This window comes from Cavia porcellus, unplaced genomic scaffold, assembly GCF_034190915.1.
Source record: "Cavia porcellus strain 051 isolate PalLab524CR breed Dunkin Hartley unplaced genomic scaffold, mCavPor4.1 scaffold_23, whole genome shotgun sequence".
Classification (NCBI taxonomy): domain Eukaryota; kingdom Metazoa; phylum Chordata; class Mammalia; order Rodentia; family Caviidae; genus Cavia; species Cavia porcellus.
The window spans coordinates 13,648,784-13,720,872 of NW_026947506.1; the positions used below are offsets into that span (position 1 = coordinate 13,648,784).

The window sequence follows — 72,089 nt, forward strand, 5'->3', positions numbered from 1 at the left end:
CCATGAAACACACTGCAAAGAGGGAAACATTATGTGTGTAAGGAATGTGGGAAAGCTTTCACGACACGTGGGTATTGTCAAATACATGAAAGAATGCACACTGGACAGAAACCCTATGTATGCAAGCAGTGCGGGAAAGCTTTTAAAACACGTGGGTATTGTCAAATACATCAAAGAACTCACACTGGGCAGAAACCCTCTGCATGTAAGCAATGTGGGAAAGCTTTCACCACATGCAAATATTGTCAGAAACATGAAAGAATTCACACTGGGGAGAAGCCCTATATATGTAAGCAATGTGGGAAAGTTTTCAGCAGAAACACATATTGTCGAAATCATGAAAAAAACACCAGGAAAAAACCTTATGTATGTAAATAATGCAGGAGAAGTTTTACCATATAACAATATTGTAAAATACACAAAAGATTTCACTCTGGGGAGAAAACCTAGGTTTGTAAACAATGTGGGATATCTTTTACAACAAACAGTCACTGGCAAAATTATAAAAGAATTCACCCTAAAGAAACATTGTATAGGTAAGCAAGGTGGAAAGCAGGTCCAGTGAATGCAAAATATATGAAAGAGCTCATACTGAGAATTGATCATATATGAAAGAAAACTTAGTAGGTAGAAATCTAAGGTAGATAAGCAATGTGGGAAAGATGCCAGTCCACATATATTTTTAGACAGTAAAGAAGCCTCATTGGTCAGAAACTGGATGTAAGCCTACTTTGAAAGTCTTATGGTAAGTTCTTTTGTATTGGAGAACTGAAGAAACAATCACTACACAAATTCAGTATCAGTATTTTTTCACGTGTTTTACAAATCCCAAGTGGAGCTATCATACATTAAATGTTCTGTGGTTTTCAGTAAATCACTGACAAATATCTAGATTATGTATCTATAGGGCTTAATATGAAAAGGATTGAACTGACATAAATTTGCATTTTTGAGTCTTTGTGCTTAACTATAGTGTCTTTCAATTAAACATAATGAATTGAAATGTACCTTTTACTTTCAAGTATGCATAGTGTGTGTTGTTAATGTTTTGTTTTTGAAATTCAGAGGTATAGGCCACCAAAAATGTAATTTTTATTTGTTTTTTGTTAACTTTTGGAATTTTGTGACCATTTTTTCTAAATTTTTGGTTCATATACTCCATTTGTGTGTATCAACATTTCTGAATTTATGCCATGATTCATATTAATACCTATATTTTCACAGGTTTGTGAGTATGTGTTTTTGATAATGATGAGTTTTTTGATAACTGTAGTTTAGGAAATACTGCATTATTCATATTGTGCTAGAATACTTGCTTATACCCTATCATCGTTGTATATTATGTGATATGCATAGTGTTGCCTGTCTTTCTGACTGGACCCAATATTATCATTTACATTAATGTTCATGTATTGCTACTCTCCAAATTGTACTTATCATATTTATATGACATTGACCTTTACTTTGTTGTTAATTTTTCCACCACATGCACCAAAAATAAACCATGCTGCTGTGAATTTCTGACTGCCCTGGACCAACAGAACCATGATTTGTCTGTAAAAGAATATAACAAAGTAGAATAATATTTCCAGAATGTATAAACTATGGCATGATTTATCAATAACAACACTTTGAAAGGAAGTTTTCTCAGTTTTGGGGGAAATTGGTTGCTGTTGAATGTATGAAGACAAATGTGTTTATTTTATTCTCTAATGCTGTGCATTGTGAGGTTTCGGTCAGTAAAATAAAAATGAATTTACTAAGTTATAATTCAGAATTTGTTGTTTTTACCAATTTTTGAGATGTCTATATTATGTCATTTCTCATTGTTCACAGGAACCACTTCCTGGTGGTTACAGTTTGTGCCAGCTGCCTTCTAACACATACACTGGGCCAAGGTGTGTATGAGTTCCACTTTGACCTTTATTTTTTACTCTCTTTATAACATAGATGTAATTGGTACAGTGTTGAATACAGTGTTCTCAAATACAAAAGCTACCCAAGATCTGATGATGTTCTGTTAATGTACACCTATGGTGTCATGAAAATGTAAGTAAGCAGTGCATTATGCCTCCCTAATACAGGCAATATAGCTTTCCCTAGTCTGTATTATGCTTCAACACATAAATTATTCACAAGTTGTATATCTTATAAACTTATATCTATGTTGTATCTGAAATACCTAATATAATTCATGGAACAAACGACAGTGTAAAGTGTCAGTCTCCATACCCACCAGCGTGTTACCAACTTCCACATTTCTGCTTACCCTTGCCAGCAAGACGTGGACTGTGTATTGCTATTCCAGCTAATAATAGAAAATTCAACCTACAAGACATTTATCCTCAGTGCATTTACTTTCTCATTATTTTTCCATGAAAATAAAAATTGCTGATCCTTTTGTTGCATGCTTATAATTCTAGCAATGCAGAAGGCTTAAAATCATGGATGAAAAGGTTGAGTCCAGCCTATTCAACTTAGTGAGAACCTGTCTGAAAATACATTTAAATTCTGCAGATGCAGGCCCATGCTTTCATGGTCCTGTGTGTAATCCCCAGTATAAAAATCCTTCTAATACTAACAATTACACATCAGTGGTTCTTTTCTCACCTGACCAGTTATTATTTGCCCCAGGCATCACTAGGGCAGCACATTTTTTTGAACCATCCTGAGAATTGTTGGAACATGTGTCATTTAATCAATTGAATCTTGAATAAATTTGACAAAATTGTCATTTTTGTTTCCTGTTATACTATCTTATAAAAATTAATGAAAAATATGCAATTTTGAATCATCTCGTATTTAAATAATTGGACTAATAAGTGGTTATGTATAAAGGTCCATGCCAAATGTGATTCCTTTAGTCCCAGCATCAGGAGACTGAGATGTGATGATCAGGGCTTTAAAGCTCACTTCGGGCACCTTTTAGCTATATGCTTTAGCAAATTCTGAAGCAATTGTCTTTGTACCTGTATTTAAAGTTCAAGGAAAAAAGCAAGTTGACATCAAGAATATAAACCTAGGATGGGATTTTTTTTTTTTAATCGGTACCAAGGATTGAACTCATGACCGCCTGCTTGCAAGGCAGGTGCTTATGCCACTGAGCTAAATACCCAGCCCTAGGATAGGATTTTTTAAAATCACTATTGCAAATCACTATGATTTTGTTGCTCAGGAAATGCACTTTTCATGGTAGTATTTGTGCAGCAGTCACATATATTCCTGTATCTGATAAAAACATAACCAGTGAAACTTTGATGAACCAGGCATCTCATGTTCTGAATGTAGGAACATTAAAAAGAATTGTTTTCTCAATGCTTTTGCTAATGCTTTGGGTAGAATAGAAGATACGATGATATGACCAAAAAAAGGATGTGTAAAATTTCAAAACTCCTGCACAAACAAGAAACCAATAAAACAAAACAGTAAATGCACAATGAAAGAATCTAAAAAAGGAAAAATTTTGCCTGATTTACCCCGAGATCTAATATGTAAAACAATGATATAGGGGAAAGAAATTCCCAGCCTACGAGATGTCCCAGTATGAATACATGTTATGAATTATGTGTTCGAATTATGAATGAAGAATAAATTTTAGGAACAATGGAGGTTAAGAGCAGAATACATTTATTCAGAGAAAACTGTCTGACAGAGAAGGAATCCTGAGCAGGTTGCCAAAGACTGTCTCTTTCAGATACTTTTGTAGAGTAAAATCACATGATGAGCTGGGTCCAAGGTTGAGAAAACATGGGAACTTGCAAAGTGGGCATGAGGTGGGACAGAATTATAGTTAACCAGTAAGATCAATTGTTTACGGGCTGGGGATTTAGCTCAGCGGCATAAGCACCTGCCTTGCAAGCAGGCGGTCGTCAGTTCGATCCCCGGTACCGATAAAAAGGAAAAAGACCAAAAAAAAAAAAAAAAAAAAGATCAATTGTTTAGGTGAAATTGATTATAATAGGAACAAATGGGAAACCAAGTCATGTAGCAGGTGCTCATGCTTAAAGAGCAATGACTCTCCCATTAGGGGGTTGAGATTGTGACTTCTGGCTTCCCCAGGGTGATAAGAGATGTATGTAGAATATAAGTCCTTAGGATGTGGGTGCATTTGTCTGATCTTTTGACTTGAGGCCTGGCCCACAACAGGAGGTATCTGTCTCCCCCACAGTTGCAAGGTATCTGGGCTTCTGAATTGGTTCCTTCGAGGACCTAGCCCTGTCTCACTGCCTATAATATTTCTATTTCAATTGCCTGTAACACAAACAGGCAAGTAAAATGTATACACACTTCACAGGATAGGTACTGTTGAGCATTTTTGCCCAGTAAAGAAATGCAAATTGGAATATCATCTAATTCCACACAAATCACATCACCACCAATTTAAAAAAATGTTCATAAGGCTGCAAAAAAAAGGAAGTATTCAATGTCATCCATGGAAATATAACTAACTAAACCACTATTGAAGTCAGTGTACAAAGTATTAAAAAAAAAACCACGTAATTTTATTTCATGTAATGCTTCTTTTTGTGGGTATTTCTACAAAGCATTAAAGAAATTAAATTTCTGTTACTCTTGAATATTCTTGATTATTGCAGAAATAATTTTTCTGTGGGAAGCAGCATCAAATACTGTTCTGTCAGTGAGAAGATACCCACGATAAACAATAAATACTCTTCAGTGTACTCCATTTAGTAAGTATGTGATGTTATGATGAAATGGGCTCTAGGTTAAATTTTCCTACTAGACTGTGAGTCAATATAAGCATGTTAATGTACAACGACATCACTGTTATTTTCATTAAATTTTGTACATTAAGTGTATATTTTCCATATTTTATTTAAACTTTTTTGTTGAAATACTTCCCCTTTGTAGCTCAAAAAACATCTGTGGCCACTTAGACTTTATTGAGGAGGTAGTGCACATCACAACCTCATTATATTCTTTCCTGGGTTCAGTGGTATTACTCAGTGTACTGCAGTGAAACATGTATACAGATGTATTAAACGTTTCCTTCTAATTTCCTTAGAAATTATATCTAAAATTTCCTTCTCTAACCTGAGGGTTAATCCTTATTATGGGTCTCTAAGGGCTTCAACCTGGGGAATCACTGAATGCTTAAATGATGTTAGAAACTTAAGAACAAGAAAAACCAATAAAGCACCCACAGTCCATTGGGGAAGACTTTGAATGTCCATTTAAAAAAGCCTAATAAAGATTTGTTCTAGAATCTGATATTTTTGGATGCTGTCAGCACTAAACATCACACATGCTTAAGACAATGCTAGTAGGCAGAAGCTTCTCTTTTCCACTTTTTTTGTTTATTTTTGTTTTTTGTTTATTTAGCTCTCCAATGCCAAGTCCTCTGACATGACAACACTTTTTCCTCATAACAGGTATTTCCCACTCAGATCAATGAGCCGCATATCAATTATTTTATCTGGAAGGACAAACACAGACATGCAGGTTTTATGACGTCTATATATATAGTCATGTTGATGGCAAGATTAACAATCCAAAATCAAGTAAATCTTAATAACATTATATTAATCTATATCTTTAGTGGATCTTTACATTGGTTGTCGGAATGTTATACATTTGAACTCTTCATTTTAATTTTACATTCCATTTCTCCTCCTGCCTTCATTTCTTCATCCTGTTTCCATATGTAAAATCTCTCATTTTCCAGTTACTGATCTTTTATTTTTTTCTTATAGAAGTAAAATTAAACAATACCTTTTATAGTAAAGTATCATCTATACATAACAGCTTCTGAAATATGCAAGTGTATAAGGATTTCAGTGTCATTTCTGTTTCTCAGAAAATCCACAGAATATGGTTCCGATGAAGAGAATCCCAAATGATAGAACACTTTGCTTTTCCTGATGAAGCCCCTGAAGCTAAAGAAATTTTTTACTATCCAAAAGTCTCATAGCCTGGGACACAGTGAAATGCATGTGTGTCTCCAGTAAGCATATTCAGCTTCTGTAGTGGGCTGTCCACACCACAGAGAAGATTAAATTCTTTAGTGTCCTCCTTGTAAGGTTTTGTGCACTCAACCTTGGCCTAACATCACATTCCCACTACAAAATCATTGCATTCTTAGACATCTTGACTGGAATGAGTGCTTTCTTATTCCAATCAAGAAGACAATGCAGTTCTTTATCCATTGCTATGTCAGAATGTCACATACTTAGTAATTAATAAAGGGTTGAAACATGCTCTCTCCAAATATTGAGGCTTCAAAGTGTAAGACCATGGAATGAAAATCTAGTGAGAACTTTTGGCAACATAATTTTGTTTTGTTTTGGTTTATTTGTGGCAGAATCTCACTATGTATTTCAGGCTGGCCTTGAACTCAAGATATAGCCTAGACTGGTTTTGAATTCATGATGATCCTCCTTCCTCAACCTTCTGAGTGCTGGGATTATACATGTATGTCTCCATGCCTAGATTGTATGATGTGTTCTTGAGTGCCAAGTGACCATGTGTGTGATAGAGAATAAATGAGTGTTATTAGAAGGTCACTCTAGTCATACATCCACTTTCATGTGAAAAACATCATCCTATTCATGAGAGAAAATGTGCCCATCACCTGGTAGAGGTCCCATATCTCAACTCTGTATTTGACAGTAAGTTGCAAAATATGAAGTTTAGAGGGCATACTGAAACATGATGAGTTAGTTCAGTGACTGAAGTGTCTGATTTGAGTAAGGAGGAAAACCTATAGTACATGGATTTCTCTACTTACCCTTGAAACTCGGTGCCCCTAGACACAGAAGTCTCAGTACCAGTCAGCCTCCATTGATTGCTTCATGTTGGTTGCCTGGAAAAGACCCAATCTTTTGTTATATATCAGTGTACTTGTTAAAAGTAAGTTTCTCATCAAACAATACAAAACCAAGATTCATCGCAATGATGAATTGGCTGGGTCAAAGATGCTAGGTAGACTGGGTAGCAGTGTTCCACTGTTCATTGGAACTTTGTCTAGTGAGTGTCTCTGCAGTACTGAAATACGCTGCAGTTCACTGTTAGAAAGTGAATAGAATTAAAACTCAATTTACTGTTATTTTTCTTAAAATTTTGGTAGACATAAATCATTTTATGGAATAATATTTCAGGTAGTGTATTATCTTGTACAGTATATAGGGGAAGACAAGGACTGGACTTAGTTCTAGGACCCTTAACATGACTCTTAGTCCTTGTTTTACTGAAGCATGTATATGGAATTCTACTCTTCTGCCCCTGTTGATTTTTCCTCAGACTGAGGTATCATGACTCTCGAATTGCTCCTCTGTGGTTTGATTTTGCTTTCTGGCTGCATTTATTTTCTAAAGGAAATCATTTGCCATCTGAATTTCTCATATCCAATCCACTCCCACTTTTATTATGGCTGTGCACTGGGAGGTGCCTTGATCTATGTTCATCTGTTTTGAATTGAGTACTAAAAACTAAAGAAAGGATGTGATTCATCTCTTTCACCCATTAAAACTCTCTAAGTTCTTAGAACAGTGAGAATTATAGGATGAATGCTTGAGAGCTGTATCTAAGGTGCGAAGAATGGAAAATATAGTCTCACTTGACAGGAGAGAAAGCCATGCTATACGCGTATATACATTTGCCTTGATATGTTCATGCTCTGAATATTCGGCAGTGAAGCCCTGGATATGATTCAGTGAAAAGTGAAGCATGGCAAAAAAATCACTTGAACAACTGCCCAAAGATATCTACAGATACATACAGATGCCCACAGTTATATACAGTATGGCACACACAGACAGGAAACAGACCGAAGTTCTGCCTAGTGAGAGATTTGTCAAGGCAGATGTAGAGACTGCTATATGAAGATATCTCTTCCCGATCATTTCATCTGAATGAGCTTCACATTTTGTTACAAATGGTTATGGGAAGTTTACCAGATGACTAACTAAGGTACGTGGCACCATACAAGGTCTTTTTTTGATTTTTCAGTGCCTAGAGTACTATACTTCTATTTTTGCAGTGTGTTAGAGTAAGCAGTGGTCAAGTTGAAATACCTAGTTGAACAGCATGATTTTGGGTGTGGAAGATCCACCTGAGAATTATTGCCAACCACATAAAAGGAGAATCTGAGGGGAATATGGTATGCTGTGGATTCTCCTGGAGAAGCTTTTTGCATTGGTTTTCCTGGTGAAAACTCTGCTGTTATCATCAGAGGAGTCGAGGGCCTCACTGTTGCTGTGGATATTTTACTATCAAAGCTACTGCTCTCTTCAGGGGAACCCTGCTTCTACTTTGAGTGTCGCTTCCTGGCTCCAGGGCAGATCCCTCAGCCTGGTGGTACAGATTCTTCACAGCAGTAGTGCAGGTTTTCTAGCTTCCATCACTGACCTTTGGCCATTCCAAGTTCATATCCTTCCTCCAGACATGCAATGAGACATTGTCATGGCCTCTAGGATTCCAAGGAAGACTCATATAGTACCTTGGCATGGGCCCTATATCAGCAGCATGATTTATGCAGGATACGGTTGTATGATTCAGGCCCTCAGCTGTGTATTATGTCTCTAGTGTGTGGACAGCTCTCTGCATTTGACTTTTTGTTTGAATATTATAAGATAATCCTATAAATTATATATTCTGTGCTAAGTCTATTTCCTTGCAAATCTTGACTTTAACAGGTGGGAAATTATAGACTGTGTTACTGGTGGGACATGGAGATATTTTCTCCTCACCTAATGTTCCATGTCTCTTTTCACATTGAGAGAAGCCAAGAGAAAAGAATAGCTTAATCTGAATAGTGTGTATAGATTCTCCACCAGTATCAAGTCATTACTTTCTGTATTGTGTAAACAAGAAGTAGCCATGTTAGGAGCCTCTATACTGTTGCCTATTATCTCAACGTGAGCTTTTGGAACCCTAGCTGTCTTGTCTCTGTGTACCTGAAATATCAGAAAAGGATGTACTCATACAGGCGGACATTTTATAATGACAAATAATTTGCAGCTTTCTCAGGTCTTTTACAGATTTTGTTGATATGAGGAAACATGAAATACATTGTTTCCCCAAAAATCCTTTAGCACAGCATTTAAACCTTTCTGAAACATAAGGAAATTCAAGTAAAGGTCCCCTTTATTCCACCTAGAGTCTTTCTTGAACCTGAGTGGTGCTGGAACATTTTGCTAGACTTCTACAGGTACAAGAGGGAAAAATGTGTCAGAACTTCCCTACTTCTTTGTAGTTTACACTCAGTGTTTAACAGCACCCTCTCTATGCTCAGTACAATTGCATGCCTTTGTGCCATAAATGCTACTTTAATATTGTCTGAGTAACAATCTTGGGTTACTCAAAATATTCTAGGTAAAATGTCACTTCTTAAATTGAGCTAATGAGTTTCACACTGCCCTTACTCATGTTCTCACAGCATCTTTTACTTTTAACTTTTCCTTATTATCATCACGGTGTGTCATTCTCCTTTGGTATGAAACTATCATTCATGCTGAGAAGCAATACTGACCAAGAGCTAAACTCTTCTCTGTCCTCATCTTCTCATGGCTCAGATTGGGAAATTCTCTTCTGTTTGGCAAGGGAGCTCAAAATCAAGTGTGATGAGGTCAGGCAGAGGTCCATCAGTCTTCAATAAAGTTGAAATACTGTGTCAGGGAGTGAGAGGCCCCTTCTGAAAGGATAATGCTTGAATGAGACCTGAATAATGTGCACTTGTGACTCATGCAATTTTATGTAACTCATGCAACAGAAAAAGCAGCATGTGAAGTTTTGGAAAACCCTAGATGAAAGTGTTTTATTACCTTGCATTAACATGTTCAGGTATACTAGGATGATTTCTCAGAAAACAACGTCATACACATCACATCATTGTGAGTATTCTTCACAAGTGAAATTGGTAGCTAGTAAAGGAAGCCTCCATCAACTTGCTAAATACTGTGTAACATGAGTCCAGGTGTTCTAGCAGTGGGTTTGTTTTATGTATGAGTTCATGGCCTGATGCCTGTTTGTACTGAGGTAGGTCTGCCTACATGAAGGAGAACGGATTTAGGGGAACTAAAGGGTTGGAGATGCAAAGCATTTCTGGTGTTAGACTAGACTATATACATATAAAAACCTGAAGAGCAGTCATAAACTGGTTTATACAATTAGTTGGAGAATGAATTGATACATTTGGAAGATTATTTAGAACATGCACCTAACTGAATGGTATTACACATTTATTTCCTTACTTAGTTACGGGTACAAAATAGCTGACATACAGAACTTAAAAATGTATTTATTTTGTCTCATTGTTTCAGAGGCTGTAATCTGGATTTAACTGTTACAGATGAAGAAATATCTTGGTAAATAGAAGAGAAGAAGAAAGATAACTTCTTCATGAGATCAAGGAATCAGAGATGAGGGAAGGAGTCTGAGAGGAAGGATCCAGGGACCAGATTTGGTCCATCAGGTCAACTTCACAACTCCACCAGACACATCTAGAAGTGTACTTTACCAATACCCTACACATCCCTGAAGCCAGAGAAGTAGTTAACAAGTGTATCACATAGCTACAGGCAATGTATTCCTTCTAGGAATATTAAAATCCTGGGGAGGCAGAGTTTCAGTATATGAGTAGGAACTATAAGGCATGAGGAGCTTAAGAGTCTGAAGTCCTTAGATGCCCCTGCCTCATCAAAAGGTAACAGGTTAGTGGATGAGGAATGTGGCTCCATTTCTGCGATAGGCCTTCATGCTTGGCAATATGTTTATATTCAGAATTCAGGTTTTTAATGACTCTGGATGAGTAGTAAGCTTGTCTGGGAGAGTTGACCTGTTTGCTTTCCTTTTGTCTTCAGTCTTTTGCATATTATTGCTGTCATTTGATCCTAGTTTATTCATTTACACAGTAATTGTGCTCCTTTTGTGAGCTTATATTCATTTTCTAGGCTAAAAATGAATATAGAGAGGTAAGTGTTAAAATCTTGACAATGAAGTCCGCTATATCACTCCAAAATATTCATCTCTCAAACAACCTGCCCTTTCTCTGTTCCACTCTGGCCTGGCCTGGCCTGGCCTGGGCTCAGCATATTTTTTGACATCAGAGGATTGATTTTTCCCTAAAAGATTGACCCTGGAACCTTCAGAACATACTTGCCAGCCATTACAGTAAGAGTCCATTGAGTCCTTTAAGAAAACAGAAGCAGCCCTTCAATGCAAATATCCCTCAGGCAATGTGAGATCAGCATTGTTGACTACGACCTGGTCCAGAAGTCTCTGCAATACAGTCTTTTAGTTTGGGAGCCTCTCTCGCAAGTACGGGTTTGTTTCTGTTTATTCTCGGCTTGGGGGAGGGCAAAAGCGCCGGAGTCACTCAGTGATGACGGGGCGGTCTATATGTACTGTCCAATCAGATGCGCCAAGGTAGGCGATCTCTTCCGCTGTCATGGCGCCTATTACGTGTGCTGATTTTGGTACTGCGAGCTGAACACCAACTGTAACGCATTTTGTGGATTCTAATCGCTGTGACGTGTTTCAGAAAGAAACTGGGAGACGCTCAAGCCACGCAATGGTGATGTTGTGGGATGGGAACCCTGAAATGGGTGGTGTCGGGCGAGACGAGTTAGAAGTGGTCAGAAGAAATTACGGTGGACAGAGCCACCGTGCTTAGTTCAGACCCTGAGGACCTCACTGTCAGTAAATCATTCTCTGTCCCTTTTACTCCTTGGTGGAGCGAGATAGTTCTGCGTTCCCAGAACCCTGTCCCCAGGATGACACCAGCAGCGCACAGTGCCATCTTTGAAACACCCTGCTGCCCTCACACCTGGGCAGAGGAAGGGCTTGAGGAGACCCTGAGTTTGGAGCTGGGTAGAGCTGCGTTCATGGTGAGCTGGGTTCCTGTCAGCGGCAGATGTTGAAGGTTCTGTAGTTTATAAATGTCAGGAATGCACATTCTCGTAGTGACAATCGTCTCCTCAAACTTCTGCTTTTTATGTTTATAGTGAGCTCCTAAATTTCCTGTATGTCCTCATTATTTCTGAACTCATGATGGGTGTTGACAGAGGCCCTGAGAATTTAAAAAAGTGTGGTGATGTGCCACAGTGGTGGAGCACTTATTGAACACCCTCTGAACTCCTGACTTCTATACAGAGAATTGAAAAAAGTCTTATTTAATTATTTAGATGACATCCCTTCTCATAAGTAGACTGTTTAGTTGACAACTGTTATAGAGTTCAGAATTCTGAGAAAATTGGAGCAGATGTTAAAGTATTAGCAAGGGCAGAGTAAAGTGTGCTTGTTAAGGACAACTTCCAGAATAGTCTGCTTGTTAAACTTTCGCTGAAAAACACCTGAATTTGGGCATTTGTACGGATAAATACATGTGATATCTGTGTGAGTGGAAAGGAACAGTGGTGTCATCTCTGAATTAATAGTTGTGAAGCTTGATCGTAAACATTGTTTACATATTGAAATGTTCTCTGAAATAGACTTTTGTGCCAGCGGTATCAATGGTTAATAAAGTATGAAGGGTTTTCTGCTTTGGATGTATCAAGAGAGTAAAAAGGATGTGGAAGAGACTGGCATGAAGAAGGGTGCCAATAGCAAGGTTTATAACATAGAAGATCTGTGAAAGATTGTTCTTAGGGTAGGCACGAAGGAAGAATTGCATGCTTGCTTCACGTTTGTGTTGGCCAAAGTCACAGGCTTGATTAGAGGAAGAAAACTTAGAAATAGATAAATATGTCACCTGTTATCACTGCTCAGTTCAGTAATCATTTTTAAGGGGAAATTGGAAATTAGGAAACTGTCTGGTCTTGGTGTAGGTTAAAAAGTTTTGTAAAGTAGAAGGGTTTCCCCCAGAACATGGAAAATTTGAAGAGGTGTTAATGTGTCTATTGTAGAGAAACTGATTTCTAGAAATATGATCTGAGCTATATACCACCAAATTTTTAATTGTCTCTTTTTTTAATTTTTGAGATCATGTCTAAGTTGCCCAGGGTAGTTTGATCTTTTGAGAGTTTTTGTACTTCATTGACTATTGTGATGACCTGCATTTGCCATTATGCCAGCTTAAGAATGGGGTTCTTTATTGATCATGATTTACCAAGATTTCAGTTCTCCTGTAAAGTAAAAATTAATGAGATGTGGTCGTTCACCTCTTTACTCTCAAGTTCTTGGGAGATTGAGACAGGATTTTTACTGCTGCCCAACCTAGACAATTGAGCTGTATCCTTTTTCAGTATGAAATATAAATTCTCTGATTTATTTCCATTGAACAGTAATTCATATAACGTGGCCTAGGCCCTGTGAAAAATCTTCAGCATTAAAGAATAAAAGAAAAATTATTCAGTGGAAACACTATTTGAGCTTTTTATTTTATTCCTTTTGCACACTAGCTATATGGTATAATACTTGCTCGTGATGGTGGACAGCAGTAGTGAATCACTCCTCTGTTAGCAACAGGACACCAATGGTGAACAAGCAGTGATTTGCAGTGCACTGTATTCAATAAAGTACATGAGATAATTAGTATTTTTATAAGGATTTTGTACTGTTGCATACATACATCCAAACAGATCAAACAAATGTGTTGAGCTGTTTTAAAGAATCTAAGACTTACAGTAATGTGTGCTTGATCAAGCCTATTTTATACACCTTCAACATCTTTTCAACTTCTTTGTGTTGATCTTGATATTTTTCCTTTCTAACCAAAAAGAATGTCTACTTAAATTCTTCACACAGGTTTCTCTAAAATATGCTGCTGTTCATCAGATTATTTCCATTTTTGAGAGCTGTAATTATCAGGTTCCCTAGAGCAGTTGAATGAAGGGAACAATATGAGCAGTGTTTGAAAAAGGAAACACTACTCTGAATTTTGATTTTTCTTTCTTTCTTTGTTTTGATGTGATTCAGTGGTGGTTGTTATCATCATCATAGAGAAATGCTCCAATCTGATCACATTGTCTGGCTTCCATTACAATAACAAGGGTATAGGAGAGAGATTTTTACTGATCAGACACAGGCCTGAGCAGTTGGAACACAAGCCATCAAGCTTGTGCAAGGCTCAATAAAAAGCACTTCCATTCCTAGTTTCTAATTAGTGATTTTGGAAACTCTTCGACTCCTATAACCTTAGGTAAACATCTGCCAGTCTATCCCCGATTGCCCACTCATGTAAAATCACTTCCATTTCCATACCATTAAAGAACTGAAGGCATGTCAGTCCAAGACTTTTATCTTTGCCCTGATTTATATGTCTATGGATAAAGAGATGACCATGAGCCTTTGTTATACATTCCGTAAGTTTCAGTTGACTGCAATCCCTGAATCCTGGTGTTCTCTTGGTTGCACAAACACTAAGGACAATTTTTCCAATTCATATCATGGAGATGCCCATGGGAAGGGCTTATCACATTGCTGAAATAAAGCACAGAACATCAGCTCAAAGCACCTTTTAGTCTGTGCATATCTCTCTGCAGCTGTCATTGTACTGCACAGCATGAAGCAGTGAAGCCTGTTCTGGCTTTTCTCACCAGTGACATCTGAAATGTAGTGCTGGTAGTGAGGACAAGGAGAGCGGGAGCAAGGAAAGACAAAGTACTCTGTGTATCTTCACCAAGATTGAGTTTTGGGCTGCAGAGCTAGAGATTTGGCAGGTCTTCGGGTCTTTACCCATTCTTATACCTTGTCATTCGAGAGCTTGTGTGTCCACTGAACTTGCCAAGTCAATGGTTTTCAAGTAATGCTGATTGTGCACATCAGAAAATGTAAAATGTCTCAACATAGAGCTCTGTGACACAGAACATAAAAAGATTTAGTAGTGTCTCGAGGATGGAGATCAAGGGGATGAACAGTGTCACATAACAAACAAGATGGCCTTTAATAAGAAGGAACTTTGGCCCCAAATATCACTAGTGCTGTGCTTGACAAACCTGTTGTAGGTTTGTATTCTTTCCATGTTGTGCCCCTGCTCATTGCTACTAAATGATGCTTGGTAGCGTCATGTACTTTGCTTATGCTGGCTATAGAACCTAGATACTGATGAGCACTGCATATGTGCTCTACCACTGAGCTGTACCAACCTCATGTACAGATATTTTTAGTACCCAAATATTATGATACAGAATTTATACTTTATTTTAATTAGTTCACCCAATATTATTTCCAGATATATTTGCATTGGTGTATGTAGACGTAGTACCTGTAAGAATCACTATTATTTGTATGTGTAACATTTTCTTTGCCTCTCCACAGTTAGGGAGAGCAAGCTTGTCTAATTCTCTTAGTGATATAAATGCACCAAGGAACCATTCTCTTACCTGCTGTCCCAGAAGCAGATAGAGACAATCCCCTGGATGCTCAGGAGCATCTTGGCTGGTGCACAGAGTGTGTATCACTTAAAACCTTATTATACACCATGCACTTTACAGCAACCACCAGTGGGCTATAGTTCCTGTTTCTCGTAGGCATCAACCCTGGACCTTTTTAAATTTGATTCGTTTCAGAGTGAAATTTAATTGCTTTTTTTCATTTTTTCTGTCTTTGATGACTCCATTTTTAGGCTTTCTTTTTCCTATTCCTGTGTAAGACCTTCTGTGCATTATCTCCCTATTGCCTGATCTCATATTTCTGGTGAGAATTCTTTATGTTGTTGTTTTTGTAGGTATTTCATTATCACTTGTAGAGAATCAAACTTCTTGCGATTTTTCCATTTGCGTTTTGATTTCTTGGAGAAATTTCTTTGCTGAACAGAAATCCTTTTGTATCTTTTCAAGTCACCTTAAGATTTGTGGCTTTACAATTTTGTGTCCAAGAATTCCTCACTCTTAGATCAGCAAGTCATTTTCTTATACTTTCTTCTATATTTTAGGTTCATATGTTATATTTTTTCTTGGCTCTATGAAGAGTGTACTTTTGAAAGTTTGATTTAAAAAAAATAAGTTTCACATAGCATATGTAACAATCAGTTTATCATGATAAAAATCTGATGAATCACATCTTACTCTTGACTTGTACTGCCAACCTTATCAAATCTCACTTTGTTTAAAGGAATTGTGTTTCTTTTAAGTTTAGTGTGTATATATATTGTCTGAATTTCAGACTTAAATGAGTAGACTTGCATAGTGTTTTCTAAATAGTTTCAAAGAACATCTGTTTATTTTTTTGTTTGGGATTTCAATAAAATGAGTGTCCCTTTGGTTTAAGAAGACAATCTCATAGAAGTTTTTCAAATTTATATTATTTTATTGGTATACATACAGTTGTGTTAAGCATGTAATCTAATTAATTCATAGCATATTGCCTGATCAAATCCCAGTACTTATATCACATTCTTCAATTTTATTTGTATGTACTGTCTTTCTGGAAAATTTTCAGGTATTAAAAGGTTTTCTGGATATGATTTGTAATAATTATGAAAGTTGGTTATAATAATTTTTAGTGGTATATGAGATGATTTCTAGATGTCAATTATGTCCTTGCACTATGGTAACATGAGAGAAGGCATTTTCTTTAACAAAACTACATATGGGTCTGGTCTGAGTGAGGAAGCAGTTCTGACATCTAGTTGACTGCTTTCAAGGCAGTTTAGAAATGTTTGCTAACAGTTTAAAAAAGCTCAAACTTCTAATTAAATGTATTTCTGAAATTGTAGATTGTTTCCTACAATGTTCATTGTATTCACATACTATGGAGACATTCTTGCACCTTTAAATTTATTAATAACAATTTTTTCATATTTTTATTGATAATCAGCTAAAGACTTAGGGTTTTGGTTAGAGTTAGGCATAGTGACTCATATAACATCCCAACACTTGGGACTGAGATGCAAGAGGATAAATACAAGTTTAAGGCTGGCCTGGGTGCCAGGTGCATACAAGGCCAGCTTGAATCACATAAGAAATGAAAAACATATATTTCACGTCAAAACCACAAGTGAACTAATAATATAGTTCAGCATTAAACTGCATGCTCAGTGTGACTGCAGTCCAGAACTGTATCCCTCCTGTGAGAAAAGAAAACAAATTTGGAATTGTAAAGTTAACCCTTCCTTATATTCATAGTATTTTTGTGTTAAAGTCTACCTAATATTTATATTGTAGTTGAAGGAAATTTTGTTATGTCCTAATATAATTTTTTGTGTTTATGTTTTGGAAAAAGATTTCTTTCTTTATACACAGTGAAAATATACTTAATACCTATTGCCCAAGTATTTTAAATGCATTAGAATTAAGAGTTTCTAATTGTATTTTTGATGGATGTTAAATTTGCAACTGAAACCATATACAGATGCATATAGATAGAAGTAAGTCTGTCAGGAAAGATATACTGCTTGAGTTTCATTGAAATTTTATAAGATATTTGAAATTCTATACTAGTTTCATGCCAAGACAATGTCCTGCTAAATTTCCATTCTAACCTTGAAATTGTGATCTCCTTGCTTTATGTCCCAAGAATCTGAGTTTTCAACTGTATACCATTGTTTCCATCTCCTTTCATCTCTTATTCAATTGAAAAACAGGTTACTTTTTTTTTTTTTTTTTGTCTTTTTCATTTTTATCGGTACCGGGGATCGAACTCATGACTGCCTGCTTGCAAGGCAGGTGCTTATGCCGCTGAGCTAAATCCCCAGCCCCAAAAAACAGATTTCTTGATTGAATGTTGAGATACAGATTAAAAGTAAAGCAAAACATTGTAGTAATCAATGAAAAGATGAGCATACTTAGAGAATATATTTTACTAAATACCCAAATCAAATATGCATTTCCTAAAACACGCTTGCTGTGAGAAGTCTTACATCATGGTCATCAATGCATGTTTGCAAGTTGCTTGCCTTTTCCTGCAGTCTGTGTTAAACAAGCCCAATTACTGGTTCAGCTGTGGCTTAGGAACTTAATATGTTGATCTCATTTGTAGCTTTTACTACAGTGAAAGTTAAGGCTAGTAAAATTTAACAGATGAGAAAAAAATGTGTAAAGCTTAGCAAGTTGTTCAACAGTAGAGTTTAGAAGTTGCTGTTTGGTCTGTGTCCCACTTTAAATTTTACCACTGTGTCTTCAGGCTGCTTTGGATATCACCAGATTCAACAGCCGTACTTTCTGAGAAATACTGGACATTCTTGGTTTCCTGTGGCTCCTCTAGCCGGTCCTTTGTTGCTGCACTTGCTGATGAACCTGTTTATACTGCCAGGGATTCTGCTCATCAGGGTACTGTCTGGAGTGAATGCAGACGCTACACACCCATGTACTTGTTGTCTGCTTTTCCTGTGTCTAAAATATGTTTAATGTCATTATCAACACTGATCAGCCTGTCACGCTTTCACTTCTGTATCTCCTGTGTGTCCTGGGCTCTTCAGATGTTTTTGTTCTTTCCACTTTGCTACATTGGATTCTTGTTCAGAATTTTGAGCTATGCTCAGTGTATTTGTCTATTTGCCTGATTGTATTACAGAATGCATTTTGAACTCTGTGACAGTGTCTACCTTGTGGCTTCATCCTGAGGTGTGTTCAACTATAGGAAGTATGTTGACAATTATATGTTTCTGTGTGTCCTTGTGTGAGGCTAACGTTATACAAGATTTTCCCCACCACAATTTCCATCAGAAAGGAGCCCTGTACAGAGCAAAAATCCTACTCATCATGCTGTGATGTCATCAGTTGTTCAGTCCTCACTGTGTTCACCTGTCTCCTAAGTTTATAGTAATCTACAGGGTCTCCTGTGCTGAGGGATGACAGATTGCCTTGTCTTTTTTTTAAACTTTTGTCAATAAACATAATTTTATTATTTATTGAAACCAATGTCTAATCCCCAAAAATATCATGAATGAATTTGATATATTTTAAAGGCTCTTCTTTAAACTCGAATTTAATCTCAGCAAAAAGTTATTAAAGTAGCACATATATTCAAACAATCCGGGTATAAGGATACTTTCAATCTATGCCTGTATGATTAAGTCTGTGTTTTCAAGAAATGATAATTTTACTCCATGGATAGCACACCAATATTGGTTTGATTATATACAATGAAAATTGTACATAAAATTACACTAAATTCTCTATATACAGTTCACTGTGTATAGAGAATTTAATGTAATTTTTAGCCCAGTTTCTTTCTGGCTGCCAAATTAGTTGACAATTACTTATCTAACTCATAAGTAATATTATCATTTAAATTGTGTATACCAGAGAATCTTATATTCATGCCAAAGATGAATAAAATATGAATATATACCAGATAAAATGAACTTAATATTTTCAAATGTTAATAAGTAAGTAGTGATAATTAAATATGCCTTTAATCAACACAGACATGACCATATAAATAATCTTTATTTTTCCTTATATAATTTTCTAACCTATTTCTTCCCTTTGTTAGTATATCTTTTATTAGATACCATAATAGTTTTTTCAAAATACGCATTTTTTAGTTAGTTCTTATGTTTGTTACCTAACTGACCCATTTTGTTCTTATTTAAAAAATACTCGGTTACACAAATATGAGGCATGAGTTCATTTTCATAAAATATTCAGTCACAGCCTATAAAAATCAGAGCAAAATGATCATTCTATAGAATTCAATAAATTTACATTAAAATCCAGAGACATAACCTTCATAATTGAAAAACAGTTATTTAAATAATAGTTTTGATGGTCACAAAATATTATCTAGGAATATTAATATAATTTATAGTAAATACCCAATGTGTAATATGTAAAGTTTTCTCATTTTATGAAATGCTCAAACATGTTTCATTTTTTTAATCAGGGGTCAAACTCAACATCTAATAATGCTAGTCAGGCAGGTGCTCATGCCAGTGAGCTATATACCTATACCCCCACCCCTGAACGTGTTTAGTCTTTAAATAATTATGCTTCTGGAAAAAATATGAAAAGTTAAATAATATTCAGGAAAAATAATTTTAGTAAATTTTTGCAAGTCATGCTTCATGCTCAACTGGTTAAGGTAATAATATCATTTAAGTTGTTAATACCAGAGAATCTTATACTTCAGCTCAAAGATGAGTAAAATATGTGTATATATCAGATACAAATGAAAACTCTTAAGTTGGAAAAATATATAACTCGTTGATGCTATTTTTCGAATTTGCAAACAAGAGATACTAGTGTATAGTTTTGTGATAAATTATAAATATAAGTAAAATTCTTATATTATTTCTATATTAATAGAAAGCTAATCTCATTGGATGATTATAATTTATTTTTTATTTTAAAGAGATTAAGACAAAACAGGACATAACAGAGCAGATCAGACAGAACAATGTAAGCAACACAGTATTTCACCAGAAGGCAACCCATAGTTAATAGTAAATACCACAATGTCTCTTTATATGAAATAGTTGAGTATAACTTCATATACAATAGTATCAAACATAACAAAATAGTATAAAAACATTCAAGAGAATCAGAGTATTACAGGTCGTTCAGAACCAAATAACAGAAAACACCAAATGGCTACTATATGATCTCATTTTCCATAGAAAATTTGTTTATACTTTCACCCATAGTACAATCCAATAAAGGTACAACATGGTAGAGTCAGCGGAAACAGAAGAGTAAGAGTATGGTAGGACTTCAGAGTAAGATTATATTATGTCAGTACTGGCTATTATAATGACTTGTTTTCCTCAAATTAGCTGTCAATACCATCACAGATAATAAAATCAAAAAACCAGGAAAAACCCATTACAACTGCGATCATTATAAGGCTTCAAAACAATGTAATGGGGAATCATGATTACCATAAACTCTTATGTACTCTTACTATTTCTTACACTAGCAAGACTATACGGTATTTATACATGTGAGTTTGATTGATTTGGTGGATGAGAACGGTCTCAAGTTGTGGCCACTTATTAGTAAATATCTCAATATGATCATTCTATATAGCTGAGTGGTACTCCATTGTATAAAAATACCACAACTTTTTATCCGTTCCTCAGTTGATGGACACTTAGGTTGTTTCCAAGATCTGGCTATTACAAATTGTGCTGCTATAAACATGGGTGCACATATATCACAGTGGTATGATGTTTTCAATTCTTTTGGGAATATGATCCATTTAGATTTTAGTTTAGTGTATGGTGATAGGCATGGGTCTAGTTTTAGTTTTCGGCATACACTAAACTAAAATCTAAATGGATCAAAGATCTGAATATTAAAACAGAAACCTAAATCTGTTGGAAAACAAAGTAGATAAACATCTTGAAGACACAATGGTAGGTAGAGAATTCATGAACAGGAGTCAAAACACACGGGAAGAGATTGGCCTGTAGTTCTCTTTTTTAGTTCGGTCTTTCTCAGGTTTTGGTACTAGAGTTATATTTGCTTCCAGGAATGACTTAGGAGGAACTGCCTCCCTTTCAATTTCATTGAGGAGGAGTGTCGGCATTAAGTCTTCTTTGCATTTCTTGTAAAATTCCAGTCAATCTGCCTGGGCTTGGACTCTTCTTTGTAGGTAAGGACTTAATTTCATTTTCAATTTCATTGATAGAAATTGGGTTATTCAGCAGTTTTACATATTCTTGACCTAGCTTTGGTATTTCATATGTTTCTAGGAATCTGTCCATTTCTTCTGTGTTATCAAACCTGTAAGAGTACAGGTATTTAAAATAGGTGTTGATGATCTTCTGTATTTCCGTAGGGTCTGTAGTGATTTTGTCTTTTTTGTTTCTTACTGTATTACTTTGAGCTTTTTCTTTCCTTTTTTAATTAGGTTGGCTAGGGGATTATCAATTTTATTTATTCTTTCAAAGAACCAACTCTTTGATTCATTGATTCTTTGAGTTGTTTTCTTAGTCTCTATTGCATTAATTTCTGCTCTGATTTTTGTAATTTCCTCCCTTCTTTTGGCTTTGGACTTGACTTGCTCTTCTTTTTCTGAATGTTTGAGGTATAGCATCAGGTTGTTTATTTGTATTCGTTCTGTTTTTCTGATGTGGGAATTCAGTGCAATAAATTTTCCTTTGAGGACTACTTTCATTGTATCCCACAGATTCCGGTAAGTTGTACTTGTATTTTCATTTGCTTGTAGGTATTGTTTAATTTCTTCTTTATTTTACCCTGTGACCCACGATTCTCAAGAGTGTATTTTTTTTAAGTTTATTTAAGGAGGAAAAAAAAAACAGAAAAAGGGTACAAGTTGTACAGAATTTTAGAAAAAATAAACAATAGGAAATGACTAGTTAATTGGTTACATATTGTCATCTTAGAAATAGTTATTCAAGTTACAAAATTAAAGCATATAAAGTGGACATTCAAACAGTGAGACTGCAAACAGTTCTCTTCAATGATCCAACAAAACTCAGTGATAGTTATCTATCTTACACACTTAAATATACATGCAGTTATGTCCTTTAGAGCACCTTCTTTTCCTCTCTTTTGTACAGTGACAATTACACATTTTGGGTTTTGTTACTCCCACAGTTCTTTCTTTTTTTCTTTTAAATTTTATTTAAGGAGAAAAAAGAAAAAAAAACAGAAAAAGGGTTCAAGTTATACAGAATTTCAGAAAAAATAAACAGTAGGAAATCACTAGTTAATTACATATTGTCATCTTAGAAATAGTTGTTGAAGTTACAAAATTAAAGCATATAGAGGGGACTTTCAAACAGTGAGACTGCAAACAGTTTTGTTCAATGATCCAACAAAACTCAGTAATATGGTTATCTATCTTATACACTTAAATATATATATGCAGTTATATCTTTTAGAGAACTTTCTTTTCCTTTCTTTTGTACAATGACAATTACACATTTTGGGTTTTATTACTCCCACAGTTCTTTCTACTTTTTTTTTTTTTTGAAGAAAGTAAAACCAAATGTGACATACCAGGAAAGAGTCAGTCAAATCAAAAGGATGGACATAATACATAATGTAAAAACAAAATACAAGGTGATCAACAATGGTTACCATAATGCATCTTGCTATCTGAAAAAGAATTGCCTATATTATCAGTTATAATAAAATTAAGCAAAACAATAAAGAACAAAACTAATAAAACCAAAACATTGTAGACATTAGCGGATTTCAAAAGAATATAATAGTTAACCAGAATGGGCGTCATAATGAATCTTATTGTCTTCACAGTTGTTGCCTATACTTTCGAACTTGGTACTATCAAGCAAAACAGAATAGAGGAAAATCAATCAAAACAAGATGGTGAGAGCAATACAGGGCTTCAAATCAAGTTAACAGGAAATCAAAGTGGGTTATATAATATATCCTGCTATTTTTATTTATTTTTTCCTTAATTAAAAGGATAAAAATGAAAAAGTAAATAATAAAAAAGAAGATTGAGATAAAAGAGGGCATAACAGCAAAACAGCACAGGTCAAAACATAGCCATTTAAGCAAAATAGTGTTTCACCACAAGATAATCCCGACATAAAAGTAGTTACCATACTGTCTCTTTCTTCGAAATCTTTGAGTATAACTTCGTGTACTGTAGCATCTAACATATCAAGACAATGTAAGACCATTCAAGAGAATGACAGTATTACAGGGTAGTTACAATCAACTAACAGAAAATGAACAATGGTTTCTATATAATCTCCTTGTCTATAAAAGTTTTTGTTTATATTATCACATATAATAAAATCCAATAAGATACAACATGTTAAGACCGATGGAGACAGAAGAGCAAAAACTTGATGAGACTTCAAAACAAGATGATATTAAATCAACACTAGCTATTATGATGTCTTGTTTTCTCCAAAATAGCTGTTCCTACCATCCAACCTTCCCTGCCTCATTTCTGTTGAGCTCTTTTTCTGTCATTAGTTGTCTGTCTTCTTTATTTCGTTTTCTGCTCCATTCATTGTGGCCCCTCTGGCGCTGTTTCTGGAATCTTGGTATTTTTCTTTTTTAGAATATCCTGAAGTATTCTCTGTAGAGTTGAATTCATGGTTGCAAATTCCCCTAGTTCCTCTTTATCCTGGAAGCACCTTGTTTTTCCATCAATTTCTAGGGACAGTTGTGCAGTATATATCAATCTTGGCTGGAGCTTGTTATCTTTCAAAGCTTGAATTATTTCCCCCCATGCTCTTTGTGATTTGATGGTTTGTGCCAAGAAGTCTGCTGTAATTCTGATGGGTGTTCCTTTGTAAGTGATCTGTTTCTTGTCTCTTACAGCTTTTAATATTCTGTTCTTATATTGGATTTCTGGAATTTTGATTATTATATGCCTGGGTGTAGCTCTGTTTGGGTTGTAGGTTGCTGGGGTCCTGTATGCCTCATACATCTGAGTATCTTTACCTTCTCCTAAATTAGGGAAATTCTCCTGGATTATTTCTGTGAATAGCATTTGTAGTTCATTTGTTTGTGTCCCTACTTCCTCTTTTATGTTCTTAATTCTTAAGTTATAGATCCTCTTATCATCTTCTAGCCTTTGTATTATTGCTGTTTGTTTTCTTGTTATTTTTAAGTTTTTCATTTCATGCTCCTACCTTACAAATCTGTCCTCCAGTTCAGATAATCTATCCTTTGTTTCTTTCAAGCTGTTTTGCCAGCTTTCAATAGAATTTTTAGTTTCCTGGTAATCTCTTTGAACCTGCTTCACGTATTCTATGTTTTCTCTATTTTTCCCATCAAACAATTCTCCCTTTTTTTCTGTTCTTCCATTCCACCATCTGTTTTTTCTTGGGCGGTGCTTAGCATTTCTCTAAGTATTCTACTTATATCTTGCTTTATTTCATTAAATACTTCACTTTTGAACTCGTCTATGAGGCTCTGGAGATATTGCTTTATGTCTATTGCTGCCATGTCTGATATTTCATGTTTTCTGTCCTCATTCTCTTTGCATTTACCTTTCCTGGATTAGTGTTCTCAGGATTGAGAACTGAGGACCCTTTCTTGTTGCTTCCTCTTCCTATACTTTTTGTTCCTTCCATACAAGTGTATATAGGAGGCCCAGTTTTCTTTCTCTTTGTCTGTTACAGTTTGCGCCGGGTAGGTGTTCCCACCCACTGTAATGTACTAGGGAGACACAGACCTGGGTGGTCCCACCCACTGCAGTGTACTAGGGAGACACAGACCTGGATAGCCTCTGCTGGGCCCGCCCCTCCAGATCAACCTACTGAAGGCTTCACTGCTAGGGTGCACCACCAGGCACTGGGACCTGGTTTGAGCTAGCCCACTGGATCTTAGTCTGCGGCATCACCCAGGCCAAGCGCTCCCCACCATTCCTGCTTGAGAGGGGAATATGCAACTAAAGTCACTGCAGCGTCCTGTTCCAGCTAGTCTGCCCAGTCTCAGAATGTCCTCTGTTGGAGCCTCCTAGTCTATGAAAGGGTCCCCATTCCTGTCACTCACCTCAGGTCGATGCAGTGCTCCCTGCCAGTCCTGCTCTCAACTCCATTCAGTTCGCCAATTCCCACTCTCAGAGCTTTTGCACGTCTCTTTCCTTGCTGTGCTGATTCAGCCGCAGCAGTGGCAGCAGCAAATTCAAATTACGGCTTCCAGAGGCGCGGGTTCCAGCTTCCACATTGAGATTTTATCTGTTCCTGTTATAGCACCAGGATTGCATTTCCAGTTGGTTTCTCTCAGCTTAGTTTGTTCTTGGGTCGGCAGGGTATATCTCCCCTTGCTTAGGACTCCTCACACTGCATCATTCCTGGATTCTAAGCTGGCAATCTCAGAGAGCCTCCATGGCTGCTGTTATCTGTCCACCATGTTCTCCCAGAAGTCTCAAGAGTGTATTATTCAATTTCCATGTGTTTGTGGGGTTTTAGCAATTTCTTTTATCATTAATTTCTAGTTTTGTGGCACTATGATCTGATAACATGCATGGGATCATTTCAGTTCTTTATCATTTATTTAAATATGTTCTGTGGTTTAGTATGTGGTTATTTTAGAAAATGTCCCTTGTGCCACTGAGAAGAATCTATATTCTGATGTTGTTGGATGGAACACTCTGTAAATGTCTATGAAGTCCATTTGGTCACAAGTGTGATTCAGTTCTGTTATTTCATTGCTGATTTTCTGTCTGGTTGATCTGTCCCTTAGTGTCAGTGGTGTGTTAAGATCTCCTGTTATTATTGTGTTATTGTTAATTTGATTTTTCATTTCTATTAATACTTGCTTTGTATAACTGGGTGCTCTGGAATTTAGTACATATATATTTAAGATTGTTATCTTTTCCTCTTGAAGTTTTCCCCTAACCAGTATGTAATGACCTTCCTTATCTCTTAGGATCATTCTTGGTTTAGTCCACATTATCTGCAAACAAAATAGCTACTCCTTTTTTGGGGGGAGTTCCTGTTGCATGTAGTATTGTTTTCCATCCTTTGCCTTTCAGTCTATGAGTTTCCTTTTGGGTTAGATGGGTTTCTTGAAGACAGCTTATGGTTGGATGTTGTTTCTTGATCCATTCTGCCAGTCTGTTTCTTTTAATTGGTAAGACCATTTACATTAATGGTTGTAGCTGTTATATATTGGTTTATTGTTGACATGTTATCTTTTTGCTGTTGCATCGTTATCTTTCCATTCTGTTTGTCTGCGTTGTTTAGTGAGTTTTTTCCTATGTGTATCTAAACTGTATTTCAGTATTCTTTGCAGGGTTGGCTTGGTGATCATGAAGTTCTTCAGCTGTTCTTTGTCATGGAAGTATCTTATTTCACCACTGATTTTGAAGGATAGTTTTTCAGGGTACATCATTCTATGTTGGAAATCATTTTCCTCTAGGATTTGGAATACTTCACTCCATGCTCTTCTTGACTTCACTGTTTGTGTTGAGAAGTCTGCTCTGATTCTGATAGGCCTTCCTTTTATAGGTGATCTGTCACTTCTGTGTAACAGCTTTTGATATTCTATTTTTATGTTGGATTTCTGGGATGGTGATTATTATATATATGGGTGTAGTTTTGTTTTGGTTATGGCTATTTGAGTTTTATGTGCTTCACTGGTCCTGATGACAGTTTCCATTTTCATGTTTAGAAATTTTCAGCTATTACTTCTGTAAATATCCTTTTGACATCCTGAATGTTGTCCCCTTCTTTTTTAATTTATCCCTATCAATCTTACGTTGTTTTTTCTTTGAGTCATCTTGCAACTGTTGGATTGTTATTTCCTGATTCCTGTTATTTTTAAGAGATCTTTCCTTTCCTGTTCACTAGCTGCAATCTTGTCTTCGAGATCTGAAATTGTATCTTCACTTTCCTTGAGGTGGTTTTGACAACTTTCAATGTAATTTTCGTTTTCCTGTATATCTCTTTGAATCTGCTTTATGTATTTTTTTTTCTTATATTGTTCATCCAGGGGCTCTGTCTTTTTGTTTTTAACTGTGTCTTCTTTAGATGTTTTCAGCATCTCTGTCATTACTTTTATTACGTCTTCTTTTACCTGGGAGATTATTTCTCATTTAAATTCCTTTAAAGATTCCTGGAGTTGCTTCTTTATTTCAGTTACTATTATTTCAGGTGTTTCAGGTGTATGGCATATATTTTCCTCTATGTATATAGCTCCTGTGCTTTCTTGGGATGGGCTGGATGTTTGAGATTGCATTTTGGCCTTTCATTTTGTCATTTTCCTATATTTCCATGTTTCACTTGTTGTTCCAAAGCTTCCCCTGGGCGTATTGGAAATTGTCTCCTATGTCCTGGGCTTCTGGGATAGCTCCCTCCTTGGGCAGTGAGGCCCCAGATTCAAAGAAGGTTACCAGGTGTGGCTCAGGTAGGCCTAAAGCCTTCTCAAGCCATGCAGCTCCCTCCTCTGGTAGCAAAGCTCCCCAAACCAAAAGAAGGCCACCAGGGGCGGCCCAGGCAGGCCTGAATCCCACTAAGTCCAATCTAGTGTGGCCACAAGCTAAGCGGGTCCCCAACCACCCAGAGCAAGGATCTGAAACTCTCCCTGGGATCAGATACTGTGCAGGCATCCACCTCCTTGGGTGGAAAAGCTCCCCAGGCTGAAAGAAGGTTACTCACGTGGCCTAAGTAGGCCTGAAACCTCCTCTGCAGGGCAGCTCCCTCCTCCAGGTGGTGGCAGCAGCTGAGGTGCTCTCTGAGGCAAGAGAAGGCCACCGGCAAGGCCTGAGCAGGCCCCCATGGCTCGGCTCAGCTCCCTCCTCCAAAGGGCGGCAGCAGCGGCGGTGGTCTCCGGGCTGAGCAGGAAACATATTTTCTTAGTAATGATAGCTCTCCCTTCTCCTGACATTTACTTTGCTTCTAGATCCCTTCATTTATCTTCCCACATCTGTCGTGAGGCATACTGTGGCGCCTCCTGGGCCAGACTGCCTTGTCTATGGATATAATTTACCTTTCTGTGTTTGGCAAGCTCTCTTACCTTGCCTTTGTTTGTTTTTACAGCCTAAATTCTAAAATAATCCTAAGGAGACTCTGCAGGTTCTGACATAGAATGTCCACAATCCTTTCACTTTTATCCTAAGCTAAAAAGATCAGCAAACCAGCAGGAAGAAGGCCTTCCCATCAACCTCATCTGAATGTTTTGAGGCCTGTTATGTAGTAAATAGCTCATTGGATCCTTATTTATCTTTCTTTTGTTCTGTCCCTCTGTTTCTTCTCTTAGTCACTCTCCCTCCATTCCATATTCTGTTGTTTCTTTTTATTTTTTTCACTTTCTTTGCTTCCTTTCTCTTTCCTTTTCTACTTTCCCATCACTACTTTTATTCCTCATTGCTTCCAGTTGTTCTTATATCCCTTTTTTCATTTGCCTTTCTGTCAAATCCATCCTTCCTTCCTATCTTTCTCCATTCATTGATTTTTATTAGTTGACTGTAAATAGCCCTCCAAATTCTTTGTCTATTTATCGTTAAGTAGAGATTGCCAGCTTTACTGAAATATAACTTGCTGTTTGATTCATTTACTTAGAAATATACGTAGTCAACAGCCTACTCCATTTGGAACATTTTAGTTTGCTCCTAAAAAACCTAGCCTCATTATTTCTTCTGTGTCCTAAGCCATATGAATTGCTAATCTACTGTATACCCTGTATATTTTCACTTTCTGGCCACTTTGTATAGTGGATAATTCAAACCTGTCTCTGTCAGTCTTCCTCATGGTGTTTACAAGGAGCCTTGCATTGTAGCATTTTTTTTTCAAAAACTCTATTTATGAAAGAATATTATTATGTAAAGCGTAAAGTAATGCTTAGTCATTAATTTGTGGATATTTCAGTTGTTTCCACATTTTAGCTTTTATCAACACTGAATTGAAATGTCATTGTAAAATGCATTCCAATGTGTGAGATGTGCCAAGTGCATATTTCATATCAACAAAGACTGGAACACATGGTGTAGAAGGGGAAGTTAAAAAGAAACTAATAAAAGAGAAAAGCTGCTGAGAGTAGAAGGGAACATGAAAGTGGTTTGGAACTTGATCCCATGAAGTTTTTGATACAGTAAAATTTCATTTACCAGTAGTATTTTATACAGTAAAGTAATTTTACAGATTACTTTGGATGTTGTTAAAATCCACCTATTGGGAGGTTTAGGTGGTGTATGTGTGCATTATGTAACCCCTCATATTCAAACATAGTTAATAATTCACTAAATAAAACACAATATTCTGTAAAAAATCAATCTAATTTTAAAATTAAAAAATTGATACAGAATTTCAAAATAAAATGTTATATTAACAATATGTAATAGATTGTGTATTGTGTGTATTGTTCTCTTCAAAATGGTTGCTCAGATTATAAAATATAAATATGAAAAAATGATCAAATGTGAAAGCACAAACCATTCTTTTTGGTGAACTAATAGAGATTACTAGTATCATTCTGTATCATATATAAATATCTTTTTACTTACTTTCTCCTTTCTCCCATCCCAGTTGTGCTTTCCTTTTGAGCAATTTCTTCCCCTTTCACTTCCACAATATGTATTGTATATTTTAGATCTTATTTACTCTTTCAATTTTTTACACCATGAAGTCAATATAATATTTACACATGAAAGTCTGATTTGTTTCACTTATGAGTATGACATCAAGTTCTATCTATTAACCTATAAAAGCCTCAAGTTTATCCTTCATAGCTGAGTAGCACTCCATTGTATAAAAATATTACATCTTTTTATTCATTCCATGATTGATGGGCATTTGTGTTGTTTCCTAAATTTAGCTATTTCAAATTGTGCTGCTATGAACATGGGTACACATATATTCCTAAGGCTTTATGTTTTCAGTTCTTCTGGGAAGATGCCCTGAGAGGAATAGCTGGATCAAATAGGACCTCTGATCTAAACTTCTGAGGACTCAGCACACTGATTGTACTAGTCTTCAGTCCCACCAGCAGTGGAGAATGGTTCCTTTTTCCCCACAGCCCTGTCAGTATTAGTTATTGGTTGATTTCTTGAAGATAGCCATTCTTTCTGGAGTGAGATGGAATCTTAGTGTTGTTTTATTTTGCATTCTAGAATGACCTATGATTTTAAACATTTTTTATGTATTTATTTGCCATTTGTATTTCTTCATCTGACAAGTGCTTATTAATCTCAGATGCCCCCTTTTTTGCTGGGTCTTTGAATTTGAGGGCCCTAATTTTTTTTAAGCCAGTCAAATTTAGCAGTGGGGCCCTAATTTTTTTAAACTTTCTATATTCTCTAGTTAGAAGTCTTTTTTCTTTTTTTCTTTTTTTTAGAAGTCTTTTCTGAGGAACAGTTGATTAAAATTTTTTCTCACTGTGTGGGCTGTCTTTTTACTCTGTGGGTGATTTCTTTTGGTGTGCAAAATTTTTTTAAGATGATGACATCCCAGTTGTTGATTCTTTGAAGTAGTTCCTATGCAGTTGGTTTATGTTGATGAACTCTCTGCCTATCACTGTCTTAAATATTTCTACCTACTATGCCTTCCACAAGATTTAGGATTTCTGTTTTGATATTTAGATCTTTTAGGCCAGGTATGGTGGTGCATGCCTGTCACTCCAGCATGTGGAAGGCTGAGACAGGATTGCTCTGAGTTTGAGACCAACCTGGACTACAAAGTGAGTTCAAGGCCAGCCTGAACTGCATAGTAAAACCCATATCAAAAAGACAAAAAAAAAATTTAGATCTTTGATCCATTTTGTCTTTAGTGCATTGTGATAGACATGGGTAGTCTCTGGCATGTAGAAGCCAGTTTTTTCAGCACCTTTTATTAAAAAGGCTATCATGGGCCAGGATTTAGCTTAGTGGCTTAAGCACCTGCCTGGCAAGTGTGGGGTCATGAGTTCGATCCCTGGTATCAAAAAAAAGGACAGTTACTCAGCTATACTATAGTATCTCTTGTAGCAGTCATGAGCAACACACAAGTAACAAAAAGGCTGTCTGTCCTTCTAGTGAACATATTTTGCCCCTCTGTCAAAGATAAGGTGACTGAGTGTCTTTGTAGTTGTATCTACCTCTTCTGATCTTCTCTATTGATCCTCAGGCTTGTTGTTTTGCCAGAACTATGTTGATTTTAACATGTACCTTTGTAGTATACTTGCTGTTGCTTCTGTAATTTTCTGGTGTTGTGATCTTTGTTCTTTTTTTTTGGGGGGGGGGTTGAGACAGTGTCTCACTATGCAGTTCAGGTTGGCCTTGGGCTCACTTTGTAGCCCAGGCTGATCTCGAACTTGGAACAATCCTCTTGCCTAAGCCTCTGAGTGCTGGGATTACAGAAGTGTGCCACCATGCATAGCTTGATCTTTGTTCTTTCCTAATAGGTAATTCATTGTTTCTAATTTATTCTGAAGCAGCCATATCTGGGTCCTGAAAAGGTAATATGTTCTATATTCATTTTTATACTTCTACCTACTGCTCAATATTTAATCAAGCCTTTAATTTGAATCATGTGTGTTTTTAAAATTCATGATTTAATCTGTAATTCTTTGGAGTATTTTAAATATGTTTGTACTATTGGTATCAAATTTCCATTTATTTATTTATTTATGGTACTGGGGATTGAACTTATGACCTTGCATTTGCCAGTCAAGCACTTGTGCTGCTGACCTAAATCCTCAGCCCTCAATTTCCTTTTAATAGCTATGGGAGTGTGTTTTGCACAGTTCACAGGTTGTTTTGTTTTGTTTTGTTTTGTTTTGTTTTTAGAGACAGGGTTTCACTATGAAGTTCTGATTGGCCCTGAACACACTTTGTAGTACTGACAGGCCTTGAACTTGCAGTGATGTTCCTTGTACAGTTTACTTTGAACACATTTCGTTTTTGCCTCTTCTTTTGACTTTTCTTATTGTGTTTGCACTACATAATGGTTAAATTCATGTTACAGCTGAGTTCATGTCAGAAAAATAAGCAAGACGAGCCTCTTCAGCAACAGCATGCCATCTTCCCCTGTAGTATTCCTTTTATGTGTGGACAGCAATTCTGAAGTGGGCCTTTCACACCCTGACCCATGCTGACTCAGTTTACCTGAGTGTTCCAAATTGACCTTTAGGTAACCCACTGCAACCATATATCCAGGACTGTTTTTTTTTTTAAAGCAAACAGGCTTTTATATCATTATGTGATCAATGGAATTGCTTTGATGTACTTTGAGTAATGTCAAATTAATGTAGCTTCTGTGTATTTCATTGAATCTTTGATAGACCTGTGCATCTTTTTCCATAGCTCTGGGTAGTCTACCCTCATCAATGTCAAAATGCCTCACTCTTGTCCATGTAATAGGCACAGCATTGGAGCCATATCCCACATGTGTAGACATTGATCAGCTCTGGTGTCTGTTCTCTCTTTCTCTCACAGTCTTGCCTGTCCTTCTAATGGGCAGTAGGGAGTCTGACAACTGCTTGCTGGAGGTCTGTGCATTTCTTGTTTGCATCTGTGCTGCTTTTCTATTGCTTCCCAGCAATATTTTATTCTGAGAATGTTGTCTCATCTTTTCATATATGAATGCAGACAGATGTAAATTAATGTGTACTTTCTTAATGGTGATGTAGTGCTTAAATATTTTGCAATAAATTTTATTTTCCAAATTGCTGGTGAATACTTGATACTTAATGTGAATAACCTGGAAATATTCAGAAAGTTTCTTCACAGGGCTTGGATAGTGGGTGAGAGCGTTCAGGTAATTGACACCCTATCTGACTCAACCTTCTTTTGCTCCATGGATGACCACTGTCCTGCTTTGGTGACTTTTCCTAAGTTTACCTAAGTGAGTGTGTCTATGAAAAATGTTCTTTTGGTTCCCTCCCTTAGAATTTTCAAAAGATTATTATAGGTTTGCCAAGAGAACTGTTTTCATAAGCTTATTTACTCTCGTTGTTTTTCATATGTGTTTATAGGTGAATGAAAAGCCAGATGCTTTCTCATTCATTCCATTGGTTACAGGATTCAAAATTTTTCAAGTTTACTTGAATCACATCTCTCTCCAGAAATAATAGCAAATTTTATTCTCTGCTCATTGGAAAGAAGTTACTGATCTGTATGCTTTGTTAAACTGTAAAGGAAATGTATGTAGAGTAGGAATTCTTCCATAAGTTTGTGTATTTTTGTGTTATTCCATATTTCCACTTTGCTTAATGTTCACTGTTTTCACTTGCGTTAGATATGTTTTACTCATTTTTTTAGATTTGCGTTCATTGATCTTTTTAAATCTTTTTTTATTTATTTAAAGAGAAAAAACAAAACAAAAAAGGGTAGAAATAATGCAGAATTTCAGAAAAATAAACAGTAAGAAATCACTAGTTGATCTTAGAAATAGTTGTCATCTTAGAAATAGTTACTGAGTCATCTTAGAAATAGTTGTTCAAGTTACGAAATTAAAGCACACAAAGTGACTTTCAAATAATGACACTGCAAACAGTTCTGTTCAATGATCTAACAAAAACTTAGTAATATGGTTATCAGTACTACACACTTGCTTTTTATCTTAAAGAGGATAAGATTAAACATGACAAAACAGAACAAAACAGCTCATAAGAAAACAATTTAAAGAAATACAGATTTCAAAGCAAGTCCACTGAAGATCTTCACTGTCTATCGTATTGTCTCTAGTTTTCTTCCAAACAGTTGTTCCCATCTTCACACACATTGAATATGTACTGAACATTATAGAAACTAATCAAATCATTACAGGATGATGAAGGCTTTTTAAGTCTTCAAGACCTGACTTTGGGGAAGTCAATAATGACTACCATAATGTTTCTCATTCTCTTCATAGTAGCTGTCCTTATCTTTATGTGTGCTGAAATTGAACATAAGAGACTAGACTAATATCACTCTGAACAGTATTAAATCTAGCAATAATAGTATTGCTAGATTTTATCATAATGCTACAGAATTAGCACTGGGTTTCTTAATGTCTCTTCTTCAGAGTATCTGTTCATTACATCATGTATTGTATAATCTATTCCCATAAACAGTTTAGAAATTCTCCCCATGTGTGAATCTCTACATGTATATCTATTCTTTCTGTATTATAGGGAAAAACAGATCATAACAAGACAACAAAACAAATTCCTAGAAAAACATGAAATGAAAAAGACATATAAGACCACAATATTAGGTAATCTACAGTAGTTACTATGCTTTCTCTTGTTGTATTCAATAGAATTGTCCACATCATCAGGCATAATATAATTGAACATAACATTACATAGCTATACTAATAAAAACATAACTTTGAAGACATTGTAGGACTTGAAAGCAGTTAATAAAACTGGAATGGATATCTTTTACATCTTGCCATCTTCAGAATAGTTGCCTCTACTCTTAAACTTGTACTATCAAGCATATCAAATTCGAATAAAATCAGTCAAGGCAAGACAGCAGTCTAACAAACCGGCTTCAAATAAGATCAGTCACAGTAAGACAATGTAAGTAACACAGGGTTTCAGTTTAAGTTAATAGGAAATTAAGGATAGTTACCTGTTATTTTTGGGTTAGCTGTCTGTCCTCAAATCTAATATGAGTAAATAGATTGGAACAAAATAAATCAAACTAAACAGAGCAATAAGACTACTGTGACTTTTAAATCCTGATACACTATTAACAATGTCCTCTATCTTCCTTTTTTAGATAATACCTCCCCTCAAAGTGAGTCATTAAACATTCATCTGCCCCTGTGGTTTGTGCATGGTGGTCTTGTAGGCTCCCACTTTGAGCTCTGATTTAGAAATATTGTGCAGATAGCCTTACAGTGACCCAGCAAAAGAACCAGTGCTCCTATTCTGCTGTTGCATTAGCAGTGGGGTGCACTCTAGCATCAGAATTACTGTCAGAAAAAAATGTGTATATACACGGAATGGATGACTAAGACATGTAATTATGCTTTGAAGAATTCAGCTTTCGTTCAGCTGTTTTGTTTTGTTTTATGGAGAGAGTGTCTTACGGCGTAGTTCAGGCTGGAATTAAACTCACTCTGGAGCTCACACTGGTCTTGAACTCATGGCAGTCCTCATGTCTCAGTCTCCTGAATGCTGGGATTACAGATAAGCATCATCTCACATGGCCCTCAATTCAGCTTTTTATCAGAGGAGTTAAGATATCCCTGACTGTGAGTCTCAACCTCCCTTTGAGAATTTTGTGTATTCTCCTTTAGCAGGCAGTGACCTTTGAGGATGTGGCTGTGAACTTCACCAGTGAGGAGTGGGCTTTGCTGAACTCATCCCAAAAGAAGCTCTACAGAGATGTGATGGAGGAAACTTTTCGGAATATGGTTGCTATAAGTAAGCTTGACATGTCTTTTTTACTTACAGTATCAAAAGAATATGGTTTGTTGCTCATCAGTGCTGTTTTATTAAGATGAAGTTTGAAGAATAGCTGAAGCTTGGTTATACTATATCATAAATCTTGTTGAAATTTATTAATTTGTGTATATTAATATAATGAGTGGTTATATCTCTATGTCTACAATTCAGGAAGAACTGGGGATAACCAGGAAGTTGAGAAAGAATGCAAAACTTACTGGCGATATCTAAGGTAATTTTTACTCACAAGAAAAAAATAATGTTCCTCAGGAGTCTATGTGAGCAGAAACATGACAGACAAGGAAATGAGATGAAGTTCAATTTAATGTCAAAAATATTCTCCAAAGGTGTATATAGGTTGAGTATGTGTAATTGGCAATTGAATCATGAAAACATGAAATTGCATTTAGAAATTGTATGTAGATGTATATAAAAAGAATGTACTTCGAATTTTGGCAGGAACTCATATTTAGAATATTTATATATGCATGTGAATGTAACACATTCAGTATCTAAATAAAAATTGCTACTCTTAAAGTAGTAGTCACAGTACAAATAAATATTAAGTATAGTAACTATTTTAATCAATAAACAATTGTCTCTAAAGGTATACAGGCATATTTTTCCTGGGGATAGTCTCAAAAGAGTCAAAATCATCATATTATGCAGATGTATGCATACCCACATTCACTCAAGACAGGTAATGTTATAACTGGTTTGCTCAGCACTCTGGGAAGTGGATTATGGAGGATAGCAAGTTTAAGCTCAGTCTGAACAACTTAATCATCAGTGACAATCTCTGAAAATAAGAAATGAAAAAGTGGAGATTTTGTGCTAAGACCTTTGTTTCATTCCCAGCGCTGAAAAGAAAAGTGCTATATAATCAACCAAAAAGATAAATAACATCATATCATTTGCCAAAAGAAATAAATGGGTCTTCCTCCCATAATATTAAGTAAAATAACTTAGATGCAAAATGTGAAATGGCACATTATTTCTCTTATATGAGAAACCAAAATGCCAATTAAAGAGTAAAAAAAGAGAGAGGTGATAGAGAACAGGACTGACTTTTTAGAGAAGGGAAAGCCAAACAGATTAAGGAGAGAAAGAGAAAGAGTGTGATGGGGAAAGAGTTATCAAAATAATCGATATGTGATACATACATGTACCTATTGCTAAAAATGAAGCTAAACATCCTGTATTTCAAAATATACCAAATTTAAAATTCCAAAAGAATACTACTCTTTTGAGAATGGCTGTTTGGAATGTGTCTAGCAAGGCATTCCGTTGTTTGTCAAAATTTCTTAGCAGGCATCAAAACAGAACTTGTTTTGGTAAGTCATCAATATGGAGACCCATTTTTATTGTGATTCTTTGTTCTTTACAGAAATGAAGAGACAGGAAAATGCTATCAACTTAAAGCTTGGAATCAATATAAGGAACTATTCCTTCATACTTCAGATGCTAAGATGAATGTGAAACAAACAGACACACACAGTGCTGTTCAGATTCATGAAACGAATTGCAGTGGAGGGAAAGCCTATGTATGTAAGCAGTGTGGAAAAACTTTTGCCACACGTGGCTACTGTAAAATACATGAAAGTCTTCACACTGGTGAGAAACCTTATGCATGTAAGCAATGTGGGAAAGCATTCAGCACACGTAGGTACTGTCACATGCATGAGAGGCTTCACACTGGAGAGAAACCTTATGTGTGTAAGCAGTGTGGGAAAGCTTTCAGCATGAAACGTCATTGTCAAATACATGAGAGAACTCATACTGGAGAAAAGTTGCATGTATGTAAACAATGTGGGAAAGCTTTCACCACACGTGGCTATTGTAAAGTACATGAAAGAATTCACACTGGAGAGAAACCTTATGTATGTAAGCATTGTGGGAAAGCTTACAGCAGGTACAGTGAATGTAAAATACATGAAAGAAATCACACTGGGGAGAAACCCTATGCATGTAAGCAATGTGAAAAGGCTTTCACCACACGCAGGTCTTGTCAAATACATGAAAGAATTCACACTGGGGAGAAAGCTTATGTATGTAAACAGTGTGGGAAAGCTTTCACCTCACAGAGTTATTGTCAAATACACGAAAGACTTCACTTTGGGGAGAAACCCTATGTATGTAAGCAGTGTGGAAAAGCTTTCACCACACATGGATCTTGTCAAATACATGAAAGAACTCACACAGGGGAGAAGCCCTATATATGTAAGCAATGCGGGAAAGCTTTTAGCACACGCAGATATTGTCATATACACGAAAGACTTCACACTGGAGAAAGACACTATGTATGTAAGCAGTGTGGGAAAGCTTTTCGTACTCGTATATATTGTAAGAAACATGAAAGACTTCACACTGGGGAGAAACCTTATGTATGTAAGCAGTGTGGGAAAGCTTTCAGCACACGTAAGTATTGTCAAAGACATGAAAGATGTCACAGTGGGGAGAAACCTTATGTGTGTAAGCAATGTGGTAAAGCTTTCAGCAGAAACACTCATTGTCAAAAACATGAAAGAATTCACATTGGGGAGAAACCATATGTATGTAAACAGTGTGGGAAAGGTTTTACCACACATGGATATTGTCAAATACACGAAAGAAGTCACACTGGGGAAAAGCCTTATGTATGTAAGCATTGTGGGAAAGCTTTCAGCAGATACAGTGAATGTAAAATACATGAAAAATCTCACACAGGAGAGCAACCTCATGTATGTAAACAGTGTGGGAAAGCTTTTAGCAGACAGAGTGAATATAAAATACATGAAAGAATTCACACTGGGGAGAAACCTTATGCATGTAAACAATGTGGGAAAGCTTTCACCACACACAGATCTTGTCAAGTACATGAGAGAATTCATACCGGGGAGAAACCCTATGTATGTAAACAGTGTGGGAAAGCTTTCAGCACAAACAGTCATTGTCAAAGACATGAAAAAATTCACACTGGGGTGAAACCCTATGTGTGTAAGCAATGTAAAAAAGCTTTCACCACACACAGATCTTGCCAAATACATGAAAGAAATCACACTGGAAATAAAGCCTATGTATGTAAACATTGTGGAAAAGCTTTCACCACACATGGATATTGTAAAATACATGAAAGACTTCATATTGGGGAGAAACCCTATGTATGTAAACAATGTGGGAAAGCTTTCAGCACACGTAGGTATTGTCAGTTGCATGAAAGATGCCACACTGGGGAAAAACCCTATGTATGTAAGCAGTGTGGAAAAGCATTCAGCAGAAACACTCATTGTCGAAGACATGAAAGTATTCACATGGAGAGAAACTCTGTGTAAGTGAACTATTTGGGAAAGCTTTAACCACACATGGATATATCAAATACATGAAAGATGTCACATTTTGGAGAAACCCTGTGTGTATAAGCAATGTGGGAAAACTTTCAGCACAAACAGTGATTAAACACGTGAAAGAACTCACACTAGAGAGAAACATGTATGTCAGCATGATGGGATAGCTTTTGATACTTGTGAATATTGTCACATACATGGAAGACCTCACACTGGGGAGAAACCCTGTGAATATAAGCAATGTGGGAATGATTTCAGCACATGTAGAGATTGTTTACTGCATAAAAGCCTCCACTAGAGAGAAATTATGTATGTAAGCAATGTGAAAAAGATTTCATCGGGTACATTGAATGGAAAATATACAAAAGCACTTACATTAGAGATTAATTCTGTGTGTGTAAGCAATGTGAGAAAGGTTTCACTAGGCATAGTGAATGCAAAATAAGTGAAAGCACTTATACTGGGGATTGATCTTAGGAATATAAGCAATGTGGGAATACTTTCCACACACATGATGATTGTTGCATATGTGAAAAACTTACTGGACAGAAATCCCATGTTGAGAATGTGGGAAAGATATCAGTCTACTCATATTCTTCAGTACATGAAAGAAGCCTTGCTGAATAGAAAATTTTACATGTAAGCTTACTTTGAAAATGTTCTAAGAATTTCTCATGTTCTGGAGACCTGAAGAAATAATACAAAAAGTTTGATGTCAATATTTTATCACATTTTTCAGAAAATAGAAATCCCAGGTGGAACTATACTAAAGTACATACTCCATTTGGTTTTCAGTAAATCACATATACCTATCTAGGTTATGTACCTGTACAGCTATATATAGAAACATTGAGTTGATATAATTTTGTATTTTTTAGTTTCTCTGTCCATAGTGTCTTTTAATTAAACATGGTGAACTGAGATATACTCCCTGCTTTCAAGCACAGTTAGTATTGATGTAGATAATGGTTTTTTTCTTTATAATTTTGAGGCAGAGACCACTAAAAAACTTAACTTTTAAATTGTTTTTTCAATTGCTATTTGTTGGTATTTTTACATGTATTTGTTTTACATTTTGGTTCAAATACTCCCGTCTCCTGTGTAACAAATGATGTTTCTGAACTTGATATTACATTTTATATTAAAATATGTAAATAATATATTTCAGAAACTGTGAGCATGTATTTATTACAAAGTTGTATTGTTTTCCCCAAAACTTGTAACTTAGCAAATGTTATGTTTTTCATGTGACAGGATACTTGTTTATATCCTAACATGATTGTATATTACACCATGTACATAATGTTGCCTGTTTTTCTTTGTTACTGTAGCCAATATTATCATTTACATAAATATTTATGTTTTCCTACCATCAAAATTTTACTTGTCATTTTTATGTTGCAATGATTTTTAATTTGGTGTTACTTTTTCCACTCTATGTACCAAAAATGACCCACAGTGCTGTGAATTAGTGATTGCCCCAGACCAGCAGAACCATAACTTGTCTGCAAAAGCATATCGTGAATTATAGCACTTCTCCAGAAAGTATAAATGATGGCATGCTTTATCAGTAACAACACTTTGAGAGGAATTCTTGTCAGCTCTAGATTGTTTTGGGGGGAGACCGGGGATTTAGCTCAACGGCATAAGTACCTGCCTTGCAAGCAGGTGTCATGAGTTCGATCTCCAGTACTGAAAAAAATGAAAAAGACCAAAAAAAAAAAAAAAAAAGATTGTTTTGGGGGAGCATGGTTGCTATTGAATGTACAAGGCCAACGTCTTCATTCTATTCCCTGTTGCTGTGATGCCATTCTATCTTTGGTAAATCATTATTGTTTTTACCTGATACTCTAAACTAATGGCGTGAAGGAAAACCTAACTCATGAGATATTAGTCAGTTTGGTAGATTGTTTTTTCTGCTACCAATATTTGAGACAAATTTCTACAGTGCCATTTCTCATTTTTCATCAGGACCCTTGCCTGATGTTTACGATATGAGCCAGTTGCCTTCAAACACATAAAATGGGCCAAGGTGTGTGTATGAATCCTACTTAGTCTCCTTTGACCTGTATTTTTTTATTCTCTTTATCATTGATGGAATTTGTAAAGTGTTTAATACAGTGTTCTTGAATACAAAAGCTGCACAATTTTTGCTGGCATTGTGTTGTTACAAATCTGTGGGATCTTGAAAGCATAACTGAGCACTGCATTAAGTATCTCTAATACAGTGAGTATAGCTTGCTCTCGTCTTAATTATGCTCAGACACATCAACCTCTCACCTGTTTTGTAATAGCACCTAAAATTATGTCTTTTGGATCTGAAATATCTGATATAGTTCATGGAACAAATGACACTGTACAAGTGTCAATCTTTACACCCTACAACATGTCGCCAATTTCCCTGCAGCACATTTCTGCTTACCCTCACCAGGAAGATGTGTGGTGTGTTTTGCTATTCTAGCTAATAACAGAATATTGACTCTAGAAGAAACTTATTCTGTGTATATTCACTTTCTCATTTTATCACAAAAATCTTATTAGTCCCATTGATGCATGTTTGTAATCCCAGAAACTCAGGAGGCTTCAGTGGGTGGAAGAAAAAGTTGAGTCCAGCCTATTAAATTTAGTTCCTGTATCAAAAATGTATCTTCAAGTTCTGTATATGTAGCCCTGTGCTTTAGTACTCCTAGCTTGACTCCTCAGTATCAGAATTATTTTAATGCGCACAATTACACATCAGTGGTTGTCCTTTTCTCACTTGACCACTTAATAGTTTACCCCAAGCATTTGTTTGGAAGTGCATTTGTTTATCGACTAACTTTATTCGGGGCATCTTTGGGGCAGGTGTCATTTTAACAAGTTGGCTCATACTGAATATGTTTCACAAAATTATTGTTTTTGTATTTCCTATAATATTATGAACATTAAGAAAACATACAATTTTTGTCATCCTGTATTTAAATAATTGGACTGGTAAGTGGTTATGTATAAAGGTCTAAGCCTAATGTGATTCCTTTAGTCCCCGTGTCAGGAGAGACAGATGTGATAAACAAGGCTTTGAAGCTAACTTTGGTGGGCAGCTTACTTAGATGCCTCAGCAAACTGTGAAGCAGTTGTCTTTATACACACATTTGAAGTTTAAGGCAAGAAACAAGTTCACATCAAGAATATAAACTTAGGATAGGGGCTGGGAATTTAGCTCAGCAGTATAAGAATCTGCCTGACAAGTGTGAGGTCATGAGTTTGATCTCCAATACCAAAAAAAGAAAAAAGAAAAGAAAACCTAGGATAGTATTAAAAAAAAAAAATCACTACTGCAAAGCACTGATTTTGTTGCTCCCGAAATATACTTTTTTTTTCAGAAATACACTTTTTATGGTAATATTTGTATAACAGCCCTATATATGTCTATATCAGAGTAAAACAAATGAAATGTAATTGTCAGAAATCTTGTTCTGAGTGTGGAGACAGAAATTTTTTATCAATGCAGTTGCTGATGTTTTGTGTAGAAAACAAGATACGATGATACAACAAAATAAAAATTGTGTGTAGTTTAAAAACTCATGCACACATGGAAGCAAAACAAAATACATGAAGAAACAACCTAAAGAATGGGAAAAAATTTGCCTGATACTCCTCAGAGAATGAACATCTAAAGAAACAGGCAAGTGAAATGAATATACACCACAGATTAAGTACAAATTGTCAATAAATACTTGAAAAATAAATGCTTTTGCCCAATAGAGAAGTACAAATTGGAACATTATCTCATTCCAGACAAAACACATCACCATGAATTAAAAAAAAAAAAGTTCACAAGGCTGCAGGGGAAAAGCAGTGTAAGTAGTTCAACCAATACCAAAGTCAGTGTACAAAGTATTCAGAAACCAAAGTTATTCCATTTGGTGCAGTGCTTCCATTTGTGGGTATCTTCCCCAAAGAGTTAAAGATATCAAATTTCTGTGACCCTGGGATATTGTTTACTGCAGCAATACTAGCTTTTTCTATGGGGAACAGCAGCGAAGATTGCTCTGTCAGTCACCAGATATCAATGATAAACAATAAATATTCTTCAGTGTACTCCATTTAATAAAAGATATGTGCTTTTTATTGTGAACATGGGCTCATGTTAGATTTTTTTACTAGGTCAGTATAGGCATGATAAACATGTTCATGTACAAGGGCATCACTGTTATGTTCATTAGATTTGGTATCTTAAATGAATATTCAGTATATTTTATTTCAACTGTTATGGTTGTTGAAATATTTCCTCTTTGTACCTCAAGGAACATCTGTAACAACTTCAAATTCATTGAGATGGTAATGGACTCTACACCAAACACATTACACTTTTTCCTGGGTTCAGTGCTGTCAGTGTACTGCAGTGAAACATATGTGTACACATGTACATTATAGTTTCTTTCTCTACCTTCTTTTGAAAAAATTTATAATATTGCCTTGTCCAACCTGAGGGGCAGTACTCCTACTATGGATCCCTAAGGGCTTAAACCTGGGGGACCACTGACTACTCAAATGAAGTGTGAAACTTAAGGACAAAAAGAACCAGTAAAGCAATCACAGTCCAAAGCTTGTGAAGCTCCATAAAAAAAAACCCAATAAAGATCTGTGTCCAAAGGCTGAACACTGGTGTCTGGTATCTTGTGTGAAGACAGCATTAAATATCACAGCTGTTTAAGACAATTCAAGTAGCAGAAGCTTCTGTGTTCCACTTTGATTTTTGTTTTGGTTCACAAGTGCCAGGTCACCTTCGACATGCCACTTTCCTCATAACAGTTACTTCCAACTCACATCATTGGTCTATGTATCAATTATTTTCTCTAGATAAACACACATATGCATGCAGTTTTCATGTTGTGTCTTCATCAAGTCACCGATGACAAAATAATCAAAAGCAAAACCTTTTGTATTACTACATGTCTATATCTTTACATTGGTTGTCAGAAAGTTGTATATGCATATTAAAAGCACATCTCAACTCTTCATTTTAGCTTTCCATCCCCATTCTCTCCCTTCTATCATTTCTTCATCCTGTTTCCATTTTTAAAATATTTCTCATTTTATAATTATAATGTAAAAACATTTTCTTATATAAGTAAAATTAAACACAATACTTCCTATAATAAAGGCCATCACCTATACATAGCAGCTTCTTGAATGCACAAGTTGTATAAGGATTTCAGCATCATTCCTGTGTTTTGAAAGGAAAACCACACTATACAAGTCCAATGGAGAGAATTCCAAGTAATGGATATGAGGCCACATTGAGACACTGGAAATGGAGAGCCACAGGTGTGAGGCATGAGCATGTGAGGATCACAGCATATGAGTTTGGTGCATGAAAGCAAGCATCAGATTCACCTTCTGAAAATTTTGATGCAGGGCTGCCTAGAATTTGAGGCACAAGTTTTGCTCCTGTATCCAGTATGCATGACCAGGCATGTGGCAGCGCGGGATGTGGTAATCATAGTCCCTCTTTATCCACATGTTGCTTCTGCCAGCTTAGTAGGATCTAATATTAAAAATTCCAAATCTAAAAATGATAAGGTTCAGATCATGTGCCTTTCTCACTAACATGATTAAATCACATGGCACTACAATCCATTTCTCTCAGTTAATCTGAGATAGCTATTGTGTGATGTCCTATCATGACAAGGAAATTTGAGTACAATAATATGAGGGACAACACTCAGAGAAAGACAGCACAATCACATGGCCCTACGACTTTGAAAACCATTTTAGTATTAAGTAATATAAATCTCAACCTGTGCATAATTTATCAACTACATTTTTTCATATTCTTATTGAAAAGTTCTTGTTCTGGTATAAATTACTGTACAATTATAGCAGTGATCTAACGTGGCGAAAGGCCAAAGTGGGAATGCTTACCACTTCCTGCTTCTTCCTCATCCCTAATTGCAGCTCCCCTTGTGGTTCACATGCACAGAGAATTCCAGTAGGTTCCTCACACGTCATCAATATCCACTCCATGTGCCACTTCAATCAGAGGTCATATAACCCTCTGCCTCCCTGTATCGTCGAAGGAGATAGCCCAGCCCCAAAGGGTTGTGTGCTCCTTTCCATGTCCTCAGCTCAATAAACCTGTTCATTTTGTACTTTGCATCTGTATTGTGCCATAATACTCTAACACATATATGTATATAAAATGCCATGTGTTTGTATGTATGTGTGTATATTGTACTACTGTCTACTATTGAAATCATACATTGGGCACATGGAATCATATGCTTATCAGAAAAGGAGAAATTCCTTTTATATTAATGAAGAGGTACATGACTCCTGTATGTCTGTTTTATCACAGCAGAAGAAAGGACAAGTTTTCTGAAGAAGTCACATGACTGACTAGCTTGCCAAAGGACCAAAGGCATGCAAACTGCCCAAGAACAGCCTCTGTTCTGCTCCTGTGTCTGAACCACACAGATACTTGAAAATTTTCTATCTTTGTCCCAGGGATATAGCTTGGTTTCACATTGGGCGTGATTGAATTTGAGAAGGAATAAACCTGGATCAGATATAAATCTTTGAAAGGAAAATGCATTCATAAGAAGTTCAGTATTTACTCTAGAAAAAATTGGTGGGTGAGTGGTAACTGAGGTGTGGTAGAGAGACAGTGTCAAATGACAAAGAAAAACCATTGCCAGGGACTGGGGATTTAACTCAGCGGCATAAGCGCCTGCCTTGCAAGCAGGCAGTCGTGAGTTTGATCCCCGGTACTGATAAAAAAAAAAAAGCAAAAAGACAAAAAAAACAAAAAAGAAAAGAAGAGAAAAAAAAAAAAAAGAAAAACCATTGCCAGGCAGACCACCTAACAATTATCACCTGGACTTTAGGAGAGCTACTGAGGCTCTAGGAATGGGAGAGTTCATGTTTGAGAATTTGTTTCTCCATCCAAATTCACACATACTAGTATCTGTAGATCTCTTTGTACCCTCTAATCCATTTTTGTTTGCCCATTTTTAAATTCACTAAAGTGTCTTAGCATTTCTACTTTATTAGTTAATGTAAAATGAATCATGGATTGTCACAATGTCACATTCAAAGATTTAGATTCAACATTCTTGTCTTAATCTGTCAGTGTTGTTGTGATATGGGTGGATCGTATCCAAGTTGAGGCCAAACTGAAGCCAGCAGAGAAAGAACAATGAATTTCCCTTGGTGCTTTCTGGACAGCAGTCGGCCTCCAGCTGGAGAGAACACCAACAGAATGAGTGTGAACAGTGTAAAGGTGCAGAGTGGTGAAGGGCTAGAGACTCAATGCAGAAGTCATGAAGCCAGCTGAAACCACAGCCATTGAGTGTATACCTCCTTTCCGAAGTTGTGGTCCTATTTTCCTTATGAATTTTTACTTGCAGTTTTCATTTTGGCATGCTTTGACTTATGGGTGTTAATCTATAATTTGTATACATTAAATATTTGTTTTCAAGCTTACAAAAATCATTTTGAAGACTTGTCAGTTTGAGGTGCAGAAAGGTTATATAGAAAGTTTTTAGTACATACTGAGAATGATGCATAGGCCCTTAGGAGGGAGAGATGTACTACAGTTTGGAACTGGAAATTCAACAACTTATAGTGCTTTGGCAGGCAGGGGAGGATGTCTTGCTCACATAGACATGATATAGACATAATAATGCTCTCTTCAAGGAGGAATGTATAATTTACAGGTAAAAAATGAGATTTATTCACAAGTGAAAGGGAATTTCCCAGGATTATTGTTACATTATTGGTTCCTGATGAGTTAATGATTGTTTTTTTCTTGATGGAGAGTTATCCTAAAGGTATTTAGTTAAATTTAAATGTTGAAATCAATTTTTAAATTAAAGATCTGATCTTCAATGGTTACGTTCTAGTCTGATTATATAGACTTGTACCCTTGTTTCATGATGTGATTCTGATAACAAACTTTTTAAATAATATATTTTGCATGTAAGCACATGGAAAAGGTTAGGGAGTATTCCTCACAGATAGAGAGCATGCTTCATGAGAATGACTCTCTGGAATCCACCTGCTAAAATGAAGGCAACAACAACAACAAAAATTACCAAATTGCTGCTCTTATCACCTTCTCAATACATTCCACATTTTCTCTATTACAATCTACGTAATATTTATACTCAAGAATTGAAGGAAAATCTCATAGGAGTTTATTTTGCAAAAGTTAGCTCTATGTGGAAATATTTATTCTGCTTTATAAGAATTCTAAGTGTCTAAGTACTAAATCTAAAAGAATAAATAATTTATAAATTATGTTTCTGAACCTTGAGCTATTATTTCTCACATTATTTTCACAATCATTGGTCTCTTTTTAAACTTCGTTTTCTAACCATATTTTCTCCTGCTTTATTTGTTGGCTTATTGCAGGTAGATTTGCTGGTAATTGCTATCCAAATGCTTTGAGAATTCTCAATTAGGTATTTCCTCCCTGCCCAATTTAGTAAGAAACAATTAACTTACCTTTACTCTTTAATTATTTTAAATCATACATAAAAAGTCCACAATCTTTTTAAATCCCTCCTAAATGAATTGTTCTTTTTAATCAATACTTTCCTTTTCTGAAGCTTCATACAGTAATATTAAACTGTCTCTCACTATAGGAACTGTCCACCCCATATATATTTCTATAATTGTCATTTCATATGAGGTGAATAATTCAACCCTTGCCTCTGATCCTATCTTAAAAGCACATTTCCAAGATTTTTCCTCAACATATAATTTGTTTTGATAATTATCTAAAATGCTATTCCACGGGTGTCTTAAATTACTGGTCATTCAGCAATTGATAGACATTTAAATTGGTACTACTTGCCAGCTTTCATGAACAATAAAGTCTAAACATTCAGGGGCAATATTAGTATTAAATTGTATCTTTTGTATATATAGGAGAAGGTTTGGTGGGTTTCATGAGAGTATTTATGCATTATGAAATGCACCATTTGAGAGACATTGAAATGCAGTTCCCTTGGAGACTCTACAGAGATGCAAATTATCTGAGCAGAGTTGGTGCATTTAGGAAATAATTAGAAGTAGACATGTTAGGTTGATAAGTTGCTATGCTATTCACAACTCAAAAAGAAACTATGAGACTACAATACATTTTCTCTCTTTCTCTCTCTCTCTCTTTTAATGTGTGATATTGTTTATGATCTCCCATTGAGAAATATCTCGCACCATTTGAAATTATGATCCACTTCCATTTTAAAAAAAAACCAGTGTACACTTCTTTTCATTCTACCTTATTGAATGTGAAGTACTGTGTTTACTTTCAGGGGTGAACTGATCATAAAATAACTGTGTTTTTTTCTTGCAGAAACTTGTAGACTTTTCCAACATGACTTGCTCTTTACATTTGCAATACAAGTTTGTGAGTTATCTCCTTATCTTCAACAAAACTTATTACTGATCCAGTGTATTTCATTGTAGTCTTACTGGTTTCTTATTTTCACTTGTTATTAATAGATATGGTCCTAACAATTTCAAATTCTTGTGCACTACTTCCCAAGAATATCAGAAATACCAAGATTTTTTTTTCTTGCTTGAAGATGAATCACTGTGAGTCGGTGGGAAATACATCAGTACTGTGAGCTGGGCTATGTATGGGGGCCTGAAAGCACCTCTGTAAATTGCAGACAGACATGCAGAAAGACCAATCTGCAGAACACAATTGTAGAATTTAATGTTTACGTGGCAGTGCTTCAGGTCTGATGTGCAAACTTTCTGCCCTAGGAAGTCTTAGTCTTTTATCTTGAGGCTCTAACATAGTTGACAGCCCTCGAATGGTGATTGTGCATCCTGCCTGGCTCAGCCATGTTTAGAGAGTCACAGGGTGGGGAAACAACCACTGTTACCTAGCTTCAAAGGTTACACATCACTATCTTAAATCAGAATGCTTCTGCAACATGAGCCTGCCTCCTCATGGTCTACACTCAGACAGTGTTTAATAATGACTTCTTTTCATGCTTAGTGCACCAACATGACTTTGCTTCAAACTACCTTTTCTTTTTTTGGCACTGAGGATCGAACTCATGACCTAGCACTTGGCAGGCTGGCATTTATGCTACTGAGCTAAATCCCTGGCCCCCAAACTATTTTTTCTACCATCAATGCTGTTTTAAAATTGCCTCAGAAAATACACTGTGTCACTCAAAGCACTGAAGGTGAAGTGCCACCTCTTTTGTTGAGCTAGTGAGTTTCACACTATCTTCTTTCACACTATCTTCTTTCACTATCTTCTTTCACTCACAGCACCTTGTACTTTAAATTTTCTCTTACTATCATCACTATGAGTTTCATTCCTAGTTGGTATGAAAATATTACAAATCCTGAGAAGCAATAATGACTGTAAGCAAAACTTTTCTCTGTCCTCAACTTTTTACAGCTCAGATTGTGAAATTCTCTTTTACCAAGATTAGGAACTTGGAATAAAAGGTGATGAGACAGGGTTCCATTTGTCTTCAGTGAAGTTTAAAGACTGTATCAGAGACTGAGAGAAATCTTCTGTAAGAGGCAACTTTGAATAAGATGTGAAGCGTGTCCACAAGTAATTCATGTAATGAAATGAAGAGTTAATTTTCAATAATAAAGATAATATTTAAATTTTGGGCAACCTATACATGAAGTGTTAGATTGATTTGTAACAACATAGGATATTAGAGTGATTTCCCAGAAAGCATTGTCATACACTCCTTCACAAAATTGTACATATTCTTCTTGGGTTCTTCTAAGTGAACACTTACAGGCAAAACTTTCAGGTAATAAAGGAAGCCTCCACCAGCTTGTAAGATAATGTGTAATGCAAGTGCATGTATCTGTAGCAGTCTCTTTGAATTAGGCATAAGTTCATGGCCAGATGCCTGTTTACACTGAGATAGTTCTGTCTGTCTGGAGGCAAAGGAGATGTAGAGGAAATAAGTGATTTTGATAGGAAAGAATTTTGGAGTCGGTTTATCTACATATATAAAAATATGTATGAAGAACAGTAATTTAAAAGTCCCCATTTATATCATTGTTGGGGAAACAAATTGATACATTTGATGAATTTATGGAAATGTAGAAACCACAAAAAACTGAGTTGTCTAGGGATGTATTTAATAACTTATTTAGTTACAGGTACAAAATAGCAACATAGACAATTTAAGAAAAATAATTTTGTTTTGTCTCATTGTTTCAGATAATTCAGTCTGGGTTTGACTATTTCCAATTGAGAAATATCTTGGCAAACAGAAATGAAGTCGAAAAGATAACTTCATCACTTCAGTGAGCTACAGTGTAGAGAAGGAGCCTGAGAGTAAAGATTAAAGAAACAAATGTACCAGACACTCCTAGAAGTGTACTTTGCTAATCTACTACACATCTCTCAGTCAAAACAAGTTGCTAACAAGTGTAGCACATGGTTCCAAGCAGTGTATTCTTTCCAGCAATATTGAAGTCCTGAAGAGTCAGAGTTTCATTCTTTGAGGAGTGAGCTACAGGGCATGGTGAGCTTAGAGTTTGAAGTCTTTAGCTGTCCCTGCCTCATCACATTTAAATGGTTGAATGGATGAGTGGGGGAAGGCTCCATTTCAACAATCAATGTGATATCATGCTTGTCAATATGCTTACTTTCAGAGTTCAGGTTTTTGTTTAATGGCCCTAGGAGAGTAGACATTTTTTTTGCCATTTTGTCCTCACTAGTCTTTTGCAGATTATTATATATTGAATTCTAATTTCTTCATTTACACAATAATTGTGTGCCTTTGCGGGGAGGCAGATGTTTATTTATTTATCTATTTATTTATTCTTTGCTGGAAAAGAATAGATGGAGAGAGATAGTGTGAAAATCCTGAGAATGAAGTTTACTGATTCACTCCAAAATATTGACCTGGTATGCAACCTGCTCTCCCTCTAGTCGATGTTTCTATTGGTCTAGCCTCAGGATGTTTTCTAACATCAGGAAACTGATTCTGTCCTAGAATGTTGACCCTAGAACCTGCTGAATACATTTGTGTCCCATTTTCAGCAAAAGTGCAGGGAGTCCTTAAGGAAAACAGAAGCAGAACTGAAAAAGCAGGGAAAAGCCCTTTAATGCAAGTATCCCTCAGGCAAGGTGAATTCAACAGTGTGTTAGACAGTCTGGTCCCCAAGTGGCCGCGCTCCATTCTTCCACTGGGAACCCGCTTTCAACTGGCTGGCATTTCTTTCTCCCTCTATTCCTGATGTAGAGGGAGGGCGATAGACAGGGACCCAATCAGTGATGAGGGGGCGGGCTGTATGAACTATCCAATCAGGTGGGCCAAATTTGGAGGGCTCTTCCGGTGTCATGGCCACTGTGCGTTTCTCGAGCACACTGTCCAGAGCAGAATGCTTACTAGACCGTCTCCTGTGGTTTCTGCTTGCTACAGCCTGCTTAGGAAAGACCCTGAGAGACCCTCAAGCCACGTAATGGTGACGTTGTGGGATGGGATCCCTAAAATGGGGTGAAATTAGGGTGAGATCTGGCCAGAAGTGGTCACACCAGGTGTGGTGGCTTGATCCTCCGTGCTTACCCTCAGCCCCTGAGGTCCTCCTGCCCTGGCAGTGAGTCATTCTCTGTCCTTTTTGGGCCTTGTTGAGGCACGGCTAGTTCTGGGTCTTCAGTACCCTCTCTCCACAGGGACACCACCCGCCCAGAATGCTGTTTTGTCAAACCCTGTGCCGTCCTGGCACCTCCAGCATTCTGTTGTGAGTGAGAGGTTTTGCGAGACCCTGACTCAGATGTGGTTTGTGTTGGGGGCAGCTGTGTGGAGCTGGATCTCTGGTCTCATTTCTGCCAGCAGCAGATCTGGAGGATCTGAGGTTTATAAATGTCTATGATGCAGGGTTTCATATCGACAGTTTCTTTGTTTCATTTTTTGTATTTATAGTGAGATCCTAATTTTCCCTTGTGTCCTCACATTGCCGAACTCATGATGTGTCGACAAATTCCTGAGAATTCAGAGAAGTGTGGCGATGTGTCTTTCCAAACACTTGGTGAACTCCCGGGTCCCACAGAGGGCGATGTAAAAGACATGCGTACCCTACTGAATTCTTTAGGTGACACCCTTAGGCTATTGAAATGAGGACTGTTAGAGTTTAGAATTCACAGAAAGATGGGGGAGATGTTAAAGTCCTTACTAGGGCAGGGGAAAGTACCTGCTAAGGATAACTGCCAAAATGGATTGACTGTTCAACCTACACTAAGAGAGCCCTGTCCTGGGGCATATTCATGGAATTGTTATGTGTGATAGGTGTATGAGTGCAGAGGGCTGGGGTGCCATTTCTAAATTTATGGCTATAGAGCTTGACCTAGTACTAAATATTGTTTAAATACTGAAGTTCTCTCTCTCTGAGGTCGACTTTAAATGGTGTAATAGAGTAGAGGAGAAGCTCGGAGTAGGGTTTATGCAGGGATATCAATGATTGGAAATGTAGTTTAATGAAGAGTACAAATAGTAGCACTCACAACTTAGAAGATTTTCTGTTAAAGTCAGGTTGTTGTTAGGGTAAGCCTGAAGAGAGAATTGTGTGCTTGTTTGGTCTGTGAGGTGGTCAGAAGTCACAGGCTTAAAGATAGAAGGGGAACTTAATAATAGGTAAATATGTTTTCTGTTCTCGCTGATCAGTTAATCTAATCCTTTTTGAGGTAGTGTTGGAAAATAGGAAACTGTCTGGCGTAGGTTTAATTAGTGTAGACAATGTTGCATGCAGCTGAGTTAGTTAGAAACATTACAGGCAGTCAGACATGGATAGGTCTTCCAAGGAGCCAGTGCAGAAGCCTAGATATCTTACAACTGTGAGGGAGACAGACACCTCCTGCTGTGGGCCAGGCCTCAAGACAAAGAATCAAACAAATGCATCCACATCCTGAGAACTGATACTCTAAATAGTTCCCTATCACCCTGGGGCAGCCAGGTGTAACCATCCCAACCTCCTAGGGTAGAGTCACTGCTCTGTAAGAATGCCTGCTTTCCTCACAACTTGCTTCCTCATTTGTCCCCATTTTAATCAATTTTACCTGAACTATTAATCTTATTGGCTAGCTATAGTTATGTCCCAACTTATGCCCAACTGCCTTGTGAATTCCTAGTTTTCCCTCACCTTGAACCCATCTCACCCCATGTTTTTGCTTTATCAAAGTCCCTGGAAAAGACAGAGTCCTTGGCAACCCACTAAGGATCCATTCTGTCTCTTTTAGACAGAACCTTTCTTTCTCTCAATAAATATATTCTACTCTTAACCTCCATTGTTCCTAAAATTCATTTTTCAATTTTAGAGACCATGAACTCGCACCGGACATAGGAAGTTGGGAGTTTCATTCCCCTTTATCAACACCATCATTGAAATAGAATTAAAAAAATTTCCCTAGGATACAAATGATTTCAAGTTGTGCATTATATTTTTATTATACAGGAACTGAATGCTGGAATTTTTAAAATTTTGCAATCAGGTCTTCCTAAATTGATTGGGGTAGTGAGACCTTTTGGTAGTGTTTATACCTTATTGACTTGTGGGATGTGATACATATGATGCTATATGAGTTTAAGATTGAGGTTCTTTATTCACTAGAATTTACTAAGATTTCCTTTGCTTGTGTCAAGTAAAAATCAGAGAGGTGTGGTGGTTCAAACATTTACTCTTAGCCACTTGGGAATCTGTGATGAGAGTATTAATCCTGGCCTGGACAATCGATCAAGACCCTCTTTTAATATGATATATAAATTCTGTGATTTATTTCCACTGAACAGTAATCCTAGGCCCTGTAATAAATCTGCAGTACTAAAGAATAAAAGTAAATGATTAAGTGGAAATCTTACCTTGAGATTTTTACTTTATGTTTTGGTATAAGGTGCAGTAAGTGCTCAGGATGGTGGACAGCAGTAAGCAATCTCTGCTGTGGCAGCAGCAGGCCACCAATGGTGAACAGTGATTTACAGTGCACTGTATTCAGTGACGTGCATGAGCTATTTACTGTATTATGAATTTTGTATTGTGTTGCATCTCTTTCCCCAAACATAGATCAAGAAAGTGTGGTGAGCAAGTTTTAAAAACCTAAGGCTTGGGGGCTGGGGATTTTAGCTCAGTGGCATAAGCACCTGCCTTGCAAGCAGGCGGTCGTGAGTTCAATCCCCAGTACTGATTAAAAAAAAAAGAACCTAAGGCTTTGCAGTAATGTTTGCTTGATCAGGCATATTCTGTATATTTTCAACACATTTTGTTTTCAACTTCCTTTCCATTGATCATAATGTTTTCTCTTTCAAATTCAAGTAGGGCATCCAGTTCAATTCTTCAAAAAGTCCCCTATACAAATCATACTCACCAGCTTGATTTCTTTGGTGGAGTAATGGGGATCAAACTCAAGATCTTGCACTTGCCAGGCTTATGCTGTTAAGCTAAATCCCTGGTCCTTGAGAGCTGTTTTAATCAGGTTCCCTAGAGCCACAGAATCAAAGTAATAGTATAAGCAGTGTTTGAAAAGGGGACACTATGGATTTTTTGCTCCTTTGTTTGCTTTGATTTCATTTGGTAGTTATTATGATTATAAAGGGGGCTGAGAATGGGGGCACATGCCTGTAATTTCAGCACTTGGGAAGCTGAGGCAGAAGGACTGTCACAATTTCTAGGCCATTCTGGGATCCATAGTGAGTTCATAGTCAGCCTGAACTACAGAATAAGGCCCTGTCTTACAAAATAATAAAATCAAATAAAGTAAGAGATGCTCCTCTCTTTTCACACTGTCTGACTTGCATCACCATAACAGGTGGGTAGGGTGGAAATTTTCAATGACCAGACACAAATCTGAGCAGTCAAACACAAATCACCAAGCATGTGTAAGGCTGAAGAAAAGTTACTTCCATTACAATTTCTAATTTATACTGATTTGGGGAAGTAATTGCTTTAAGCTTGGGAAAACATCTGTCTTTCTATACTAGTTTGCCAAGTCATGGAATCTCATTCCATGACATTAAGGAGCAGAAAGCAGAACTGTCCAGAACTTTCATTTCCAAGGTCTTTCACTTTTCAGTGATTTGTATCTCTCTGGGAGAAGAGATGACCATGGGCCTTTGTTATATGTTCCCTAAGTTATAATTGACTGCAATCCTTGAGTCCCTCTGTGTTCTTTTGGGTTTCTCACATGCTGAGGACCCACCTTTTTTCTATAACATGTTACTTCAGGACAGTTATGCTCGATGTCAAATCTATGTGTTAGAACTGGACTGAATTTGACAGAATTGTGGTGACTCTGGGTGGTGTGAGTGTTGGAAGTTTGGGCTCACCTGTTACCAGGAGAACTTTTTATTGTTCAACAAAAAACACAACTTTGAATTTTGATGTGAAACCTGGAAAAGACAAAGGTCAACTTTTAATGAATGGGTGAGCAGTTGTGTATTTTCAAAATTAATCCAGTGGAAAGAAAGAAAGTGTACTCTGGGAGGATGGCTGAGAAGCATGTTACAGTTTCCTAGCGGTGCATATTTTCCTCACCATGTGTGAGTGAGACACTCTGGACACATGGAGCACAATGAGATAGAGATGGTGTGTAAACTCAGGAATATGTTTAATGTTCTGAGTGAGGGTTCTCTTATGAATTTCTTCCCTGTCATTTCTTTTGATACATGTTGTTTGTAGAAAAGGAAAAAGGTTTCCTAACGGGCTTAGAAATTTTGTTTTATGATTGATCCATACCTATTTGATTTGTTTTGCTATTTGTTTACCTATTTATTGGGAGTTGAATTATAAGGTACACTAAGCATAATGTCTGCTACCAGATAATGCCTTGTAGTTTAACAATGGGTATATGTTCTCTTTCTTTATTAAAAGAGCATACACAAAAAAATGAAAATGATGATACAGAATTTCAAAACAAAGTAGTAGGAAATGAACACTAGTTAATATATTGCATGTTATCTTCAAAGTAGTTCAGATTAGAAGATTTAGGCATGAAAAAAATCAAACAAATAGTGAAAGCACAAGCTGTTCTTTTTGGTGAACTGACAGATTAGTAGTATAGTTATCTATCTTGTATATATATATATATATATATATATATAATATACACACTATATAATCTTTTCCCTTTCTCTACTCCTTTGCCGTATCCCAGTTGTTCTTTCCTTTCGAGCTCTTTCTTTCTCTTTCTTTTTCACAGTATCTATTGTACATTTTGGATCTTATTTATTTATTTATTTATTTATTTATTTTACAAAACTAGAGGACTTCATCTGAAGAAGCAAAGCAAATTTAGACATAAACTAATTTTTTTTACATTTAACACACACATGTATAAACCTCCACAGAATCATGGTTGTGGTGAACAGACTTGACTGTGCTCACTTCTGCTTTGTCTCTTTGATTTCATCTGACTACACTCAGAGGTGGCCACAAGATGGACTTTTGGGTGCTCTCTGAGAGTACCACCTTGGCATTAAGCAGAGTGTTGCTAGCTTAAAACTCTTTGGAATTTTGAAGAAGTTGATAGTTGAAGATATTATAGTACTTTAATCCACCAAAAAGATTATATGTCATTTCTTTGCCATAAGCTATTACCCACAAGGTTGCAGGGAAGTTCATATTTCAGCTACTTCACTCAGTTATTTCACTGTGTGAATTGCCTTGCTTTTAGGTGTTCTGCAGTTGCTGATTTTATTGTCTGCACAAAACTAGCCTTGGCAGGACTTGGTTCTCTCTTCATCAAATGTGATGTCTTTTTTTTTAAAACATATCCACTGCTGGTGCTACAGCCTCTGTCCTTTCTGGCCCTCTGGGTGATGATGTGCCCACCAGCACGACCTAAGTATCTTATCCTAACCCATGGAGGTGACTTCAGCATGGCCTGAGTCCTGTCCTTAGTAGCACAGTGCCTGCAGCCATGCTTCTCTGCAAAATGTGCAGTGACACAAGGAGGTTGCAGAGAGACTCCTGACTGGCATGTGGGACTATGATATGTTGGGGTGTCCTGTCTCCCTCCTCTCAAGTGCAGACTTGGCATCATGGTTTATATCTAAAATGTTCCTCACAGGTCCCTGTGTTTGTAAGTTGTTTGGAATGTGGGTGCCTGTGCTCATCAGTGGAATCATTGATTGATGTGTTCAATCAATGTGCTGTTAGGTTGTGGAACCTGGATGAAGGTGTGTCACTGGAGTGTGACTTGGAAAAGTGCATTCTGTTCTCTGTCTTTTCCCTTCTCTCCCTGCTTCCTGGTGGTTTTTATTCTATCTTGATTGTTTGCTATCCTATTTCTGCCTTATTCCCAGCTAGTCATGGACTGAAACATGAGTATAAAATCTCTTCCATTACATTGTGGTTTGGGGTACATTTTCCCAGTAACAGGAAATTAAGTAAGACATCTATTAGTGGTAAATTTAATAGGAGTTTACAGTAGAAGGTCAGAAACCTGCAAGATATGTTCTCAAACTTGTCTTCATTATGATAACAGTAAATGCCTGTATTTCTAACCACTGTTTCACAATGTAAGTCATTGTCTGAAAATGTAAAAAAATATTTACCATGATATCAATGAATTTCAGTTTGAGCAGTTATCAAGCTAAATATAATTAAATCTACCTCACTGAAAGAAATAAGAACAAAAGTTTCCATTACTGTAAACAATGCCAAAGATTTGGAGGTGGGACTAATTGTTTTGAAGGAGCAAATAAAGTAACCTTGCAAGTAACATCTTTCCAAAAGGGTCTCTCCGAAAGGGTTAGCTGGTAACTGCTGCTCCACTTGAAGTACAACATCCTCAAGTAAATGTGATTTGGCTGTGAGTGGAAAGAGAAATGGATACCACCTCTCATATAATCTTTGCAGCCGTGGATAGTTTGTAGAAATAAGAAAGAAATGCTTATTGAAGTAGCTCTTTTCCTAAATGGGGTAGGGATGTAGAGCTTAAGCTCCAAATACCAGTTCTGCATGCATATCAATTGTATGAAGTGAAAGGGCTTTTTGGTGAGGGAAGGGGTGAAGAAGAGGGTCAGAGTGTGGGAAAGGCGAGGCTGGTGGAATATGACTAAGACAGCTTCTGAAGTAGAAAAGATTTCCTCTGGAGACTGGAATATTTTTATGTGACAGTAAGCAAGGGTTCTTGTGCTGGCTTGGGTTCAATATGAATCAAATATTAGAGACCTAAAGCAAAGAGAAAAAAATTAGAAATATTAATAAGCCTGTGTTACTAAGTTATTAAACACACAAGAGGTAAAATTGGAATTTAGAAAGTTTTGTCTGGTCTTACGGGTTAAAAAGTTAGGAGAGTAGGGGCTGGGGATTTAGCTCAGCAGCATAAGCACCTGCCTTGTAAGCAGGCAGTCGTGAGTTTGATCCCCAGTACCGATAAAAAGGAAAAAAGACCAAAAAAAAAAAAAAAAAAATTAGGAGAGTAGCATTGTCTGTCATCAGATGAGTACTTTGCCTTGAATCCAGGATTTTTTCTTTTCTTTCTTTTTTTTTTTTTTTTGGTACCCAGGATCGAACTCACCACCTTGCGCTTGCCAGGCAGGCACTTTGACACTGAACTAAACCCCCAGTTCCAGGATTTTTTTTAAAGCTACATATATTTAATAAATGATAAAAAATTCAATTATTTTATTAGTAGTAGCATTTAGTTTTAAGAGTGCAGTCTCACTGTACAAGCTGAGGGTTTGACTTGTGATATTGCTTCATCCCTGACAAAAGTGTGATTGAAGATGTGGATCCCCAAGCCCAAGCCCAGCTCTGGTGGGGAATTTATAATCACTTCTAATTATCAATATAATAATGCTTGTTAAGTTAGACATCAACTATTTCCTGTTTTTAAGTCTAGAATGTTGTAATATTTGCAGGTAAAGAACATGTGATTAAAAAAAAAGAAAAGAACGTGTGATAGCCAGTCTCAAAACCGATAAAAATGAAAAAGACAAAAAAAAAAAAAAAAAAAAAAAAAGAAATGCTTCAATTCTTCTGGATGTAGATAGTGTGTAAATTTTACATTTGTTTTGTGATAGAATCATTTTGGAAAACAATGTATTTTCCCCTGATTCTAGTACTGGGACCTTAAAGTTACCATAATGTTTGAACTGTAAAAATGTACATTTTAAAATAATGAGGCCCTTTGAGATTATTGTCTTCATTTATGTTAATAGAGTAAGTCAGGGTACCATCACTTGGTACCTCTGTATAATGATTCATGATGAAACTGAGCTGAAATATGCTTTCCAGCAGCGTACTTACTGGGATCTCGTTTTATCAGAATCATGGTGGCTCTGGGTACTGTGAGTATTGAATTTGGGGCCTGCTATTTCCCTTGAGAGAATTATTTGAACCACAGTGCAGCAGGCTTCTTCCCCATCCTGCAGTGTCCTTGCTTCTTTTCCAGCAAGTTGTGTGTAAAGAAAAGAATTTACCTTAAAGATTTAGAAACTTTTCATCATGATTTAACCAAAAGGATTTGATAGTCTTGGTGGGCAAGTAAGAAAGTGCACCCAAAAAAAAGTTATGATTAAAATATTTTCTTTATATTTCACACAAATATGCATAAAACTCCATAGAATCATGATGCAGGTGAATTCAGCAATTGTGGTTACTTTCAATGCTTCTCTTATTTCTTATCACTACACCTGATGTAGCCAGTGAATGGATTATTTTGATGCACTTTTTGGCTTTTCCTCATATTAGTAATTAGAGTGATTGTGGAAATTTGAATAAGTTACTAATTGAGGCTAAAATAGTATTATGCACAATAATAATGTGTTCTAATCATATTTACTTTTCATAATAGTGATAGGAAATGATCATCTGTAGTTTCTTTCCGTGTCTCTTATGCAGAATACTGTTGGGAAGGTTTATATCTCAGCCATGTCACTCATTTTTCCTACTGACTCTGCAGGAGGATACTTAAGTATCCAGTTGAATTCATTGTTCTTTTACATTTATACTCTCTATTGTTGAGGCAGCCAGGATTAGTAACTTCTTCTGAGAACTTGAGGTTGATAATCAAATGAAACAGCTCAGACTGAGCTGCTAGTCCTCAACCACATTTGCTCACAAGTAATACATAGAAAAGAAAGTGTGAAATTCCTAGTCCCTGGGCAAAACCTGGGACTATTGTATAAGTGCTGTCACAAGCTAGTAACACCCTCAACAACTTCACAAGTCACTCACAGGAGCTAGTGGGAAAATTTTGGTCCCTGCCATTTCATCAATGAGAGTTTACATGTCTAATGCTTTTGCTGCACTTTAGGTTAGATGTGAAAAATCACAGGAACTTCCAATTGGTCGAAGGTCTCCAGCAAGAAACCAGTGCAAGCCTGTTGGCTTACGTACTGCCCAACTACCCACACAAACAGAGAAGTTGGGGCAGCTACTTACTGAGGCTGCCCAAAATCTGAGTGATTATCATCCAGGCTACAGAATACCTCTACAGCAAGCACCAAAAAGGGAATGCTCCCTATAATAACCTTGTCATAAAAAGTTGCATTGCAGAAAGAGCATTAATTACTACGCATTAGAGTGCTGCTCTCAAAACAGATTTAGATGGGAGAGGGAAAGAATAGGCAGAGAAAAAATGCTCTGAACTACTCCAGGGAACACTTAATTAAAAACTTAGTTTAAAGGTACTGAACTTTAAAAATCATAATAATCAAATATTTTATGGCAAATAAATGATGATCATTCTATTTGTATCACAGACAATAAATCAAAGCTTTCCCATCCACAAAGAGTTCATAGGAAATAAACTATAATGGGATAGATTTGACTCACAAATAATATCCAACACTGTCAGAATAAAAATAGAACACTTGTGTATTTAAACTGATTGCTGCTCTGAAGAAATTTAAGAGCTCATCTGTATTACTCATTAGCCTTAGTAATAGGTTTAGGATTACAGAATTCCTCTGTGGTGGGGCTGAACTGAAACAGTTTTCAGTAATGTGTCAGCTGTACTTTGATAGCGCCTCCATCTTCCTCCAAAGGCTACAGCACCTTTGCCTCATAGTCAATGAATCTGCAGTGAGGAATTGTGGTCAGACACCCCTAGTAGTAGCACCATGAAACCATGATTTTTGAATGTCTGAGTTGTAGGACTGCAAACACCTAGTAATAATAATGTATGAATACCACAGCTTGCCATTTAAATATGTTCTGATATATTTTGTCATGTGTTCATGATTGAAATAAAAGTAGGCAGTATCCCTCTTCTATCATACATAAGTATTAGAATTAAGGAATACGACACAAATATTACATCTATGAGTAAACAAGTTAAATTTCATATCTGCCACTGTTACTGAAATGTGCCTTTGGAATTCTTAAATTTCATGTGAATTTCTGTCCAAAAATCTTGCAAGGGTACTCTGTCTTTTTTTTTTTTTTTTTTTTTTTTTGGTCTTTTTCATTTTTATCGGTACCGGGGATTGAAGTCACGACCGCCTGCTTGCAAGGCAGGTGCTTATGCCGCTGAGCTAAATCCCCAGCCCCCTACTCTGTCTTTTTAATCATCAACATTTGTATTAATTTAACTATCTGACAATAAACATCTTTTGCTGAAACGTTAAATAGTCATATCATAGTTCAAAGTAACTGCACATAACAATTGAAGCATGTTAAGCTATGCAAATTGAAAAAAATGATGAACTGTTAAACTCACTTAAGGTACATTCTAGTCAAAATAAAAATGGAGATGAGTATCCCCTAAAGTTGGAAATTGATTTTTTCTTGTACCTTGGAAAGATACTCAGGTACTTCATATCTTCTCCCAAGAGGAAAGAAAGAGTGCTACTGACTCTTCCTTTTTCTTTCTTTCTGAAAATTTTATTTTAAAGAGGGTAAAACTAAACATAACAAAACAAAACAAATCAGATCAGAAGAAAACAATGTAAGTGACACAGATTTCAAAGTAAGACAACTGGAGATCATCACTGGCTATCATAATGTCTCTTGTTTTCTTCTAAATAGTTGTCCATATCTTCACACACAATGAATTCATACAGAACAAAATAAGATTAAACTGATCAGAACAGATTGATGAAGGCATTTTAGACCTTCAAAACCAGACAAGAGGGAAATCAACAATGGTTGCCATAAGCTCTCTCATTCTCTTCAAAATAGCTGTCTACCTTCATGTATGTTGAAATTAAGCACTAAAAAACAGATTAAAATCACTCTGAACAAAGAATAATAGTATTTTTGGATTTCACAGCATGATGCTACTGAATCAGCACTGGGTACCTTAGTGACTCTTTTTCTTCAAAGTAGCTGTTCATTTCATTATGCATTATATAATCTGTTGTCATAAACTGTTTAGGAAAAGTTCTATGCATATATGAATATATGTATACCTGTCTTTTCTGCATTAGAGGGAAAAACAAAACAAAACAAATTGCTAGAAAAATACAAAACAAAAAAGACAAATAAATAACTACAGCAAAGAGTCCAAAGCACTGACAATATAAGCCTTCCAAACAAGGTGGTAAGAGCATAACTAGGGTTATGATTTTACATAATGATCTTCAAGAGTTCCTCAGATCACCATACAATAATATGCCCAATTGTTCCAGTCCTATCAATGTTAACTATTTTGTTCCAAGAACTTATACAATTTGTAGCACAGTCACCTTAGCAATCCTAAGTGTGTTTATATAATTTTCAATATTTTTTTCTTTTCCCTTCCTTTTTCTTTTTCCTGATTTTCCTTGGGATGTTATTTTTTCCCCTTTAAGGAGATTCTTATCTTTTCACAGTACTTATTGTGTTTTTTGTATCTTATGTACTCTTACCATTTCTTATACTAGGGAGACTATACGATATTTACACATGTGAGTTTCATTTATTTCACTTATGAGTATGGTCTCGAGTTGCATCCGTTTACTTATAAATATTTCAATGTGATCATTCTTTATAGCTGAGTAGTACTCTATTGTATAAAAGTACCACATCTTTTTATCCATTGCTTAGTTGATGGGGATTTAGGTCCAGGATCTGGCTATTACAAATTGTGCTGCTATAAACATGGGTGCACATATATCACTGTGGTATGATGTTTTTAGTTCTGGAAATATGCCTAAATGTAGAATAGCTGGTAGTTGGGTCAAATTGGACTTCCAATCCCAGCTTTTTGAGAAATCTCCAGACCGAGCTCCACAATGGTTGCACCAGTCTACGCTTCAACCAACAGTGCAGAAGAGTTCCTTTTTCCCCTGCAGCCTCTCCAGCATTTGTTGTTGTTGGATTTCTTGATCCTGGCCATTCTTTCTGGAGTGAGATGGAATCTCAGTGTGGTTTTAATTTGCATTTCTCTAATGACTAATGATTTTGAGCATTTTTTCATGTATTTGTCATTGGTACTTCTTAATCTGAGAACTGTGTATTCATCTCAGATGCCCATTTTTGGAATGGGTCTTGGAATTTTGGGTATCTGATTTTTAAAAATTCTTTATATGTTGTAGACATAAGTCCTTTGTCTGAGGGACAGTTCACTAAGATTTTTTTCCAGTTTGTAGGTTTTCTTTTCACTATGCTGGAGATTTCTTTCAACATGCAAAAATTGTTTAATAGGATGTGATCCTAGTTATTGATTCTGTGAAGTATTTCGCATGCAGTTTGATTCTTGTGCGTGAATTCTTTACCTACTCTTTATGTCTTCAAGATTTCTGCCTACTTTGTCTTTCAACAGATTTAATGTTTATGTTTTAACACTGACCTTTCTAAGTAACAAACCAAAGTCTGCAGTAGAACTAATATTGGGGAGCAGAGAATTACAAACAAACTCTCCCAACAATGCTGTCAGGATTATCAACATGCAATGCCATAGATCTTCAGCTGCTTGGGACTTGAATCCATGCAATATTTAGTAGGAAGTTAATTTCACATCAGTGTTTTCTTTTCAAATCAGTGAAACTCGTCATGTTTTTGGCAGGAGTTTCTCAGCAAAATTGAAATTTTTTTCAGTATTTCAATAAATATTTATATGCCAATCCTGTTTTTCTTTTAAATCAAGTTATAATCGTTATTATATTGTTTCAACTTGAGAAATTTAGAGGTTTACCTAAGTGAGTCAGCAGAGAGGCAGGGTCCTCACTTTGTAAGTATCTTCAGCGTTTGCAAGAGGGGTGTATGGGAATGTTGGGAGTATTATACCCACCCTAGAGTGGGTAGCCTGCTTAAAATATAGGAGAGGTAAAGAGACTTGGTCTCCCCCTTTTTTTCTGTTGTGGCTTTTGCTGTCTGCCAACACCATGAACTTTTGCCCCTTTGCCATATCACCCTGCTTTGCAGCCAGTTGAATAGGGACTGAAACCTCTAGGAAATGTGAGCTAAATAACCCATTCCTTCCTTAATTTTGAGCATTGAGTATTTTGTCTTAGCAATGAGAGAAAAGCAACTAAGACACAAGGAGAAAGTTTTCTGTGCTTAATGTATGTTGATGGTGAGATCTAAATTATTAAGAGCTATTCCTTCATAATTTTTCTTTAGTGGGGAACCACAGCTTTATTGAATTGACATAGGTTTAGTGAATGTTAAGACTATGACAAACACTGTGATTTTTTTCTCAGTTGATCTTGTGTTTGGTGGGATGATTCTCCCAGTTATTTTCCAAAATGTTGCATATTAATCTTGAACCATACCCATGCAGTGACCTAGTGTCTTTCACCTCAACCCTTGTGTCACTAATTTATGTTTATTGCCTTATGATACTACATACTAATTTTGGTCTCGTGACTCAATAGTAGACAGTGAACATGGTTTTTTTAAATGTTATTTTAAAGGGAGAAATGTAAACAAAAACAATGATGGAGAGTTTCAAAATGATAATAAGAAGCTAACAATGAATAATATATTCTGTATTGTCATCTTCAAAGTAATTGCTCAGATTAAATATAGGCATGCAAGATCATTCAATCAATATAAGCACCAACAGATCTTTTCAATAAACTAAAAGAAACTAGGAGTGTAATTATGTTAGATACCTTGTGTGTGTGTGTGTGTGTGTGTGTGTGTGTGTATTCCCCCCCCCCCCTTCATTTCTCCTTTCCCCCATCCCAGTTGTTTTTTCCTTGTGGGTACTTTCTTTCCCTTTTTCAATATGTATTGCAGATTTTAGAGCTTACTTACTCTTTAAGTTTCTTACATTATGGAGGCAGAATGATGCTCATACATGCATGTGTATTTCTCTTCTGAGTATGGTTTCTAGTTGCATCCACTTAACTATAATATAAAAGCCTTGAGTTTGTCCTTCTTAATAGCTGAGTAGTACTCTATTATATAAAAATACCACGTCTTTTTTCTTTATACTGAGGATTGAACTCATGGCCTCATGCTTGTCAGGCAGGTGCTTATACCACTGAGCTAAATCCCTGGCCTTAAAATACCACATCTCTTTTATTCATTCCTCAGTTGATAGGAAATTGGATTCTTTCAAGATTTAGCAATTACAAATTCTGCTGCTATAAACATGAATGCACATATATTGCTGTTATATGATGTTTTAAATTCTTCTGGGAAAATACCCAGAAGGGGAATAGCTGGATCAAATGGGACTGCTAATTTTAGTTTTTTGAGGAATCTCCACACTGATTGTCACAGTGGTTCTAACAGTCTGCACTCCCACTAACAGTGGAGAAAGGTTCCTTTTTCCCTACAGTTCTGCCAGCATTTTTGTTTTTGATTGATTTCTTGATGATGGCCATTTCCAGAGTGAGGTGGAATCTCAGTGTTGTTTTAATTTACAGTTCTCAAATGAAAAATGATGTCAAACATTTTTTCATATATTTATTTGTCATTTGTATTTCTTCATCTGAGAAGTGTGTATTTATGTTGGGTGCCCATTTTTGGGTTGGGTCTTTGAACATGGGAAGTCTGATTTTTTTTTTTTTTCAGTTCTTTATATGTTCTAGATAGAAGTCATTTGTGTGAGAGATGGTTAAATTTTTTTTCCTGCTCTGTGGGTTTTCTTTTCACTTTGTGGCTGATTTCTTTTGCTGTTCAGAACTTTTTAATAAGGTGAGATCCAAGTTGTTGATTCTTTGAAGTACTTCCCTTGCAGTTTTTTTTTTTTCATGAACTCTCTGCCCACTTTGTCTTCTACAAAATTTAGGGTTTCTGTTTTAATATTTAGATCTTTGATCCATTTTGACTTTAGTTGGTGATAGACACAGATCTAGTTTGGCAGTTTTTCCAGTACCATTTATTGTAAATCTAAAAATCAAGTTCAGTCACCCAAGTATTGTAATCCTCTTTCTAGTCTACCTTACAATAAAAAGTTATATTTGTAATCCCATTGAGATGTTATTGAAATCCCAGCTGGTCAATTCCAATCTACCACCACCAATGCAGTCAGTCCACTGCAAGAGTAAAAACACAAAGGCAGCGTATTCCAAGTTAAGGACAGCTAAGGGGTCCTAAATCCAATCTTTGTGAGGATGTGCAGACAAAGGCCCCCCATCGTAGGCCTCTCCCAGCATTTATTATCTTGTGAAAAAAGGCGGGGGGTTGCTCAGGGATGAGAGATAGTCAGGATGTCAGGGATTACTGAGTAACTTGAGCTGGCTGGCCAGGTGCAAGAATGGCATCTCTGTAATTTGCAGAGATAAAGATGTGCAGAAGGATCAATTTACATAACCCAATTAAGATAACAGTGTAATTGTTTTGGGGGACTATCGCTTTGGTTTGTGATATGCAAACTCTTGTTCTTTGGGGAGTCCGAGCTGTTTGCTCTAACATCTCACCAGTTCAATCCTGTATGTGGATAGCACTATGTGAGGAAACAGGACTGTCTAATGGCTATAAATTTTGCATATTAGCACCTAGGCTAGCCTTATTTGCAAAACTCAGAGCCAACTGAAGAGAAGAAAATACCCTAGTCAGCCTTTCACATATCAGTATAAGGAAATGAGTCTCCAAGCAATCAAAGTCACAGTAATTGTTTTGGATCCAAAGGGAGTCACTGAAGTTGTCTCTCACATCTGTGATGGCTGCACATAACACCAGGTCTAGCCTTGTTTGCCATGCTCAGAGTTAATTGAAGAGAAGGAAATACCCTAGCCACCCTTTTATATATCAGTGTAAGGAAATGAGTCTCCAAATATTTAAAGACACAGTAATTGTTTTGGATTCAAAGGGAATCACTGGAGTTGTTTCCCACACCATTTATGAAAGAGGTTGTCTTTTTTCCTCTGTACATGTTTGGCCTCTTTGCCAAGGATTAGTTGTCTGAGTGTGTTTGGAGTTGTGTTTGCATCTTATCTGTTCCACTGGTCCTCAGTCTGTTTTTTTTGCCAGTACTATGCTGATTTTATCACAGTAGTTTAATAGTATAATTTCAAGTCAAAGATTTTTTTAGTTGCAAAAGATATTTCTTTGGTGAATAGCATCTACACTAACTTGGAAAATGACAAATTTATTTCTATAGAATTACTTCATGCACATACTTTTAAAGAGAAATAATTCTACAACATCTAACACAAACGTTAAACTGATCCTTCTCTTTCTTGTGACTAATTTTCATTTCCCAGAAACAACCATTTTCAGCTTTTCAGTTTTTTCCTAGTCCTTTACTACATACATCAAAAGATTTGTTCATTCTTTTTCTTAATTTTTAGTTATTTTGAATGTTAGACATTAACTTTCTTTTAGTTAGAAAGGATCAGGTTTTTTATATGTATTTTCCCCTTTCCCCAAAAAGTCAGGAATTTTGATGCCTCTTGCCTTTCCTTTGTTGCCTAGGATTGCCTTTGTTATTCTAAGTCTCTTCTGTTTCTAAATAAATTTTAGGTAAAACATGCTTATTTCTGATTTGTACATAATACCTAAACAATTCCTTCATTCTTGGACCCAGTATGTTAGATATGAAGTCCATGTGTTTTATCTGTTTACAAAATTTCTTTCAACTTTTTCTCTTATGTAGAGGTCTTTAAGAAACAATGAGTAGCTGGGTGTAGTGGTGCATGCCTGTAATTCCAGTACTCAGGAGGCTGTGGCAAGAGGATCACCATAAGTTCCAGGCCAGCCTGGGTTACAAAGCATGCTCAGTGCCAGGCTGGACTGTATAGCAAGACCTTGTCTCCAAAAACAAACAAGAAGAAAGAAAGAAAGACTAGTTTAGAAACTGTATTTATGCCAAGATTCAAATAATCAAATGAAATTTTTCTTTGTGTTTTTGGTGATAAGTTTTATGATAGGTTTCTCATCTTGAGATATCCTTATCTTTTATCAGATAAACACCACTTTCCTATGATGTACTTGTGTGCATGTGTGTGTGTTCCTGTGGACTGACCCTGGCATATTGCACAGGCTAGGCACCTGAGTTATCATTTAGCTATGTGTCAAAAAGAGAAACTATTATCTCTTACCCTTGCGTTTCACTAGGTAATTATTTATCCTATAGTGAAGTATTGCATGCCTAGCTGTAATGTGTGTGTAATTTCCTTTTCCTTGTACCCACGTACTTGGTGAAAAGGTTTAGGATACTTATATCCCCCCATGCCACATGTCCACCAGAGAGATCGATGGACTTTAGCCGCTGGGGGGTGTCATCTTTCTGCGTGTTCTCAGAATAAAGGCCTCTTTTGTTTTATACTTTACATCTTTTGGAAATAATCCTATCACTTGGTTTGAGGTAAATATTGCATAAATCTGATAAAATGAACAGTAATTTCTTACCTTTACCGTCTTTTCTTGGATTATAGGCATGTGAGACCATGCCCAGTTTAGTGTATTTTACATTTATTGTAATTTATTGATACATGTTTGTAACATATAATATTGTTACTTTAGGGAATTGGCATGTGTATATTGCAATTGACAAAACTGCATCTCAAGCAATATATTAAATATTTCAAGAATTCATTTGTATATCTTCTGTGATATGAGTTTAGGGAAGGAAGATTTTGATTGACATTTTGGTTGTTTTATAGTTTCTTTGAATTTCCAGCATCTCTCATCTTTTAGTAATTGATTTGAAGATTTACGTGTTTCTAAGAATATTTATCTACTGGCTAAAATTCGTTAAATCATAAATTTGTTACACATTTACATCTCTTTATTATTGCTTAGTAATAATGATATGCACCTGTAATCACAGAAGTCATTTTTGTGTGTTTTGTTATCATACCAATCTCGTTATAGCTATCATATTTTCTCATTTCCAATGTATGTGTTCCTCTTTCCTTGATTATTGGTTGCATGTTTTTGATGAAGTGTGTTGCAGAACATATTCTTTATATGCTGAGTATTCTCTTAAACTTCTCTTTTTAAACTTCAATATTTTTATTTTTAAATTTTATAAAATGTTTAACTTATTTTAAAGAAAAAAATCAAAAACCAAATCAAGCAAACACACAGACAAAAAATAACTAAAGCCATATAAGAACAACAACAGCAGCAGCAGCAGCAAGGAAACATTTGTGATACAGGGTTTCCAAACAAGATGATAGGAATTTAACAATGGTTGTTATATTGTACATTGTTATCTTCAAAATAGTTGCTCAAGTTGCCAGATACAGTCTTGCAAAGTTGTCCAAACACTACGATTTCCCTTTAAGCATTTTCTCCCCTACCATGAACTTTAACATTTTATACCAAAATTATTAGCTAATTTTACATGTATCTAAATTTACTTCGTGATTTACTATTGAAATAATAGATTATTTATTGAATGCATTTTGTATCAAAAGCAAATGGTTGGAATGAGAGTGTAGTTCAGCGATGGAGCATATACTTTTTTGGACTAACGTTCTGGATTCGTTCTGCCCCCATATCAGTAAAGCACATAAGACTTGTAACTCTGTTGCTTCTCTATAACTCTTAATTTTTCTTTATTATAGTGAATATAATATTTATATCTGGCAAATAAAAATGCATATTTTGTCATAAGACCTATAAAGATTACAAGTGTCCTAAATGAATTTAAGAGTTACTGTCTTGGGGCTGGGGATTTAGCTCAGCGGCATAAGCACCTGCCTTGCAAGCAGGCGGTCATGAGTTCATGAGTTCGATCGCAGTACCGATTTAAAAAAAAAAAAAAAAGAGTTGCTGTCTTGTTCTCTGTCATGTAAATATTCTGAATATATCTTATGTATAGTGCCTATTAGAAGAAATAATTGTTGCAGTAGATTTCTGAAGTTTGTCAAAATTGGGCCGGGGATTTAACTCGGTGTCAAAAGCACCTGGCTGGCAAGTGTGAGGTCATGAGTTCGATCCTCAGTAAAAAAAAAAAAAAAAATTGAAAATTTACTCATCTAATTTTGTATTAGTGATTTAACTGTTTCAACTTACATCTCTGACATTCTTGCCAGTACTTGAATTTCAGAAAAATTTTAAATATATTTGCAGTTTTACACTGGTTGCCAGCAATACAAGCTCAAGATAAATTGCCCATTTTGATACTGAAATTGTGATGGTCTTGCTTTAGATATTTTAGAAATTGTGTTCACAAATGTGTATCACCATTCTGAGCTCCTTACATTTGCTATACAACAGGAAGTTTGATGTCTGGCATGAAAAACAATAAATACAAATATAAAAGGATATAAGTCAGTACTTTCTAAATTGTTAAGAACAAATGAACTCTTGGGGAATACATTTTAAAATATGTTCAAAGATAAGTGCACTATGAGGTTTATCATACCTCTTCATCCATTCCTGTCCTAAATGACTCCAAATGCATGCATTTTCCTGTAGTCAGTGTTAATAAAACTGAATAAATTGCTAAACTCTGGCTTAAGCCCTTAATATACTCTTTCGCCATGGTCAAATGTTAAGACCTTTATTTCAAATAGTTGTATTAAAAATACTGAAAGATCTGGCAAGTGGTTCAGAAGCATAAAATTTATAAAATTACAACTTGAGCTGTGCCACAGCCTAATTTCCACCAGTGTGTTTTCATTCTGTTTTTGAATCTGAGCAAACAGATTCAAAACAGCCACATTTGTTCAGAAGTATTGCACCTGATTCCAGTTTATCCTTTTTTGGCTTCTTAACTTTTCTGTGGCAGCTCCTGCCAGGACTCATGGTGCTGCGCCTGCTGAGGTACCTGTGCACACTGCTAGGGAATCTGCTAATGAGATCACTGTCTGGAGTGAATGCATAATACACACATCAATGTACCAAACTGCCTGCTTTTTCCATCTCTAAAATTGTCTTGAGGGTAATAATCAAAGTTTGTCAGCCGGTTGTGTCTCCACTGCTGTATCATATTTGATGTAAGCTAATCACATGTTCTTCAGCTTTTGCTATGCTCAATCCTTCATGGTTACTAGGTCATCCCATTGTATGTACCTTTTCATGTCCTGTGTTACATTAGTGCAGTAGCCCTTATGACTATGATTATGTTGATTTTTTTCCTTAGGATATAGTTATGGTTTGAATCTGCGTGTACTCACAAAGCATCATGGAGTCATAGGTGGAGTTTTTCAGAGGTAACTGGATCATGGCTATGTGACTAGGCCCCTGGTAGGTTTGTAAGCTAGGTGTGATATTGGGAGATAAAGCCTGGTGGGGAGAATTTTGGTAAACTGTAAAGGAAATGAATGTAGAGTGTATCAGTTGATTCTCCATTCTTGCATAAGTCTACATCCTTATGTTCTTCCATACTTTCACTTTCTTTTAAGATTTTGTCTAAAGTTTGGTTCTTGTTATTCATTCAGAGTTTTCTCTGGATTTAGATATATCCCAGGCTTGGTTTTTCAGATTTCTGTTCATTGATCTGTATTCTGTATACTGTGTATACAGTACACAGTAAATATTTTCTTGTCTTATTTTTCATGATTTTCATATATTTCAGTTTATCCTTCTAATTCTGACAGTTGCTTGGTTTCCTTTTGAGGAAAAGCTTTTTTCACATTTAAAAAGTTATTTAATTATGAATTCTCAAAACATTTTCTTTCCCATTCCAATGTTACTTAATTATTGCATATAGAATAGAAGAGTATACAACCCAGATTTCCAAATACACAAATACCTGTTTCTCCCTGAACATACATGGGACAGTTTGTGATTTCTTTCAGAGATAATAATGTAAATTCTATCACGCATCATTATTCCATGTGCATATGGACCACCGAAGTCTGTCTTCCATTCCTGAGAAAGGCTATCGGTTTTCTTGTTTAAAAGATATTGAATGTTAAGATTTTATTATACTTTACAGCTCTGTTTTCTTTTTAACTAATCAAAGGTG

General features: G+C 36.2%; 2 protein-coding genes and 1 long non-coding RNA gene across 9 annotated transcripts in view; 2 read left to right on the forward strand and 1 right to left on the reverse strand.

Annotated features, from left to right (window-relative positions):
* Nucleotides 1–5,298: 5,298 nt before the first annotated feature.
* Nucleotides 5,299–11,446, reverse strand: LOC134472439 (uncharacterized). The gene is made up of 4 exons (XR_010042262.1): nt 11,116–11,446; nt 9,491–9,652; nt 6,749–6,823; nt 5,299–5,437 (listed from the first exon to the last, which is right to left on the reverse strand). It is a non-coding gene; the product is annotated as an uncharacterized LOC134472439 (long non-coding RNA).
* On the forward strand, nt 11,387–43,034 carry LOC100726707 (zinc finger protein 709-like). 5 transcript variants are annotated; one of them, XM_063233809.1, is made up of 5 exons: nt 11,387–11,533; nt 31,647–31,670; nt 35,447–35,573; nt 35,766–35,826; nt 36,982–43,034. In XM_063233809.1, the coding sequence occupies exons 1-5, from the start codon at nt 11,531–11,533 to the stop codon at nt 38,903–38,905; spliced, it is 2,139 nt and encodes a 712-aa protein (XP_063089879.1). In that variant the 5' UTR covers nt 11,387–11,530; the 3' UTR covers nt 38,906–43,034. The 5 variants fall into 5 exon arrangements, with proteins under 5 accessions (XP_063089879.1, XP_023417167.1, XP_012998762.1 ...); XM_023561399.2 differs by lacking the exon at nt 31,647–31,670; XM_013143308.3 differs by lacking the exon at nt 31,647–31,670 and having other exon boundaries at nt 35,450–35,573.
* An 8,206-nt stretch (nt 43,035–51,240) lies between these two features.
* Nucleotides 51,241–72,089, forward strand: part of LOC100726437 (zinc finger protein 709-like) — a 28,523-nt gene continuing 7,674 nt past the window's right edge. The window contains exon 1 of one of the 3 annotated variants that reach the window (XM_063233821.1): nt 51,241–51,373. In XM_063233821.1, coding sequence (XP_063089891.1) covers nt 51,290–51,373 — 84 coding nt within the window. In that variant the 5' untranslated portion in view covers nt 51,241–51,289. The remainder of the gene's footprint in view (nt 51,374–72,089) is intronic. The other 2 variants (XM_013143304.3, XM_063233822.1) reach the window with 2 other exon arrangements.

Coding starts and splice junctions, on each gene's coding strand:
- LOC100726707 (XM_063233808.1), top strand. CDS start 11,733: ATGACACCAGCAGCGCACAGTGCCATCTTTGAAACACCCTGCTGCCCT. Junction 35,574..35,765: donor TCGGAATATGGTTGCTATAA/GTAAGCTTGACA, acceptor TCTACAATTCAG/GAAGAACTGGGGATAACCAG. Junction 35,827..36,981: donor ACTTACTGGCGATATCTAAG/GTAATTTTTACT, acceptor TGTTCTTTACAG/AAATGAAGAGACAGGAAAAT.